Source organism: Camellia sinensis, chromosome 2 (assembly GCF_055761805.1).
Source record: "Camellia sinensis isolate YWXY chromosome 2, ASM5576180v1, whole genome shotgun sequence".
Taxonomy (NCBI): domain Eukaryota; kingdom Viridiplantae; phylum Streptophyta; class Magnoliopsida; order Ericales; family Theaceae; genus Camellia; species Camellia sinensis.
In genome coordinates, this window is record NC_138962.1 from 74,326,554 (window position 1) to 74,387,501 (window position 60,948).

At 36.9% G+C, this 60,948-nt stretch overlaps 4 protein-coding genes across 8 annotated transcripts in view; 3 read left to right on the plus strand and 1 right to left on the minus strand.

Moving 5' to 3' along the window:
- The window catches only part of LOC145814357 (uncharacterized), a 1,939-nt gene extending 1,771 nt beyond the window's left edge, over positions 1 to 168 (plus strand). Inside the window, exon 3 of the mRNA XM_082911083.1 lies at positions 1 to 168. This exon is cut by the window's left edge and continues 286 nt beyond it. Within this exon, the coding sequence (XP_082767209.1) occupies positions 1 to 168 (168 nt within the window).
- Positions 169 to 24,753: 24,585 nt separating this feature from the next.
- LOC114279181 (polyubiquitin) lies at positions 24,754 to 28,799 on the plus strand. 2 transcript variants are annotated; one of them, XM_028221392.2, is made up of 2 exons: positions 24,754 to 25,037; positions 27,470 to 28,799. In XM_028221392.2, the coding sequence occupies exon 2, from the start codon at positions 27,470 to 27,472 to the stop codon at positions 28,616 to 28,618; it is 1,149 nt and encodes a 382-aa protein (XP_028077193.2). In that variant the 5' UTR covers positions 24,754 to 25,037; the 3' UTR covers positions 28,619 to 28,799. The 2 variants fall into 2 exon arrangements, with proteins under 2 accessions (XP_028077193.2, XP_082770951.1); XM_082914825.1 differs by lacking the exon at positions 24,754 to 25,037 and adding an exon at positions 26,954 to 27,214.
- A 5,354-nt stretch (positions 28,800 to 34,153) lies between these two features.
- Positions 34,154 to 36,423, minus strand: LOC145814359 (uncharacterized). The gene is made up of 4 exons (XM_082911097.1): positions 36,282 to 36,423; positions 35,960 to 36,099; positions 34,436 to 34,780; positions 34,154 to 34,234 (listed from the first exon to the last, which is right to left on the minus strand). The coding sequence occupies exons 1-4, from the start codon at positions 36,421 to 36,423 to the stop codon at positions 34,154 to 34,156; spliced, it is 708 nt and encodes a 235-aa protein (XP_082767223.1).
- A 1,085-nt stretch (positions 36,424 to 37,508) lies between these two features.
- Positions 37,509 to 60,608, plus strand: LOC114279180 (uncharacterized). 4 transcript variants are annotated; one of them, XM_028221387.2, is made up of 12 exons: positions 37,509 to 37,704; positions 38,715 to 38,813; positions 39,960 to 40,133; positions 40,232 to 40,356; positions 51,775 to 51,896; positions 51,999 to 52,081; positions 53,353 to 53,508; positions 56,284 to 56,421; positions 57,298 to 57,474; positions 57,849 to 57,943; positions 58,065 to 58,162; positions 60,207 to 60,608. In XM_028221387.2, the coding sequence occupies exons 1-12, from the start codon at positions 37,531 to 37,533 to the stop codon at positions 60,308 to 60,310; spliced, it is 1,545 nt and encodes a 514-aa protein (XP_028077188.2). In that variant the 5' UTR covers positions 37,509 to 37,530; the 3' UTR covers positions 60,311 to 60,608. The 4 variants fall into 4 exon arrangements, with proteins under 4 accessions (XP_028077188.2, XP_028077189.2, XP_028077191.2 ...); XM_028221388.2 differs by having other exon boundaries at positions 37,517 to 37,704; positions 38,745 to 38,813; XM_028221390.2 differs by lacking the exon at positions 56,284 to 56,421 and having other exon boundaries at positions 37,531 to 37,704.
- Positions 60,609 to 60,948: the final 340 nt, after the last annotated feature.

Genomic DNA, 60,948 nt, shown 5'->3' on the forward strand with positions numbered 1-60,948 from the left:
GTAAAGAAAAAAGATGGCACGATGAGGTTATACATCGATTATCGAGAGCTGAACAAAGTCACCATAAAAAATCGGTACCCCCTACCACGAATCGATGACTTGTTCGATCAATTGCAAGGCGTCCAAGTATTCTCGAAAATTGACTTGCGTTCAGCTACCATCAACTAAAAGTCAAAACGGATATCATTGAAAAGATTGCCTTCAGAACCCGTTACGGGCACTACGAGTTTCTCGTCATGCCATTTGGCGTTACAAATGCTCTAGCGGCCTTCATGGATCTCATGAATCGGGTGTTCAAACCCTATCTGGATGAGTACGTTATCGTCTTCATTGACGACATTCTTCTATACTCCAAGTCACCGGTGGACCATGAATAACACTTGCAAACGATTCTGTAAACATTACGTGATCACAAACTTTATGCCAAGTTGAAGAAATGCGAATTCTGGATCACTAGTGTACACTTCCTTGGTCACGTCATTAACAAAGATGGCATCTCAGTCGACCCCCAAAAGGTTGCAGCAATCGTGGGTTGGCCACGACCTACTAACGTGTCTGAGATTCGCAAGCTTCTTGGGTCTAGCCGGCTATTACCAACACTTTGTGCAAGATTTCTCGAAGATAGCTTCACGCTTGACCTAGCTAACTCAGAAGAACACACCCTTTGAATTGACGGACAAGCAGGAACGTTGCTTCCAACAGACTCATGACGGCTCCTATACTAGCACTCCCAGCAGAAACAGAAGGGTTCGTAATTATAGCGATGCCTCATACGATGGTTTGGGTTGTGTTCTTATGCAATGCCTCCCGCCAACTAAAGACTTATGAAAGGAACTACCCAACTAATGATCTAGAATTGGCTGCGATGATCTTCGCCCTTAAGATCTGGCGTCGTTATCTCTACAATGCAACCTGCAAGATTTACACTGATCACAAGAGTCTCAAATATCTGTTTACACAGAAGGAATTGAATATAAGGCAACGACGATGGCTAGAATTTATGAAAGACAACGATATAGAGATCCATCACCATCCCAACAAAGCTAACGTAGTAGCAGACGCATTAAGTCAAAAAAAGACCAAAAGTTTGGCATGTACCCTCGTTCCCCACAAGATCAATGAACTGCTCGCCAACATAATCATGGAACTCGAGTTGATTGAAGAAATTAGAATATGCTAATGTGAAGATAAACTTTTGAAGAAAAAGTACGAGGAACAAGGAAGCACGCCCGATCCTGACTTCACGATAAGCAATGGGATGCAAAAATTTCAGAATCAAATTTGCATACCCGACTTTCCAGAACTCAAGAAAATGATATTGGTAGAAACTCATAGCTCAAGGTTTACGATCCACCCTGGCAATACGAAGATGTATCACGATCTGAAGGAACATTTCTGGTGGACAGGAATGAAGAAAGACATAGCAAGCCATGTCTCAAAATGCCTGCGTTGTCAACAAGTTAAAGCAGAACATCAGAGACCTGCAGGAATGTTACAACCACTCCCTATTCCCGAATGAAAATGGGAGCACATTACTATGGACTTCGTGGTCGGGCTACCGCAATCAGTCTCGAAGAATGATGCAATATGGGTTATCGTAGATCGATTGATGAAGTCGGCCCATTTTCTACCAATCAGAATCATGTACTCCCTCTCTAAGTTCGCCACTCTATACATTAAGGAAATCATTAGTTTGCACGGCACCCCAGTTTCAATTGTATCCGATAGAGACCCCTGCTTCGTGTCTCACTTCTAGAACAAGTTGCAAGAAGCTTTGGGAACCACTCTGAAGTTTAGTACAGCTTATCACTGGCAAACCGATGGGCAATCTAAAAGAATAATCCAAACTTTGGAAGATATGTTACGTGTGTGTATGCTAGACCTCAAAGGTAATTGGGATAATCACCTACCATTGGTGGAATTCGCTTATAATAACAGTTATCATGCAAGCATTGGAATGGCACCATACGAGGTACTATACGGAAGAAAATTTCGATCGCCTCTGTGTTGGACTGAAGTCGGAGACAGGAAACTGTTAGGCCCCGAGATTGTGCAAATAACGAGCTATAAAATTCAACTTAGTCAACAGCGAATTCGCACTGCCCAGAGTCGCCAGAAAAGCTATGCTGATACATGGAGACGAGACTTAGAGTTTCAAATAGGAGATCATGCGTTCCTAAAGATCTCACCAACAAGAGGGGTTATCTGATTTGGAAAGCGGAAAAAGTTAAACCCACATTACATCGGCCCATTCAAGATACTCGAAAGGGTTGGTCCTGTGGCATATCGCCTTGCACTTCTGCCCGAACTATCCAATGTCCACAATGAGTTTCACATTTCGATGCTTCGGCGATATCTACGGGATCCAGACCATGTTGTCGATTATGAGAACTTGGAAGCTCAAGAAGACCTCTCTTATGAGGAACAATGTCATGACCCAAACCCGCCCCTATGGGTTTAGCATCGTAATCGGCCAGTAATCCGTGATTACCAAAGGCCTACTTAACAGTAATGACAATAATACAGAGTAAGGGGTTGGCGGAAGCCAAACAGTAAATAAAGGATGTCCAATGAGCTGTGAAAACCTGAATACAAAAAGACTTTTATGCACAAGCCACATTCATAACCAAAACATATATACATACGTCATATGCACATGACATCCGGGTTAGGGACCAAATCCCTTCAACATAACTGTACAGTTGGAAAGTCTTATTCATCTATTACAAAATAGAGACAAAATGGTGAATCTGAAACACCCCAAAACAGCCTTGGCTTGAACGGACTTGGAACCTCGAAGTGAGGCGCAATGGTTGGCTTAACAAAACGTAAGCTTAGCTCAACGCTCCTAGCTCCGGTCCGGTGCCTGGACACCTACATACATATATAAACAGTGAGCTAAAGCCTAGTGAATAACTAATGCATAAACGGGTTAAGAATGAATGCCCTTTCATTAATTAAAACCGTCATTTGCATTAGTAAATCAGTTAACCAATCAGTGGCTCATATTTCATGCCATACTAGTCATTTCGAAATTATAACAGTCATATGTGGTACGCCCAATAGCAAAACAGTACAGTAGGTCATAATAGACTGAACAGTCAGTTGATGGTCATCATAACAGTAAACAGTAATAGTTCCAAACATTGGAACTGACAGAGATCTCTATAACAGTAGCAGTAACAGTAAGTTGCTATGGATGCCACGAGTACAGTTTACAAATAGGACAAACATTCGTTCAGTAAGTAATGTCATTTCAGAAAGCAGTACAGTCAATCGTTCAGAAATAATTATAGTTGAATGTATCTTTGCTCACAGATTACTAGGCTACAGACAGGCTAGTCAGCGTCCTCAGGTGCCAACCCTACACAGTTACAGAATGAACACACACTAAGTTACACACTTCGGATTTAATAACTTGGCCCCTATCTTGACTTGGTGTGGTTCTATAACATTATCCTCATTAAGATGCCTTAAGCATGGCCTAGGAATGCCTAGGATGGGATAAGGATGTAAAAATTGTACTTTAAAATACTTTTCAAAATTTGCTGAAAACAAAAGTCTCTGTAGACACCCCATTTTTGACCGACCTTCAAACTTGGGCGCTACTGATGGTTTACTTGGTGGTGAAAGATATGTAGAGCAAAAGTTCGATTTCTTCGGCAAGAGGAGAGTCAAATCCTAACCTCACACCCCATTTTTGGACTAAAATTATTTTGAATGGTTTTTAGACCTTAAAACCCTCTCTTTCAAAATATTTTCTGAAATAAAGTTTCTACGATGCTCTGAGGCTCGCATTTTGTTAAATGATGCCTTTTTCGGTAAACTGAGCAAGGACAAAGTGGAAATGAATGAAAGAGAGTTGAAATCTTTGAAAAATCTTTCAAAACACCATGTTTAGGGGTTTGAAGTTGAAGAAAAGAGGAGAAGAGGGAAGAAACCAAGTTGGAGAAGAAGATGGGCATGAATCGCTAAGAGAAAGTCGAGCAACCCTCACTAAATCAGGCCTATCCTTTTGCATACTTGGATTTAAGATATGAGGCCACCACCGTTGAAATAAGAATTTTGGGGCTTCATTTTTCACTTAAGAATCTCCTAAAGCCGAGTCTGGGGGGAGGGGAGATATGATTGGTTGAATTTGGGCATCATTTTGGTTGGATCGAAATTGAGCAGCCGTCACTAAAAGAGGGATATCTCTTAGTACACATGGAATTTTGATGTGAGGCTTCTAAAATTGGAAAGAAGACTTCCGAGGCTACAGTTTAGGCTCAAGAATGACCTGAAAAGGATTTCAGATGAAGGAATTAGGCTTGCTTCAAGTTAGAGACCAGGACTGATTTTTCCCATCGGCCTCTATGGGAGTGCATCGGCCACAATTGGAGCTCATCGGCCATTGGTCAGCCAAAAATGATGGCCGGTCAGCACAAAAAATGGCTAGTCAGACAGAAGTGTCCAGAAAGCCCATAATTGGCAGATGTTTTCCTCTCCAGCTGTTGTACACTGCATCAGATATTTCTAAATGAGATATTTCGACCAAATGCTCATATATTGCTATATGTTGAGCCATATCTCATTGATTGAAGGGTTGGAAATTGTGGGACTGTCTCTCTCTCTAAAAAATTCCTCTCTCTCTACAAGATTTTGTGAGCAAAATCTGAGCCTCTCTCCCTAGAAGCTCCTTCTCTTCTTGTTTTGAGCCTTAAGCTTAGAATCCTCTACACTTTTGCAAAGAGACCCTTAACCAAACTTAACCACCATTGGGCTGAGGTTCTTTGAGGATCATTTGGAGCTCCAACAGGCTGATTTTGGTTTAGATTTTGGCTGGTTTTGCTGCTGTCCTTCAAGGTGCTTCAAGGGTAAGCTCTTGTTCCTTTAAACCTTTGCTTTGCATGCTTGTTTTACCAACTTTGTAAACTATTTTTGGCTTGGTTTTGAATTGAGAAAATCTCTGTTTTTCAGTCCTAAAAGTGATGGTTTAGGCCTATTTTGTGTTAGGGGGTTGTCTCTCCCTTTGCTCTTTGGCTTGCAAAGCCTTTAGAACTAACTTCCTAAGCTTTTGAAACCATATTTGTTTGGCCTTTCAACCACTGAAATCCAGTGGATTTAGAGTGGTAAAAATGTGGTTTTGAGGTTCAAAATGGGAGGGGGTGGTCCCCCCTCCTCTTGTCTTGGTTGTATGCCTTGTTGGTCTAATTATTGAGCATGTTTTTCTACCATGTGTTAGCTTGTTCTTAGCTTTTTTTTGGGCTTATTTCAGCATGCCATAACTCTGATTTTGGTTGGTGAGTTCACCTCTTGCATGCTTCATACACTTGTAGTGTAAATCTTGCTTACTAGTCTAACATGCTTGATGTTTTGGCCAATCATGCTAGCTCATTTTAGCTTAACTCCAGCTTGCTTAAGCTATTATTTTAGTGTGCTTTAGCTTTGTTTTGAGCCGGTTTGATCATTTGAGCTTTGCTTCATATGCTTGTAGTGCAATTGTGCTAAATTGCCTAATATGTGCCATTGTTTTGGCCTCTAAATCTAGCCATTCTTAGCTTATTTCAAGCATGTTTTAGAACTCCATTTGGGCTGTCTTGGGACTATTTTGGGTTGCCGTGGTCATATGACTCATGTTTTGTATAGCTATAGTGCAAATGCCTTGACTAGTCTTGAGTTTTGGACCACTAGCATGCTATATTTGTGATGTATGCATGATATGGCATCATTTGGTATGAAATTTTAGAGCTTATATCTTTGTCATGCTTCCACTTAAATCACTCTTTAAGTGCTTTTGGGAGTTATGCCTTATATCTTGCTTGTGAGCCAATTTGTGCGCATGTTTGTCTAGCCTTTTGAGCTTCAATTCCAGCATGTTTAGGCCATTATTTTGATGTGATTAAGCTCTATCCAGAGCTGGTTTAGTCCATTGAGCATTGTATTGCATGGTTCTAGTGTTGTGTTCTTCACTAGTTTCGATCCTACTAGCATGTTGTACTTGAAGTGTTTGCATGTTAGAGTCTTACATTTCATGCCACTTTAGCACTGAAAATCTGCTATCCTCCTCATTTCTTCACTTTTGATTTGTTTTGAGGATTGGTTAGTCTTGAGTTTGAGTTTAATGCAAGGGATTGAGACTTGTGCTTAAATGGCTGCAACCCTCTTTTAAGGGTTACTCCTAGTCAAAGGCATTGGTCTCTCTCATGCCTTAAACCATTCTCTTTGATAAACCTTTCTCTCATTAGAGGACCCTCATATTTGGACAAATCAATTAAAGGATTAATTGGTAAGCTAAAATGTGTAAACAAAAGCAATCAAGTAAAATGTGCCAAGATAAGCATGTTGCATGTGTGCGTTGCATTGTGTTCAACTGGATGTTATGTTGAACACAAAGTGAATTGGTCCATCTCATACTTAAAGTGATGAAAATGGGTCAATCCCCTTTGTCTCCATTGCCTTTGATTATCCATGATAAGGTGATGGTCCAAGTGTCTTGTTTGTCATGCATTTATTGAGTTTGTGCAACTCGGCCTCTTTGGCCATCATGCATCGAAATGTGTGATTGGTGGCTCGAGAGCCGAGCACTACACACCTTTGAGCCTTAGACATGATATGGGGTGTAGTTGCACACATATTTTCTTGCAAATACAGTGCCATGCCTCTGTTTGTGCTCTGTTGCAGCAAAAGGGAGAGTTTGCAGAAAGCAATGGCCGATCGGCTATCCAGTGTGCCGACTGGCTATCAATAATTGGCCGATAGCCTCAAAATTGCTCGATAACCTTTATCCCTTGGCCGATGGTCACCCCTCTTGGCCGATGACCTCCCAGTATGTCCATGAGGTGGATCAGAAGTATCTTGGAGGTTGGCACAGTCTTCAGAAGTCTAAAACAGTGCAAACAGAGGCAACATGAGGCATGGCAACGGATTTCCGAGTGAAGCGATCGAGCATGCATCATTCATCATTCCGAGGCAGAGCTGTGACAGCCCAATTCAGCTTCTTTCCTTCCTTACTTAGTTGGTTTTGTAACTTAATTAATTTGCTTAATTAGTTAAATGTGTTGTAATAATTAGCTTAGTGTTAGCTAGCTATTCATTTTGATTATGTAATAATTAGTCTAATTAGATTATTAGATTAGTTAGAATAGCTTAGCGTAGCTAGCTTGTATTATTCATTCGGACCCTCCGTCGAGAGGGCGAATTTTGTAATAAGTGTGCATGAGTGTGTGAATGCTTCCAACCCCACGTCTTTCTCCCTTTTACTTAACCGCATACGATGGTCAGTTCTAGGTCATGTTTTGATTAACATCCTTATGCCTTGCATGTTTGCATTCATTTATTTGTCTCGCATGCACCGGGCTCCGCGCATCATAATAACCGCATTGTATTTCAATACATTTACTTGAATACGTGTTCAATAGCATGTTATCAAATTGCATTTCATATGCCATCTTAGAATAGCAGAGTCTATTTCTAGTTGCATTTTACATGTGTTGCATTAGCCATCTTAACATAAACTAGGATCATGCATGATTTCTAACTAGTTGTTGTCTTGGCTCGGAGTACACTGTAAGTGTTTATGCTTTAGCATCTTGCATGAGTGTGAGTGTTGCCATGATAGCATGCTTGCCATGAGGCTATTTGCTTAAATGATATAACTACCTGAATGCCTGTGGGTGAAGGTTGGATTGCTTGAATTGGAATAATTCATTGAAATGCGAGTTTTAAGCCTACTTGAGAGTAGCAAAATCATGTTTTCTAAGCCCACTTGAGAGTGGCAAATCCACGTCTTAGCCTACTTGCGAGTAGCATCTTCAAACCATTTTCAAACAAACATGAGATGTTTTGTTCCAACTTAGGCGATCTAGTCTATACTTGTATGTTGTGCGCATCACGTAGTAAGCTAGCTAATAAATCGGAATAAGAACACATGTGTTTTCAAAAACAAAATATCATGCTTAGTAAAGGCCGATCTTTGATCGGGTGAGCGGGGGTGCTCATTGCATGACCTTCCCCTCTCGTACCCAAGTTCTCGAGCCGAGACAACTTTGGTGATGATGGACACGTGGCCTTAGGCACGAGTCAGTGTTTCCTAAATTTTCAAAAACAAAAACTTTTAGGTGGCGACTCCGTATCTGGCAAAACAGTCCATGTTTGGCACTTCTTTATAAAAATCAATTTTCCAAAACAATTTTTCGGATTTGGACTCTTTGGTGATTTTATCGGTCTCACGTTACACTTTGTGCTATTAGAGAACTGTGACATTGAGTCCAAACTTGTAGCAGCCTAGAACAAAACGGATTTCGCTCTTTTGCGCGCGGAGCCGGGACGTTCGGGCACGTCTACAATCTCGCTCAAGCGTGGTTTTCTCCGCTCGAGCGAACTTACCAAAACAGAGGGGTCGCTCGAGCGTAGACTCACTCGCTCGAGCGGTCTGTAAAAAAATGCAAAAGTACTGGTTGTTGAAAATCCCCGCTCAATGCTCGCTCGAGCGTAGGTCTCGTCGCTCAAGCGTGCGTCTGCACACGCAAAGAACCTGAGAGCTTGCAATCTATGCTCGAGCCAGCATTCCGTCGCTCGAGCGGAGCCCTGAACACAAAGGTGGTTGCTCGAGCGTGGAATCCTTCGCTCGAGCGTGGAAGCCAAAATCTGGGTTTTCCAGATTTGCTTCCAAAGCTCAAACCAAGAATCAAACATATCAAAACTCATCCTTTTGGGCCAAATTTATGGAAAACACTTAGAAACCCATAATACAACATGTTTCAAAGATAATTTTATAAAACCAAGCCCAAAGGTGTGACAATTGAACACAAATTCAACCCAAAATTCAAGAACATGATGTATATATGCCATGCATGTGTTCATTTGAATTCAAAGCTTCTAACACGTGATCAAATGAGCCATTCACTCCAAAAACATGATGAACTCTTAGATTACAACCATAATCTAGACATGCATGGAAGAATTTTATGCAAAACAACTTCAAATCTCCATAAATGGACATGCATGTATGAATGGACTCTTAAATTAACACATTAAGCTAATTCTTGACTCAAATCACCAATTTTCCATGAACCATGCATGCAACAACTCAAATTCATAATTAAGGGAGTGAACTTCCTACCTTAGGTCTTGAATTCCAAGTATGCTAGCTCAATTTTGCAAATTCTCTTCAATTCCTCTAATTTTCCAAGCCAATTCTTATTGAAATCAATTTTCTCATACTCTTCCTCTCTCTCACGATTTTGGTCTAGGAAATGAGATGAAGAATGATGCCAAACATGAAATCAAACCAATGACCTAGAAAATGTCCACTAATGGCAAAAGTGTAATTACCTAGGTTCAATTAGTTTAACATTATTTAATCTAATTTAATCATTCCAAATCAAATTTTAATTAAACTTACCATAAAATCCTATAAATCCTAATTAGCATATAACATTAATCAATTTCTGAATCGATCGCCGATAAGACTTTCAATTCGCAATTCGAAATTAAAACATGAACAGATCATTCAGTAATCAAACAGATAGAAATGCATTTAAAACAATACACTCATGCAATCAATTCAGGATTTTATCTTAATCAATTACTTATCATGCTTGATCACCGTTCAACACTAATCAGAAGTGAGGGTTGTCACAGTCTTCCCTCCTTAAAAGAGTTTGGTCCTCTAAACTCGGATTACCTTCATTTTGGAAGAACACTGGATCCAGAAGGAACAATTCAGGGTATCTTTTCATCATATCATCTTCCATTTCCCAAGTGGCATAAATGCCACCATGGTTTTGCCAATCCACTTTCACTAATGGAATTTCTTTATTTCTCAACTTCTTGATTCGTCGGTTTACGATCTGGATAGGCTGTTCTTCATAAGTGTAGTCATCGCTCAATACCACACGGGTAGGCTCAATAACATGGAAGGGATCCCAGAGATAATCCCTCAACATTGAAATATGGAAGACATTATGCATATGCTCTATTTTAGGAGGAAACGCTACTTGGTACGCCACTGAATTAATCTTTTCAATGATTTCATACGACCCAACATATCTCGGTGCTAGTTTACCCTTAGCCCCAAAACGAGTCTGTCCTTTCATTGGTGTCACTTTAACAAAAACATGATCACCCACTTCGTATTCCCTGTCTCGTCTTCGTACATCCACATAACTTTTCTGTCGGCTTTGTGCGGCTTTCAATCTTTTTTTAATCAGTTTCACCTTTTCTGTGGTCTCATGTACAATCTCGGGCCCAAGTAAAGGCCCATCTCCAACTTCTGCCCAGCAAATAGGAGATCGATATTTTCTGCCATATAAAGCCTCGTAAGGCTCCATACCAATGCTCAAGTGAAAACTGTTATTGTAGGTGAATTCAGCCAAAGGTAAGCGACTTTCCCAATTTCCTTGGAAATCAAGAACACACATACGCAGTAAATCTTCCAGAGTCTGGATGGTTCTTTCTGATTGGCCATCCGTCTGAGGATGGTACGCACTACTCAGCCTCAATTCAGTGCCCAACGCCGTTTGTAGACTTTTCCAAAATCTTGATGTAAACTTCAAATCCCTATCAGAAACAATAGACACAGGCACTCCATGCAATCTGACAATCTCATAAATATAAATTGTAGCCAATTTGTCCGCATTATAAATTGTTTTGACAGGTAAGAAGTGAGCAGATTTAGTCAATCGATCAATAATAACCCAAATTGAATCCATACCTTTACTGGAGCGAGGCAGTCCAACAATGAAATCCATAGTAATATGTTCCCATTTCCACTCCGGTATTGGTAAGGGCTGAAGTAAGCCTGTGGGTCGTTGATGTTCGGTCTTGACTTGTTGACAATGTAGGCATTTCGATACAAACTCGGCAATTTCTTTCTTCATTCCCGGCCACCAGAAATTAAGTTTCAAGTCTTGATACATTTTTGTATTTCCTAGATGGATAGAAAGTTTTGAATTGTGGCCTTCCTATAAAATTCGCCTTTTCAGTTCAGAATCATTTGGTACACACAACCTTTCCTGAAATTTCAATACATTGTTTTCAAATTTAAAGTCCGGCCTTGGTTTGGATTCCCGTTCATCAATGACCTTTTTCAAAAAGTCATCTTGATGTTGTTTCTCTTTAATCTCCTCAATAAGTGTCAGTTGAGCAGAAATAGCAGCCAATGTTCCACCTTGTTCTCGTAAAACAATCTCAACTTCAAATTTCTCAAGATCACATAGTAGCTCTTTCTGTCCGGTGAGTAAACAGGCCAAATTTCCAATTGATTTCCGACTGAGTGCATCAGCAACGGTGTTAGCTTTCCCCGAATAATACAAAACTTGCAAGTCATAGTCTTTTATCAGTTCTAGCTATCTCCGCTGTCTCATGTTCAACTCTTTCTGTGTAAAGAAATATTTCAAGCTTTTGTGATCTGTGTACACTTCACATGTTGCCCCATATAGGTAGTGGCACCAAATTTTCAGTGCAAATACCACTGCGGCAAGTTCTAAATCATGAGTAGGGTAGTTCTTTTCATGTGGCCTCAGTTGTCGGGAAGCATACGCAATAACTTTACCATTCTGCATTAATACACATCCCAAACCTTTATAAGAAGCATCACTAAAAATAGTAAATCCATCCGTACCTGAGGGTAGGGTAAGAATCGGTGCAGTCACAAATCGAGTCTTTAATTCTTGGAAGGCTGATTCTCTCTGATTGGTCCAGTCGAACGATATTCCCTTTTGAGTTAATTGAGTCCATGGGAGAGCAATTTTGGAGAAATTTTTCAAAAACCTCCTGTAGTACCCGGCCAAACCCAAGAAACTCCGAACTTCAGTAATATTAGTCGATCTAGACCAATTTACCACTGCTTCAATCTTCTATGGGTCAACTGAGATGCCGTCCTTACTAATCACATGTCCCAAAAACATCACATTATCAAGCCAAAATTCACATTTTGTTAGTTTTGCATACAGTTTCTGTTCTCTTAAGGTCTGCAAAGCAATTCTCAAATGACGTTCATGTTCTTTCTCACTCTTGGAATAAATCAAAATGTCATCTATAAAAACAACCACAAATTCATCGAGGAATGGTTTGAAAACTCTGTTCATAAGGTCCATAAATGCGGCAGGCCCATTAGTAACTCCGAAAGGCATAACAAGAAATTTATAATGTCCGTACCTCGTTCGGAAGGCAGTCTTTTCAATGTCCTCTGTTTTGACTTTCAACTGGTGATATCCGCATCTAAGGTCAATTTTGGAGAAAACCTGAACACCCTGTAATTGGTCAAATAAATCACCAATACGAGGCAGTGGGTACTTGTTTTTCACTGTTACCTTGTTCAATTCACAGTAGTCAATGCAGAGTCTTAGTGAGCCGTCCTTCTTTTTCACAAATAAAACTGGTGCACCCCACGATGAAGTACTGAGCCTGATGAACTTCTTATCCAACAATTCTTGCAGCTAAATTTTCAATTCCTTCAATTCAGTAGGTGCCATCTTGTACGGAGCTTTGGAAACTGGCTGTGTACCCGGTAACACTTCAATAGTGAACTCAATCTCCCTATCAATCAAATCCCCTGGCAAGTCATCTGGAAAAACATTTGGGAATTCTCTGACTATAGGAATACTGTCCACATTAGTTTTAGTATCAGCAGGTACAGTCAATATGCAACATAAATACCCTTTACACCTCTTTTTAATTAATTTGAAAGCTTTCATGGACGAAATCAGATATAGGGGAGGTACTACACCAACTCCGTTAAATACAAATTCAGGCAATCCAGGTGGACGAAAAATAACTTGTTTCGTTACACAGTCTATGGAAGCATGATATTTTGTTAACCAGTCCATTCCCAAAATCACATCGAAATGATCAATATTCAAAGGCAGTAAATCAATATACAAAAGTACATCCCCAATAACAATCTCACATGCAGGATACACATAAGCACAAGTCATGGATCCCCCAACAGGTGAAGATACAGCTAACAAATAGTTCATGGGTTCCAGTGGTCTATTTAATTTTCGTGAAAAAGCATGCGAGACAAACGAATGTATAGACCCCAAATCAGTCAGAATATAAGCATTTTGAGCACAAATTGAGAGTATACCTGACACAACTGTCTCGGTATTCTGCACATCTCCCGGTACGAGTGCAAACACCCGGCCTTGCCTTAAAGGCTCTTTTCCAGTAGCTTTGGGATTGGGTTTTGGTGTAACAATTGATGCTGCGGCACTAGCTACAGCCTTACTATTGCCTTGGGACGTGGAAGGGCAATTTTTGACCATGTGGCCCACCTTGCCACACCTGTAACAAGCACCAGAAATTCTGTAGCAAACCCCCTTATGTCTTTTGCCGCATTCGGAGTAAGATGGTATGGAACTGTTTCCCTGACTAGAGCTGTTGGTTGACCCTATGTTTTGCTTTTTATTTAGTGAGTTATTTTGACCCTTTTTGAAGTTGAAGCCTCGCCTCTTACTCCGCCATTCAGTTATCGGTGTCTTAGTCTGTTGCAATGCAGTGACATTTGCCTCGGCCATAATTGCTCGGTCAAGGACATCCACATATTTGAGCAGTTTCAGAACATTGATTCGATCTAGTATCTCTACATTAAGGTCGCCTTCAAACTTCCTGGCCTTTTTATAATCAGTGTCAACCATGTGCGGTGCATAACTGGCGAGTTTAGTGAACTTAGATTCGTATTCTACTACTAACATGGCACATTGCTTCAATTGTTCAAATTCAGTCACTTTGCGGTCCCTAGCACACTGAGGGAAGTATTTTTCAAAGAAGGCTTCTTTAAATTGAGCCCAAGTCATAGCATTATTAGTATCACGTATAAGCATCCACCACCGTCTAGCCTCTTATTGTAAAGTAAAGGTAGCTAGTAACACTGTGTGTGCTTCAGAACACGAAAACACTTCAAACAACTTTTCAGTTTCTAAAACCCATCCTTCGGCCTTTAATGGTTCAAGGCCTCCTTGGAATGATGGTGGCTTCATTTTGTTGAACTTTTGTGTCAAAGCAATTATATCATCATGAACATTCGATTCTAGTTGTACTGGAGGAGGTAGGGGCTGTTGGTTCTGTTGTTGTCTTAGGGCCTCAGTCAACAGTTCAACCGTTCTTTCTAACCTTGCCATTCTTGCCTCAGATGATTCAAATTCATCAGCACTTCTTGCATTCTCCATTTCACTATATGCAATACAATAATAATAAACATAGAAAGTTGCTTACTTAAGCACATTAGCACATACATTCATATCATAGCCACACACACTTTCTCATGCTCATGCAATGCCCTAATTACTTTTCTAGGACATCCTATAGCTCATTTGGACACGTATGTGCGGTATAACTTGTGCTCTGATATCACTCTGTCACGACCCAAACCCGCCACTATGGGTTTAGCATCGTAACCGGCCAGTAATCCGTGATTACCAAAGGCCTGCTTAATAGTAATGACAATAATACAGAGTAAGGGGCTGGAGAAAGCCAAACAGTAAATAAAGGATGTCCAATGAGCTGTGAAAACCTAAATACAAAAAGACTTTTATGCACAAGCCACATTCATAACCAAAACATATATATATATATACGTCATATACACATGACATCCGGGTTAGGGACCAAATCCCTTCAACATAACTGTACAGTCAGAAAGTCTTATTCATCTATTACAAAACAGAGACAAAAGGGTGAATCTGAAACACCCCAAAACAGCCTTGGCTTGAACGGACTTGGAACCTCGAAGTGAGGCACAATGGTTGGCTTGACAAAACTAAGCTTAGCTCGACGCTCCTAGCTCCGGTTCGGTGCCTGGACATCTACATACATATATAAACAGTGAGCTAAAGCCTAGTGAATAACTAATGCGTAAAGGGGTTAACAATGAATGTCCTTTCATTAATTAAAATAGTCATTTGCATTAGTAAATCAGTTAATCAATCAGTGGCTCATATTTCATGCCACACCAGTCATTTAGAAATCATAATAGTCATACGTGGTATGCCCAATAGCAAAACAGTACAGTAGGTCTTAATAGACCGGACAGTCAGTTGATGGCCATCATAACAGTAAACAGTAGTAGTTCCAAACATTGGAACTGACAGAGATCTCTGTAACAGTAGCAGTAACAATACAGTAATAATAAGTTGCTATGGATGCCACGAGTACAGTTTACAAATAGGACAAACATTCGTTCAGCAAGTAATGTCATTTCAGAAAGCAGTACAGTCAATCGTTCAGAAATAATTATAGTTGAACGTATCTTTACAACATTGTTACTCACAGATTACTAGGCTACAAATAGGCTAGTCAGCGTCCTCGGGTGCCAACCCTACACAGTTACAGAACGAACACACACTAAGTTACACACTTCGGATTTAATAACTTGGCCCTTATCTTGACTTGGTGTGGTTCTATAACATTATCCCCATTAAGATGCCTTAAACATGGCCTAGGAATGCCTAGGATGGGATGAGGATGTAAAAATTGTACTTTAAAACACTTTTCAAAATTTGCTGAAAACAGGGGTCTCGCTCGAGCGTGGCTTTCTTCGCTCAAGCGAGCTTACCAAAATAGAGAGGTCGGTCGAGCATAGACTCCCTCGCTCGAGCGGTCTGTAAAAAAATGCAAAAGTACTGGTTGTTGAAAATCCCTGCTCGATGCTCGCTCGAGCGTGAGACACAATTCCTCGCTCGAGCGTGCGTCTGCATACGCAAAGAACCTGAGAGCTTGCAATCTACGCTCAAACCAGCATTCCGTCGCTCGAGCAAAGCCCTGAACACAAAGGTGGTCGCTCGAGCGTGGAAGCCAAAATCTGGGTTTTCCAGATTTGCTTCCAAAGCTCAAACCAAGAATTAAACATATCAAAACTCATCCTTTTAGGCCAATTATTTGGAAAACACTTAGAAACTCATAATACAACATGTTTCAAAGATCATTTTATAAAACCAAGCCTAAAGGTGTGACAATTGAACACAAATTCAACCCAAAATTCAAGAACATGATGTATATATGCCATGCATGTGTTCATTTGAATTCAAAGCTTCTAACACATCATCAAATGAGCCATTCACTCCAAAAACATGATGAACTCTTAGATTACAACCATAATCTAGACATGCATGGAAGAATTTTATGCAGAACAACTTCAAATCTCCATAAATGGACATGTATATATGAATGGACTCTTAAATTAACACATTAAGCTAATTCTTGACTCAAATCACCAATTTTCCATGAACCATGCATGCAACAACTCAAATTCATAATTAAGGGAGTGAACTTCCTACCTTAGGTCTTGAATTCCAAGTATGCTAGCCCAATTTTGCAAATTCTCTTCAATTCCTCTAATTTTCCAAGCCAATTCTTGTTGAAATCAATTTTCTCCTACTCTCCCTCTCTATCACGGTTTTGGTCTAGGAAATGAGATGAAGAATGATGCCAAACATGAAATCAAACCAATGGCCTAGAAAATGTCCACTAATGGCAAAAGTGTAATTACCTAGGTTCAATTAGTTTAACATTATTTAATCTAATTTGATCATTCCAAATCAAATTTTAATTAAACCTACCATAAAATCCTATAAATCCTAATTAGCATATAACATTAATCTATTTCTGAATCGGTCGCCGATAAGGCTTTCAATTCGTAATTCGAAATTAAAACACGAACAGATCATTCAGTAATCAAACAGATAGAAATGCATTTAAAACAATACACTCATGCAATCAATTCAGGATTTCATCTTAATCAATTACTTATCATGCTTGATCACCGTTCATCACTATTCAGAAGTGAGGGTTGTCACAAACAACCAGTACAAATTCTTGATCACCGTAATCAGGTCCTTCGAAATAAGACTATACCTCTTATAAAAGTCTTATGGAGAAACCATCGTGTTGAAGAAGCAACGTGGGAAACTGAAAGTCAAATGTGAGCCAAATACCCATACCTCTTTGAAAACCAAGGTACGTCAAGTTTGGGGACAAGCTTCTTTTGAAGAGAGGAGAATTGTGACACCCGAATTTTTACCATGGTTATATTAAAATAAATAAATAATAATAATAATAATAATAATAATACATAAATAAATAAATACATAATTTAGGAAATTGGGAATTAATCGATTAAATTGTTAAGGAAATAAATTGTGAAGCACTGCACGTTAAATATTTTAGTAAGTGGTAAGTGATATTTTATAGTTTGGTAGTGAGATTTTTAGACACGAACCTAACTTATAATTATACATCATTTTAGGGATCATTGTAAATTACCGAAAAAATAATAACCCTAAAATTATGAGAAGCCAAATTTAGTTTCCTTGAGCCAAAAGTTACATGACTCTTAGGAAATGCCAAAAGTTAAACTCAAAGGGGGGTAAAACTTACAAGTGGCTCAACACCACGTGTAGAAAAGCTAGGACTTGAGGCACTTAAACATGCCACCTGGGAACATTTTGACACCTGACATGCCATGTGCCAAACAAAGATCATATGTACTCTCTCTATAAATAGTTTAGGACTTTGTGTTGTGTGATCACCGAGCTTTGAAAGAAATATACATACGGGTTTAACAAATCAACAATAGAAAAGTGATGGTTAAAGATTAAGGGTCAATATTTAGGTGAGTTATATTATATCTTGAGCAATCATAACATGTTTTAAATATGCCTTGAGTTATCATAATATATTTTACGAATGTTTTGAGTTACTATAATTTATGTTTTATGGTTATGTTAATGTTTCAATTACGTTGATTATTTTCTGAACTCCAATTGATTAAATTAAAACCCATGGATATGTTTATTTAAATTTTAGAAATTATTTGACAATGATCTTGTAACCAATTGTTTTCTGTAAGTACCACCACGGGAGTCTCATGCCTTGGGGGACTTAAATAACCATTGGCTCATGTTTGACCACTTTGTGGTCCCCTATTTGTCATGGATCCATTGACTCATGCTCTGATTGTCACTCTAGTGACCCATGTTCTGTTCTATTCTGTACGGTGGTTATAGTTATTTACACAATTTTTGTATTTCAATTTCTGTCAATTAAATAATTTATTTATACAACTTAAATTATGTTAATGTTTTAGCTTAAATAACTATCCATGACTATTTTGTACCCCTATACTCACAGTATAATATTTCTCATTCTGCTATGTGCTTATAGTTGTTACCCATTTCAGGTGACGAGATTTAGCGGGATCAAGATGGAAAATGAATCGCAGTGTTTTTTTTTATTTTCTTTTTATAAGATTTCTATCTATTTTTTTTTTTATCGAACTCTTGTAATACAATAAAGCCCAAATGACTATGTTTGTTTCCTTTTAATAAACATTTGGTACCCAATTATTTTATTTTAATTTATTTAATTTATCCGCTTATGTTACGACTACAAAATTATTTGAATTATTTTATTTTTATCTTGTTGTGACGCCGAATCTTTGGGTACCAAATTTAGGTTGTGACATATTGGCCATACTGTTCTGCTCTGCTCTAAATTGGCCATACTGTTCTGCTCTGACTGAATTATTGGTATATGTTCCCTGTCTGTGGAAGAAGCAGAATCCTGATCCCTACTGTACACAGGTGGGGTAGATAAAGCCCTCTGTACTGACTGTTGAACTGATGCCCTCTGCCTAGCTGTCCTCCGTCTAGTAACCGGGGGTAGAGAGTGGTACACTGGTTGTCCGTTTACCAGATCCTCAGATCGATGGAGTCGACGACCTCTAATCCAGAGTGCTTAGGGAATATCTACTGGGTCAGAAGCAATTGTGCTTGACTACCTAATAAAAAGATAAATAAAGCGTATAAATAAACAAACAATTGGATAGTGTAACAACGTAAAATAAACACAACACACAGCTGGGTATCACAACAAACTGCCAACAAGCTGAATGTACTGTTCCTTAATCACTGATCACTGTTTCCAAATCGTTGCCCCTAAGTCGGAATCTGGTACCCGTAGATGACTGATTCCTAAAAACACTGATGCCCGCAGTCCTGACACTCAGACTTGCGAACTGATATGTGTGTTCCTTGCATAAATACACTCTAAAAACATATAGCAAGTAAAAGAGAGCCAAAACACCCCTAAGTTGGGGTAGGGTTTCCCTATCTTATTTTTGTCAGGAGCTAGGGTTTTACTATGCACGCAGCAGTTTCAAACAACCTAACATCGGGTAAGCAACCTGTCCTAGTTTGGAATAGTCACTATGGATTTCGATATGCACTAGGTTGAATGGTCGAAAAGGGTGCCCCGGTAAAACCGGGGTTTGTGTTCCCATACTGTCAGAGCCCACAACCGGTCAGCCTTATGGCATGTTTTGACAAAGTCAAGCCTCTGGCAAACCGTTCAGGAATGGCAGATGGCAAACACGGTGTCCTAGGCGCACCAATGCACATGCAATGCAAAGAGGCACATAAATGAAATCAAAACAGGATATCACGAGTTCGAGTCAAGCTCTCTAACTCCCCAGCAGAGTCACCAAAAACTGTAGACGTCCCCGAACGCCCCGGGAGGATGAGTCCCCCCGTTCTGTTCGTTTTGGGGTTCACTACAGTTCGGACTCTCAAACTGTCACGGTTCTAAATCTGAACCAAAGAGTCCAAATCCGGCCAATCGTTTTGAGAAAACAGATTTTTTAGAAAAGAAGTGTCAAACATGGACTGCTTTACCAGATACAAAGTCGCCACCTAAATATTTTTTATGGGGAATTTAGGAAACCCTGACTCGGTGTCAAAGGCCACGTGTCCGTCATCACCAAAGTTGCCTCGGCTCGGGAGCTTGGGTACGATTGGGGAAGGTCAGCTATGAGCACCCCCTCTCGTCCGATCCGAAGATCGGCCTCTACTAACCGTGATATCCGTTTTTGAAAACGTTATGTGTTCTTATTCCGGGTATTAGCCTAGGCTATGTTATGCGCACAGCAAACAAGTATAGACCAAATCGCCTAAATTGGAACAAAACATTTCATGCTTGTTTTAAAAATGGCTTGCTACTCATAAGTAGGCTAAAATGCAGGTTTTGCCACCCTCAAGTGGGCTTTAGAAAAGATGGTTTTGCCACTATCTAGTGGGCTTAAAACTCACAGTTTTAATGCATTATTCCAATTTAGGTAATTCGACCTCCACCCACAGGCACTCGAGTAATTTATATCACATAAGCAGCTAGCCTCATGGTAATCATGTTATTATGGCAACACTCACACGCATGCGGTATGCTAAAGCATAAATGCTTACCTAGTACTCCAAGCCAAAACAAAAGCTAGTTAGTAATCAATGCATGATCCTAGCTCATGTTAAGATGGTTAATGCAACACATACAAGATGCAACTACAATAGGCTGGGCTATTCTAAGATGGCATGTGATGATGCTACAACTAACATGTATTCAACTTTGGAATTGAAATACAAATGCAGTTAGTATAATGCGCCGAGTCTGGTGCATGTAAGACAAATGTATGGATGCGCGCATGCTATCATACTGTATGCTAATTGAAACATGCCCTAGGCTAACCATCGAAAGCTAGTAAATAAAAGGGAAGAAAGACGTGGGGTTAGGAGACATACACACACTCACGCACACTTATTACACAATTGCCCTCACTCGTAGGGTCCGAATAAATATTACAAACCACCTAATTAATTAACTCTTAAGCTAAATAATTAATTACAAAAATTTCTAATTAATTAACAAATTAAATGCAGAAGAAAGGTGGCCGCAGTCCCGCCTCGAGATGCGTGAATGATGCATGCTTGACTCATCTCGCCCGGAAACTCGCTGCCATAGCACTGTTGCCTCTGTTTACACTGCCCTGCTCCTCTGAGGACTACCAAAGTCCAAGGGTATGCTCTTTGGATGCTGGGGGATACCACCGACCAAGTAGAAACACCACCGCCCGAAGGGGATGATCACCGGCCACTGAATAAGCTATCGGCTAAACATGTTTTGCCGGTCGGCACCCAACACTGCCGGCCGGCCAATTCTTCCTGCTGAAACCTGCAGCTGACAGCAGCAGAGGGCAAGCAGTGTATGGCATGGAATTTTCAAACAAATGTGAGCATAGACACACTCCCTATCATGCAAAGGACTCAAAGGAGCATGACCCTCGACCCCCGGGCCATCAATTATGCATTTTGATGCATGATGGCCTAAGAGGCCAAGTTAGCAACTTAATGTAAATGCATGTAAACAGAACACATGAATGCCAACACCCTATCATGTTGAGGTCAAGGGGGTCGGCGACCAAGGATGGAGGTGCGTTACGTCACTTTGAGTACGAACGCATCTCAATTCTCATGTTTGGTTTGACACCCCAAACCAAACAATGCAATGTATGTATGCAAATGTGGCTCAACTATGCAACATGAGGCTAAGATGCAAAACATGCCAAATGTGATACAAGCTAAACATGCAAATGTACAATGCTAGGCATGTAAGATACAATGCAATACAATCAAACATGTAAGCTAAGACATGAAATGCAACTAGCTAATAATATGCAAGCATGCAAGTATGATACAATGCAAACATGAAACCAATGCAACATGATCATGCAATGGTGGACCTAAGACACAAAGGGCAGACCTCAACCCACTCTCAAAACAGTGACAAAAGATGCCTAAAATGATGAACAAATACTCATGTAAGCATACACACCAATAGGCCCAAGATTAAGGCATAACCAAGGAGTATTCTTCTACCACTACCCCAAGCCAACATGGCATGAGCTAAACAACCAAAAACAGAGTTTAGATGCATTGAAATAAGTCCTAAAACCCTCCGATATGGCAGCCCCAAAGGCTTAAACACTTAGGCATGCACAATGCTTATTTCAAGGCATAAAAGGACGCATCTTCAAAGCATGAAAGAGGTGATGAATGCAGGCATATAAGCATGGTTTGGGGACTGAAACATGGTCCCTAATGATTCCAAATCATTAGAATAAGCTAGGCTAAGCATGCTAGAGACCCACATGCTCAAGGCTCACAAGTCAAAATGCAAAAAGGCTACCCTAAACATGGCAAATATGACTAAAACAGCCCCCAACAGTCCTTGAGCATGGCAAAATAATACTAAGACTTTCATGGAGTTAAGCTAGAGCATGCAAGAATCATGGCCTAAATGCATGGCTTACTTCTATGCAAAATGGAGGAATGCAAGGCAAGTATACTATGCATGTAAGGGACCACAAATTCGACCAAAAACAGAGGCAATAAGTGACCAAATAACATCCAAAAACTTCTGAAATGGGGCCAAATGCAACCAAGCATACATGTTACCCTTATGAGCCAAAACATGAACAAAATGAGAGACCAAGGGAGAGGGGTGTCCCTCCCCTATGCAAGACCTCAAACCCCCTTCTTCACCACTGAAAATCCACTGGATTTCAGTGGTGAGAAGGCTAATACACCAAAGAAAACAAAACTTAATAAAGGAAGTACAAAAAGGGACCAAACAAGGCCTAAGAGGGGGAGGTCGACCCCCAATGCCAAAACAACCTTAATGAGATATCTTAAGCGTGAAAATACAAGACTTTTTTTAGTTATACACAAAGTCTAAAACAATGAGAAAAATAGGCAAAAGTCTAGTGGAAGATTGAGGAATCTAAAGTAAAAGAGTTACCCTTGAAGAACCCTTGATGAACAGCAAGTGTAGCCTTCTTCTTTTGATCAAAACCAGTCCAAAACCACAAGAACAAACCCCCAAAGCCCCTCAAATTCGAAGTAAGGTGCAATGGTGTGTGTTTGTGTGCAAAACTAAGAACAAACACACACTTTAAGCCCTCAAACACACACAAAATGAAGAGAGAGAGGGAGATATAGAGAGAGAGAATGATATGTATTAGATATATATGTGTATAGCTCTAGTTTTTTGCTGAACCAAACAAAGGAGGAGGAGGGGCTCTTATATAGGCAAGCTAATTGGCCAAAGCTTCTAAGAGAAGCTACTCAAAAGGGTCAAGGCTTACAAGGGAAGCCAAGCTAAGGGTGCAAGGCTTCCTGAGGAAGCTAGAACAACTGGCAAGCTTCTTGAGGAAGCTTTGACAAAGGGTCAAGCTTCCTCAAGAAGCTTTGACCAAAAAGGTGCAAAAAGGGCAAAACAGCCACAAGTATGCCCCGGGGCAGGTTTGGTGCATTCCAACTGGCATGCACCATGCCTGAACAAGGTAAAAAGGCGCTACCGGCCAGAAAAGGAGCTCACCGGCCAAACAGATGGCCGGCCGGCCATACTGAGTGCCGACCGGCCAATGGTATAATTCACCAATGGCCGGTAGCCTCAAAACATGGCCGGTGGCCTCAAACCAAGGCCGGTGGGTGTCAGGGGTAGCTAACAAACTACTTCCTATCCTCGGAAGCAAAACATAAATGTTTGGTGCAAAACCAAACACAGAACAGTCGAGTTGAGAGATCCTGATGCAAGGCGCGTAGCCGAGACCTCTGGGAACTCAAAACGAAACACAAACATGAGTAATCACCGAGTGTTCGAGCGGTGACGTCCAAGTCTTGAGGACGGTCAAAAATGGGGTGTCTACAACATGTGTTGTATATTCTGAAATGCTGGTCTGTTCAACCATTTGTGGAGGATCTGATAGGATAGGTGCATCCATAGGATGTGATATTACATTATTCTCTAGGTTAGGTACTTCTACCTCCTTCCACACCTCTTCCAGACATTTATTTTCTCCTCTTGTTCTATGTCTAGCCATTTTTAATGGTCCCACTGGGCATGCCAAAAATATATATTGACTTTTTTGGCTTTCGAACGTTAATTTTGTAATTTAAAGCGTGCCAGCAAGGATCAATATATCCCTACAGAATTTTTAATTGCCAACCAATTATCAGACGATTATGTTGAAGTTTTTGCAGCCTCGATGAAGAGGACTTTTATTGGTGGCTTGTTTAGGAGAAACTTATAATGATTACAAGTACAAAATAGTTCAAAAACTGAATTTCATTAAGTAAATAAGAACTTACAATGAGATGACCCAGCCTTGAAAAGATTTACAGTAACGACTACTTAATCTACTCTTTGAAAATGAAGTACAATATAGGAATTAAAGAACTAGAAATGTAATAACTAGAAAGAAAAATATAGAGTAAATGACAGGTTTTTGGATCTGAGTCTGAGCCTTTCTTCTGTTAGCCTTCTCTTCTATTTATACTCTCCAATGGTAACTGTCGAAGCAGACTTCTAACCGTTGAAATGTCCTTCCACGATCACTGGTTATGGCCCTAAATCATCTGCTCCCACGAAGCCTTCCTTGTAGTTAGGCATCTCTTTTGAATTTGAATTGTGAGTAACCGTTGGGCCACATCATTTATCGCCTTCCAACTGCTTCTATGCGAAGCAAACCCATCATTGCCAATATGAATTGTCACGTGTTTGTCGTTGATTAGAGACTTGCATTAACTCTTCAAATTACCCTTTACGTGTCACGTGTTAGCAGCGATTGGCCTATACAAAATATATAGCCAACAAATATATATCATCAATAGAAAAAAAAAATTGGTCAATTAAAAAAATTGATTGTTTACTTTTAAAAATATATTTATTATTTATTTTTTTGAAAACAAATGTAATAAAATAAAAATATTATAATTATTAAATTAATCTAAATTTTTTTTTATAAATAATACACCTAAAACATGTTACAAAATAAATAATTTAAATTATCATAATGAAACTCTAAAATCTTCTCCCAAAGTTATTTTTTTATTTATTTTATTTTTTAAAGTATGTATTATAGATTTTCTCCCATATGGATAGATGGCAGTGAATATTGGCTTGGCGTAACTTGAGGAACAAGAACAAGAATAGCGTACGCGAAAAGGAATTCAAGACGTGTACAACTCCTATTATTTAAAATTGGAACTTTTAACCTTACCCACAATCCACCGCCTTCTATAAATTCTCCCCAATGCCCTTCTCAATTTTCATTCTCATACTGCTCGCTTCCTCTTCCTAAATTCTAGGGTTTTTTCAATAGCTTTCTATTGACGTCCTCTTTCTGTCTCTCTCTCTCTCTCTCTCTCTCTTCTCACCAATCCTCCTTCAAGGTAAATCTCTCTCTATCTCCGCTTATTTTCGTTTTCGATTAGGCATTCCACGTTCCTGATTTGATTTCACTAGATATTGATATATGAATTGTATATATTTATGTTTGCTTGTGGTTTGATGTTTCGATTATCTGGTTTGTTAATTTTGTTGCCACACTTTGTTTTTTTCCAATTCTATTCACGTAAATATGGTGAATGATTAGGATCTGATATTGGTGTTTTGATCCATTCAGGTTCTGTAGATTTATGTTGCCTGGCTTGGTTATTTGAGTTTTTATACCATCTTCTTTATCTATGTTTATTGTGGAGATTGTATTTTTTTGGGGGGTCAATCAGTGATCTCATACCCTCCCTGCTTCTTGCATAACATTATATCTATACTATTGAAAGCATTCATTCATTTTCTTATTGTGAGAGCGTTGTCTGACATTCATTTTTTAAGCTGTTCGTTTATGTCATTTACACAATTGTCACTAAAAAATTAGAGGGTAAATGTATTTTTGAAAGTAGATCATTTATTTTTCCAAGACAAACATGATAAAATAAATGTTACAATTATCGGATCTAATATTTTGATGGATATGGATGTTGTTTGGATCATCGATAAGTGGTTCTGATTTTGTTGATTTTGTTTATATTTAATAAAGTGTGGTATTGATTTGGTAGGATAAATTCAAAATTATGATTCAAATTAAGCTGAATGAGGCAAAAACAATGAATGGTTGGGATTGACATCTAATTGGAAGATTAGGGTTTAATATGAAAAGAAAATTTAAAACCCAGGGCTCAATTTGTTTTTTTTTTGGCCAAGTTTGTTAGTGAAGTTAGATTATCACTAAAGGGTTGCTGCCGCTCTATCAACTTGAACTCCTAACCTTCCTCTCACCACAACCACTTGTGTGGCGACAAGATGGGTTCAATTTATTTCAAGGGCTAAACCTTGGGGATTATTTATGTAATTTTTTCTTCTCTATTTTTTTGAAAGTCCAAAATTCAAATTTTTTGGGTTCAATTTGTTACCAGGGCTAAACCTTGGGGATTATTTATGTAATTTTTTCTTTTCTTTTTTTTTGAAAGTCCAAAATTCAAATTTTCAAGTTCAATTTGTTACAAGGGCTAAACCTTGGGGATTATTTATGTAATTTTTTCTTTTCTATTTTTTTGAAAGTCCAAAATTCAATTTTTTTTAAAATGAAAATAAAAATTTAAGAAGCTTACATTTTACTATATGTGAATGAACTCTTTCAAATTCTAAGCAACATTTAAACAGGCCATGTGAATGAACTCTTTCAAATCCGGATTTTACGATCCTACGATCTTATGATCTATTTGAGTACAATCGATCTGGATCGTGTAAGATCTTTCAATCCTGGTGGTAATGAGATCTTATAGGATCGTGAAATCTTGATCCGAATTCGATCCTATCCGATCCAATTTACAAGCCTTGTTTTGTATTGTATGACATATTTTATTGTAAATTTTATATTTGTTGTCTAAATATCAATTTATGTGGTCAAAATAAATAATAAAAATTAAATAGTATTGGATCAAATCGACTAAGAAAAACAAATTAGGAAACAAACATTCAAATATTGCTATAATTTAAGAAAATTAACTAGTCGGAAAAACAAACTTAATTTTAACAAAGTCTAATGAGTGTAAGATGAGTGCAACTTTATCTCAATTTTTGGAGAAATTATTTTTGTGACTCGAATCCGTTTCACCAAGAATGTTGACGACAAATCTTATCATTCGGTTAAGTTGCACTTTTGAGTTTGTTAATCTATTTTCATATCCAACTTTGTTAAATATTTTTTCTTCACTTTTTATGCATTATTGTAGATTGTAAGTATTTTGTTATAGAATTCTTGTTCTTCACCTTCTTTTTTGATGAAATACAAAACTTTTACCATCGAGTTTTCTGTTATATAATATTATATGCACATTTTATATAGTATTATATGTTTCAAAATGTCTTCACTTCTTTTTAATAGAATATAGGTTTATTTTGTGTATACTTTTTAAGAAATATTTATTTAAATTAAATTATTATGTAATTTGTCTTTTTCGGTAGGATTTTACGATTCTCGATCCGATTCTACGATCCGATCCTATAAACACCTCAACGATCCAACATAGGATCCCGATTTTAACAACCTTGCTTAGTTCTCAATACAGTAGAGTTTATTTGGATTGTTTGCACTGCTAATTATTATGTTTTTGTTTTCTAATCTTATTATTTGCTAAAAAGCTTATTGATTTATTTGTCTTTTATCTTTGCTGATGTTTAATTTGATTTGGTATGCTTGTATTCTCAAGCAGTATTTGTTGTTTGTCCTTTTCCATTTTCTAAACTCTCTATATTATTAAGTAGCTTTTTTAACATTTTATTTTAAAAACATATTTCTCAATTTCTGTGAATGCTTAAACAGATGCAGATCTTTGTTAAAACCCTCACTGGAAAGACTATAACTCTTGAAGTTGAGAGTTCCGATACCATTGACAATGTCAAAGCAAAAATTCAGGACAAAGAAGGAATACCCCCAGACCAGCAAAGGCTTATTTTTGCTGGAAAGCAACTTGAAGATGGTCGGACCTTGGCCGACTACAACATTCAGAAGGAGTCTACCCTTCATCTGGTTCTTCGTCTGAGGGGTGGCATGCAGATCTTTGTTAAAACTCTCACAGGGAAAACAATTACTCTTGAAGTTGAAAGCTCGGATACCATTGACAATGTCAAAGCCAAGATCCAAGACAAGGAAGGTATCCCCCCAGACCAGCAGAGGCTGATCTTTGCTGGAAAGCAGCTTGAGGACGGTCGTACATTAGCTGATTACAATATCCAAAAGGAGTCCACTCTACATTTGGTCCTCCGATTGCGTGGTGGTATGCAAATCTTTGTCAAGACCCTCACAGGCAAAACCATCACTCTTGAAGTTGAGAGCTCCGACACAATTGATAATGTGAAGGCAAAGATTCAGGATAAGGAAGGCATTCCCCCTGACCAGCAAAGGCTTATTTTTGCTGGGAAGCAACTTGAAGATGGCCGAACTTTGGCAGATTATAATATCCAAAAGGAATCTACCCTTCATCTTGTTCTCCGTCTTCGTGGAGGTATGCAGATATTTGTCAAGACCCTTACAGGAAAGACCATAACCCTCGAGGTTGAGAGCTCCGACACTATTGATAATGTAAAGGCAAAGATTCAGGATAAAGAGGGCATTCCTCCTGACCAGCAAAGGCTTATTTTTGCCGGGAAGCAGCTTGAAGATGGCCGAACCCTTGCAGATTACAACATTCAAAAGGAGTCAACCCTTCATCTCGTTCTCCGACTTCGTGGTGGTATGCAGATATTTGTGAAGACATTGACAGGGAAGACAATCACGCTTGAGGTTGAGAGTTCTGATACAATTGACAATGTAAAGGCCAAAATTCAGGATAAGGAAGGGATTCCTCCAGATCAGCAGAGGCTTATCTTTGCTGGAAAGCAGCTTGAAGATGGTCGCACGCTAGCAGATTACAATATTCAGAAGGAGAGCACGTTGCACCTTGTTCTTCGTCTTCGTGGAGGTTGCGCGTAATGGAGTGGTCTATGATAGTAGTGTTGTTTTGATGGCTTTTCTTTAATAGCTCATGAAAATATTGAAACTGTGAAGATTATCTTTTCTGTTTTTCCTTTTTAAGTTTACAGTAATTTGTTTGCTTGTGTTTGGATGGTCAGTATAATTGTTCTATCTGATTAAGCTTTCTAGGGTTCACTCATTAACAGTAGTAATGTTGAATTGGAATGTCATTAGCCCATTCTTGGTTTCTACTGAGAATTAATAGCTGTAATACCTTCACTTCATCTATCATCTACTGCTACAGTAAAAATTTGGCTTCAAAACTGAGGTGGTTTTGGAATCGGGTGCTTCAATTAGCTAGCACTCATTTTTTTTCTGAGGCAAATGGGGAATTAACTTTGTCGGTTTCAAAACTAGGGAGTGGCTCCCCCCATAAATACTATTATCCTCCATACTCTTGGATCGTTTATCTCATAAATTTCATAATGAAAATTATCAAAAATTAATTTTATCGGATATTGATGAATAGATAAATAAATTTTATTTTAGTTTATAATATGGATAGTTTAAGTTTATAGTAGTTGTCCATTAAAAAAATTGTAATTTGTTTGTATAGTTTTGTCCAATGAAATTAGTTGTTTGAACAGCGCATCTTTGTTGGTGAGTATATGAACTCATTGTTTGAGCAGCTCATCTTTATTGGTGAGTATATGAAACAAAGGGTTTAGATCATTATTATGAGCTTGTAATGAGAGGCACGAACCACAATGATATGAGAGAGTCGTTCTCTCAAAATTGTTTGGATACTGCCAAAATAAATTGATATTTACTCCCTACTTTTTTTTCTTTGTTTTTCTCAACCACGCACCAAAGGTAAGTATGTCAATGCTACAAGAAGAAGCTTGTATAATAAACAAACTACTAATATATATACATAGTTTTTAGCTCTTTCAAAACAGATGGAAAGTTGTTGGTTAGGGATAGGAGTGTAGGGTTAAGTATTCATAGAAGCAGCTGCATACCTGTAACTGATGCCAATGCAGCCAGCACTGGCTCTGAGGTGTTGAGATTGGGGGTGGTTCTTTGCATTTTTGCTGAACTTCCTTCAGAATTACAACAATTCTATGTATCATGTAGGACTGCAAATGTATCATACTGTTTACAAGCTCAACTCAGTTCATTAGGTAAATAAATGAGTTTAAGTCAAATTTTTAAGTTCGAATCTTGAATTTTAATAAGCTTGGTTCGTTTATTATTTATTTAAATAGTAGAATAAATATATTATTTATATATTAAATAATGTAAAAATATGTAGGAACAATTGTAAAAAAATGATATAAACTCAAAAGAATTACAAAAAGATAGAAGTACAAGATTTAGTTCCACAATTTAATGCATAAATTGATTATACTTTCATAACATTACAATTAGTTTGTGTTGATGCCACTTTTTTGCAATTCTTCCAAATATGTATAAATAATAGGATTTCTATTATTTATATATTTAAATAATGTAAATAATTGTTTAAGAAAATCATCATCAAACTTCAAGCCGAACTCAAGTTAGATTAATTTTTGAGTCAAACTTGAACTAGATTTTTGAATTCAGCAAACAAATGATATGAGTTCAAACCCTGCAAAATTCGACTCGTTTGCAGTTTTTGTGCCCTAACACATTTTAGAAATATATCTTTTACCCTCTCATGGCCTCTCTTTTCCATTCTTACAAATGAGTGACAAGCTTTACGATATTTTTTACAAGAGGAGTGACTCATCCTTTCCTAACAAGATTTTTAAGTTATGCGACGGAAACTGCATTGGAAGACCACAATGCCAACTGGTGGCAATCAAGAAAGCCTAACGTCTCTAGGTATTGTTGTCTCTAGCTATCCTATAATTTTTGGACATTTTGATACATAACAAAAGCCAAATTCGTAAACAAAAATATAACCGATATTATGTCTTTCTTTCTTGCATGAAAAATGTGTTTTAATGAACTTTATACATAAAAAATTAAATTGAGTGTCCTTTTTACTCATTAGAAAACCAAGTTGAGAGACTTTAAACCAAATAATTAAAATAATTAATTACACAGCACATGAAAAAATATAAAATAATTATCAAAAGGTAGAATTTTCTTTTTGAAACTATCAAAATAACCTCAGCATTCTCTCTTGTTTTGTCCATTCTTTATTTCCTTTTCTCCTAAAACCTAGCCCATCAGCTACCCCTCCCCTACATTCCCTACCTCCACAAACCCCTTTCCTTACTCTCCCCAGCCTCTTCAATACTTCATTCACCCTCTACAAGCCATTCCCGCCCCATCTCCTTCTCATTTTACCCCACCCTATCCTAATCTGGTACCCATCCTCGTCATTTCCCTATAATATCCTATTCTCATAATTGCAAACATTAGAGAGGCTTACAAAGACCAAAGGAGGCTTTCAAAAACTAGATGAGGGTATGAGAGGATATTAGGAGAGGAACGAAATGGAAGAGGCGTCATTACAAATATGAAGAAATGTGAAAAAGAGGCTGAGGATGATAAAAGAGTATGAGGGAAACATATGCAACGATGATGGAAAGTCGAGAAGGAATTTTTGGTAGCGGATAGGTAAAAGAGGAATTTCTAGTATTGGAGAGAGTTATTAGTAGGTTAGGATTTTAGACGAGAAGAAAGAGTGAAAGATAATAGAGTATAGACAATAGAGAAGATGAAGGTTATTTTAGTAATTTAAAAAAAAAATCACCTTTTCATTATTATTTTGTATGCTTTCAATTTAAATTTTACTATTTTCATTTTGCATGTATAGTGTAATTACTTTTTTTCCTCTATTTTTTGTATTTCTTTTTTTTATTTTTCATTTATTTGTAATTCTCTCTAATATTTATCCCTTTACAAAGAGGAATTTTATAGTGTGCACACCTTTAGGGTGTATACCATATACACACCACTTTGAAATGTGTAATTTTATTATAAAATTTCGTAAAATCGATCACAAAATGCACAAACTCATCATAAATAGATATAATAAAAAATATTGTACCCAAGCAATAAAGATTACATAGTTTTATAATTAATATTATAAAATTTTATAGTAAAATTAGAACTCGCTTAAAAATTGACAATTTTAATTAATTTTTTAATATTTTACGAAAAATATATAAAAAAATAAATAAAGTGATATGACAATTCATAATTATTTTTTAATTTTTTAACTATTTTTTTGTCTTATCAAACGAGGCCTTAGAATAGGATAATATGCACCAACATAACTCTATTGTTCCAAACTTATCCATCCAAATTTTTTAGGTGACTGATAGTAAAATTTAAATTTGTATAATGTAAGATTTGTAAAGTTTATATGTAGGTAATAATTTCTGAGTTGATAGGTCTGGATTGGTACTATTTATGGTTGAAGGTTGGTAAAAGATGGATGCCTCTATTTGCACACTACCTTTCATCTCAAGGCACACCTCTAATAAATTGATAAATAAGCAATTTGCTCAATACACACCACAACTTTCCATCTTTACCCTTACTCTCACACAACCCACCCATAATCTTCCAACTTTACCCTCTCTCACACACTCACACACTCCACCCCCACCCACGATCCATCTCTCCCTCATTTCTCTGTTTGATTGTCACCCCCATATACCGGTGAACAAAACCAATGGTAAAGACTCCTCAAGACGTCGGTGAACAGAACCAGTGGTGAAGACTCCTCAAGACGCTAGTGAACAGAACCAGTGGTGAAGACTCCTAAACATGCCGATGAACAAAAACAGTGGTAAAGACTCCTCAAGACATCGATGGTGCTCGTTGTCATCATAGTTGGAAACCACATTGGAGATACAGTAGGTGATAATTCTCATTTGGCTTAGATTTTAGGGTTTTATGTACTTTTTTCCATTTCCATGAGATTTGTATACGAATATTTCAGTTTGCAAACCATTCGACTCTAGACTTTCGAACCTTAACAATTTGTTTGGACTGTTTCTGTCGAACTTTAGCCACTTGTCCAGAGTGTTTCTTTCGAACATTAACGATTTGTTCGACATTTTAGTGTCAAACCTAACTACAAAATTTGGTTGTAGACTGTCGAAGATAATCAGTTTGTTCGAAGTTAGAGTGTCGAACATAATCTACATAAACCAGTAGCTCCCTGATTCTTTAATATATATATATAAGTGTTATACTAAATATTGGAAAATAATAGTTATTTTAAGGAAGATATTCATAGGAAGGTAAAATAATTCTTATCTGTTTGGAATCAGATTGTTAGAGTTAAAGGAATTCAAGTTAATTGATAGGCACCTCAACTGGAAAAGTTACCTCAAGATCAGCTGTTCGACAGATGGCTGGGCACATGACATTGTTGGAGGCATGGATTTATGAGCATTTTCATCCATTTAGACCTCACCAAAACATGGAATATACTATACAATTGCCTTACGTGCATCGATGGACTCCTCGTCAGGAAGTTGGTTTAACGGTATCACACCTACAGGTGCTACGGGAGGAGCTTGACAAATTGACATTTGATGAAGTATAACAACTAATATTAGTTCAATTAAGTGTTCTCATTACATGTCACTCATCAAGATTTCATTTGTACTTCTCTCTTAGGTTACTTGGGATCCATATCAATATTGCCGTCAACATCACCCATGTCATGAGATCACATTCTATAGCGGTTGTTTGAAGTGTTTGGATGTAGTTGAACCCTATCATCCTAAAAGGGTTCTTAGACAGTTTGGTAGGGTTCAGACCATCCCACCTACGCCACTCGACCTTGTTCGTACTGTTAGAGATGCCATAGCAGGCCAATATAGAGTGATGTATCATTATCTTGATCAGATATAGGAGAGTTAGGATAATCATGTTTTATCTGCTCGGAGGAAGAGTACCCCAGTCAGACGTCCAGCTGATTGTGTTGATGGTTACATGCAATGGTATACAAGTATCACACACTTGTATATCCAGAACCCCACACATTGGTCTGGTTTTGACCCACGTGTACATGATACTAGTGTTCATGAGCCAGATAGGTTATATGAGGCCATTGAGAGGATGACACGTGTTCTACATGGTCAACAAATCGATGAAGCTGGATTTAGTTCTATTTCGTTTAGAACATACAGTCGTAAGAGATGAGTAGATGATAGGTAGTAGGTTTTGTGGTAATATTTTTTTGTTATTTTTGTAATGGAAGAGAAGTACTGTTTTGATATTTTTGTTATTTTGTAATGAACAAGAAGTATTGAACCAAATTATTTTGTAATGAATATTTGGCAATGAAAAAGAAGTATTATGCCAATGCATTTGATACATTGCAATGAACAAGTAGTACCATGTGCATTACATTAACTCAAAATGCTAATCAGAAGAAAAAAAAATGTATTGGTAACTATTGGAATTGCATAACTACAACTCAACTTACATACATCATTACTCATCAAGGTTAATACAATCAAATGTCTCTCTAGTCGCTACCCCTGAATGAACAACTTCTTTAAAATGCTCAATTCGGCGACTATATGCAGTACCCTATCCAACCGCACAAGAATAACGATACTTGCACCAATTGGTAGCTATCAGTGGAACTGGATGACCTGGTAACATGAACACCTACATTAATAAAGCTTTAAGTATGAGATCAATGCAGTACAAAATGATAAATGTATTACACATATCATAATGCTATACTTGGATAAAATGATTCCCATTAACAAACCCAATAACAATCTCACGCCGTTAAACTTCTGATATTGGCACTGATCGTAGGGGAAGGAATGTAAGGCATTGTTGTGCAGATAAATGGTACAATACCACGTTATAACATGATACAATAAGATGATCCATGTCAGGCATAGTTATCCAACGGTGATACCCTAGATTGGGCTTAAAGTATGATAGAATATGGGTCAGCTCTTCAATACTGTCATGTGAACCATATAGATGACTGTAACGGTCTCTGTGTGTGTGCAATTCTTGTAGGAGATCACGCCTGACTTGATCCCATTCAGCCTTTGTAAGCCCCATCAAGCCAGCAATGGCCCTAAAACCACAATTGCCATCGGCATCTACATCCTTGATAAGACATATGTACGACTTCAATCCAACTGGGAGAGCATCAACATATGAATAAGTCGTAGTTGTACGAGTCTGATATACCTATTTAACAAGGAATCCATCAACACATGAACAACAAAACACGTAATTTATCATTAACAAAAATGTAATTAAAAAATGATTACAAGTACCTTATCTGTGGCGGGCCGTTTTTTATGGACTTTGACAGAATCCTGTGTGGGGATCTGGGTGCCCATAGGTGAGTGGCTATCATGTCCAGATTAAACCAACTCAAATGCACATGAGTCTCGATGCGTAGATATATCTATCTTCTTATGTCCCTTACCTCGAGGGTTGGGCTTTGCGAATTTGCAATCTCTCATAACTTATGTAGAATTTCCAATTTCATAGCATAATCGGATGCATTGAATCGCTTAAGGATGAGATCAAACTTTGGTTCACAACTCAATTCCACTTTATCATTCTTCAACTTTTGTACTATCTCAAGAGTCCTCCAGTGCGGGTTAATGCTATCAAGTGGTATTGAATGACCCTGTCGGATGTAATCCGTAATCTCATGGGCACAAGGTAACCCATGTGTTCATCAAACAACACATCCACACACTAAAGCATCAATGCCAACATCATCTGCATGTTTACTCTCTGCTAAGGCATGATCTAATGTAGTAATAAAGATATTGCTTCGGAGCTCTCTAAAATATGATGGTTTGAACTAGTGTTGTACAACGGTTAAACTCTTCTCAAATGACGCCTTAATATCAACTTGTTGTAACTCAAGCAAACTATGGATCTTGGTCCAAGAACACTCAAAATTGACTTGGTTAGAACCATGTTGCTATTTAAGTTTTGTATGTGCACTTTCAGCCTTGTGTACAATGGAAACAATTAACATAATTAAGTTTAAATAATCAAAATCATAATGATCAATAGTGTAAGGTAGACAAATATATATTACTTGTTGGTTATAACATTCTCGAAATGCATACAACTATTTGTCCATGTGGCAACAAACTTATCCTTATATGGAGTTAACCAACTTTGTGACATGCATTGCACTGCCTCAAGATATGTATCAAAATCCACAAGTAGCATAGCAAGACGTACATTGTATTCAAGCTCAGTTGAGAAGAGTACTAAGAAATTCCATGAAAAGATAAACTTGTTCCATTTCTCCTTACTCTCAAACACTTTCTTGCATTTCACTAGTATATTTCTACTAATATGCCATCTGCATAATAAATGTCATGATGTAGAAAATACCCTGTTAATAGCATTCATCAAAGCAAGCTCTCTGTCCGTGACAATCACCTCAGGAATAGCAATGTCATCCAAGAGACTACGCAATATAGTTAACACCCAAACGTAGTTATCAATCCGCTCAAATTGGAGATATACAAAGGCTACAGAGAATGACATATCAGTGGATGTCGCACCAACGGTCTCAAGAAAAGGAAAACGTTATCGATTTGTCTTATATCAACACCTTTGAAAATGAACGGATGTGGCCAAAACAAGTCTGTGACAGTCATCGTGTTGTTGTCACATCTATGCGGCTCAATGTAATTATGCTTTTTTTATTCACCCAACAACTGTTGCATCTGTGATCTCCCAGCTTTCTCAATAACATTATTCCTATGACATACATTGTAAATGGTTTTCATAGTGGTTACATTCAAAGCATCCTTTTGTTTCAAGGTAACCAAAATCTCTTTTGGTCTGACCATGCTTTTGGATACATCCACTAATAATGATGTTTCCTCTCTCTACAAATGAATGTCCTTCAAAATGTTTAGCAGGAGCATGGTTATGCATTCCACATGCTACATCTAGCATCCAATCATCATTAGCCATCAACTTACGAGCTCTCAACTTAAAGGGACACTCGCATTTCTTTGTACCTGTTATCTTCACAATTTTTTTTTGTTTGAATCATCTCTTTTAAATTTATTATGAGGTCTGTATTGACCACTTCTCTCACAGGCAAGATATATTCTTGGTGTCCATGACCACCACCATAGTCCAATGTCTTGATGACAATCACAAAACCATTTTTCCTTCCAACACCTCATACCCAACTGAACAATTCTTTTTTGCTATTGAAAACTACATGTTAAATCCACCAAAGTCATCAAACATGCACACAAAAAAAAACACACACACTAATTTTCGACATGAGGCTACCTAATCAATAATAAATTGACTTGTGTAGTCAACAAGACATTCAGATCCAATATTACTGTATTCCGTGGATGCATAGTTTTGGAAAAAACCCAAAAAAAAAAAATGTTATACGTGTTAGGCAGTACAGATTCGAACGAAGCAAAACTGTTCGATTTTTTATAGCCGAACATTTGTTGTATGTTTGGCACTTAAAACCCGAATCGTTGGCTCATTTTCGACACTACTAAATCAAACAATTACAATTTGTTCGGTTGTAGATAGTCGAACGTGAGTACTTTGTTGGACTCTGGGTTACCGAACGGATACAAATTGTTTCAACTCAGCACGTAAACAAAAACGGAAAAAAAAAATTAAAAAATTAACATTTTCCTTGCTCCACTGTTCCAAATTAATATTGTCAGATGTATCCAGCATTTAGTTCAATCAAAATCTTTAATAAGATGATGTTTTTTGATTATTTCTTTAAGAGTTTTTGATTTTTATCTCAAAATTTTTGGATTCTTGAAAAAAAAGATACGAAAATAACGTTTGAAATTCTTAATTTATATTGTATTCATTATGATAATTTTATAAAAATGTGTGGCATAATTCTTTGTCTTTTATAATTATTTTACATAAAGTTAATATTATAATAAAAAATAAATCAATTAATGATTTGTCTTTCGATAAAATGTGATGCGCGCAACCGTAAAAGGTGCAGGATTCCCTCTTTGCAAAACGTAGTCGATGTTCGCTATCAAAGCCCTCCCCTCTTCGAATTCCAGAAAGTGAACTCAAAATCAATGGCTAGGGCTTCGAGCAAACATGATCGCGATCAAGCTCTGGTTCCACTCTCTCTCTCTCTTACTCTCATTGCTTCCTGTTTTGTTTGCGTTCAGTATGACTTGTGTGTTGTATATATTTGTACAAGTAGAGCAGTACAAAGACTCTTGAATTTTTAACTCATTAGTTTAGAAATTTGATTCAATTATGAGCTGTTACTAGGTTAGGTGTTTATAATCCTTGAAGCAATTGTACTTGATTCTATCTCTGTATATATATAGTGTTGGCACACATTATTGTGCGCGAGTGAAAAAATTAGATTGGCAATTATGAATTTAATAACAGTTAAATAGGGTTAGAAACTACTCAAAGTAGAAACAGTGTGAGCCGGCTTCGTTTACAGCACCGTGCTGTTTGGTTTATAATAGTATAGATAAGCATTCAATTATGGGCTGTTTTGGTTGCTCAGAAAACTAACGGAAAGAAAAACCAATGGAAATGTTGTCCTTCATGTTGTTTTACTGTTTCCAAGAGGAAATACAGATGAAAAAATTACGCCCAGTTTGGCAATTTAGTTTTAACTGTGGTACCTTTAGTTTTGTACATTACATAACGTTGCGTTTGGTTGAAGGATTTGAGAAGGAATTTAAAAATAGAAAGGAAAATGGTGTGTGAAATTAGGTGAAATGTATGTATATTTTATTCACATTTCACTTACCTTTTCCTTTTCCTTCCCAAATTCCTTCCCAAATCAAATCAAATTTTGTTATTATGCTATATACTTTTTCATCAACCAAATGAATTTTTTTTTTTTAGATTTAACTTGTGTTGTTTTTTTGAATTATTAGAAGGATGCAAGCAAATCTCTCTTTATTTTGTTAGGGTGATTTTAATGCATCAATTTGTAATTTCAAGCTAGGTATAATGAAAGAAATGTAATGCTCATCTCATTTTGTTGGATATGTGAAAGGTTCAAATAAGCGATTTTTAAAGACTTCTGGCGCATGAATAAGTTAGAAAGTATTTGTTTTTGCATGCTATAATTTCTAGTTGGAACTGTTCCATCTACCAGGATTTCCAGGGATTTTTGAACGACTTGCAGGATTGGGAGATGTCGCTTAATGACAAAGACAAGAAACTAAAATCACGAGGTCTTGACAAGGAAAAGTTGGTAATTATACAACCCTTAAATTTATTGATTTTCGTTATTAATAGTGACACTTCAATTTAAATGAGAAACTGACCAGGACCTTCATTGTTTTGTTAAATAAATATAACCCTAAAAAAGTTCACTATCTGTCATGACCTTCTTTTGGGTCTCACTTACATAGTTGTGCTGCTAAGAAGTATGGATACTGACACATGATACAAATACAACATAGCATGGTAACACCAACATGACAATTTAAAAAAAAGGAAAGAAAAAGGACACAATATGACACCACAAGGACAAGGTAACAAATAAAAATATTTATATATACCAAAAACCAAACAAAAGTTAAGCTCTGTGTCCAAATCAAGTGGGATCGCCTATCAGAATATTTTTTTGTCATTTTTCTCTGCCAAAAAAAAATATTTTTATATATATGAATAAAAATAATAACTATCTCTTCATTTTTACATTACAAATATTTCAATATTTTATTATATCAAAATAGTAAGAAGTTATATTTCACATTATGCATATTGGAAAAGAAGTGCGAATAAAAAATCATATATCTATTTTGGATAGCTCAATTCGTAAACAAAAAGGAAGTTTTGAGCTTTAAAATTCATAAAATTTAAAGGTGAGGAATTAATTGATATAAATTTACATTATTTATATTTTACTTTAGATCTTGAGTATTTTTAAATTACAATTTTTTTTTTTTTTTTTCAAGCAATGGACATGCTTAACAAGTGTTCGAGACGTGTACCAGGGAGTGTCCAACTAGTGTCGGTGTTTAACATGGACACGACACCTTGGAATTATCCGTGCTTCTTAGGAGTGTTGAATGCAATTTCATCAAAACTTAAAGCACAAGTTTATAATTGATGCTTCATTGTTTGTTTTCCTAAAGAACTATGTACTTATCAAACTAACCTTGGTGACAAGTACACTTTTTTTTTTTTTTGTAAATCAATAATTTTACTGGAACTTCTGACACAGAGATGTTGTGAACAATGTGACTCAACTTATTTGTGAGTTCTGACCAAAGAATGTGTTTACAAATGGAGGTTCACTTGTGAAACTATGAGTATAGAACAATTGATGTGATTGTATGTAAATCTATGTGATAAAATTTGATGGTTATCCTTGACGGTGTCATATGCTCAGGAGACAAGAGTAGTTGATGAGGACAGAAAACCGGTGGCAAAAGCTGCCATATCTGATAATTCTAGTAATGCAAGACAATATGATTACTCAAGAAATTATGATTCAATCACGCATTTATCAGGTGATTTCATGAAAGAAGAGAGTTCTCCCGATGCTACATCAGAGAAGGAGTTGGTATGATTTCTTCTATTTGAGTAAATTTTTTTAATTCAAGATACAATTGTAGACTTTGATGTTGTCGATATTGACATGCATTGTTTGTCAATTTACAGGGTAATGAGTACTTTAAACAGAAGAAATTTAAAGAAGCAGTTGACTGCTATTCTAGGAGCATTGCATTATCACCAACTGCAGTAGCTTATGCAAATAGGGCAATGGCTTATCTCAAAATGAGAAGGTTTGTTCTTCATGTTAGAATATTTCCTTGTTTAGATTAGATTGTGATTGATTGATTGTGATTCCTTAATCAGTCAATCAATCAATCAATATAAAAGTGATTGCTTAATCAGTGCCTTAAGGCTTCCTTTTGTAATAGTTGATTGATTAATATAAAGGGTGATGATATCATAATCATCACCCAAGTTTTATATTCTCTTAAATTACATAGTATCAAAACCAAAACCCTAAAAACTGTCACCCACACAGTTACTACCACCAACCAGCCATCACCTATCACGACCCATCCTCCACCGCTGGTTCTTGAGTCTCTGTCGGAACCAGCCAAGGTGCCACATAGCTGTTTCGACTTCAGCCGAAGGCCCCTCTAGCCTAGTCGACCCTTGTGAGGGTTGTCCTACCCTCTCTCTGTGTATTTCGGCTCCTGTGGATGAGTGTTTGAGGGCTAGCCATCTTCTGTTGCCTTAAGTTTCTTTCCTCTATTTTCTTGAACATGATTCAGCGCTTGTTTTGATTGGAGATTCATTTTTTCCATATTTGATTTATTTTTTAGGTCCATAGATGGCCCATTAATCTGATTGTTATGCTTCCATAATGGTCTGTATGTGATTTTGCTTGTTCCAACCCATTCCATTCCTTTCCTTTTTCCATTCTTGTGAGTTGTGCAAAGTTTTTTGGGTTGAAATTATAGAGTTCTTATGGCAGACCTAACTAGTGAATCCACCACTACTTCTCACCCATCTAAAGGGGAGAGCTCCAGTCCAGTTATGACTACTGCATTTGAGAACCTGAGCCCTAGCCTCAAAATCACCGCCGCTTGGTTTAATGGTCATAATTACCTTTCATAGTCTGAATGTCCGACACTTTTTCTGAAGAGTAGGGGGAAAATGGGATATGTTAATGGGAGAGTTCAAGCACCAGGCATTACGGATCCTGGCTATGACTAATGGGAGATTACCAACTCTTTAATCATGGAGTGACTTATTCATTCCATGGTTTCTGAGATTAGTGAAGGTTACTTATCCATGGATATTTTGAAACAGCCCTTGCTACATATTCTCGAAAAGGTAATTTTTCTCAGTTTTTTGAACTGCACCGGTCTATTGAACGCTCAATACAGGGGGATCAAATAGTTCTCCGGTATTACACCTTTCTAACTAATGGTTGGAAACGCCTAGATTATCTCCTAGATTACAAACCTGCCTGTACAGTTGACTCAGTTGGTTACTAGAAGTTTCTTACATAGGAGAGGATCTTTAAGCTTTTGTAAGACCTCAATATAGAGTTTAATCCGGTCCGGAGTCGTGTTCTTGGTATGGATGTTCTTCTATCTCTTCAAGAGGCCTTTGTATATGTACAGAATGAGAAGAGTCATCGTTCTATTATGTTATCACAAATTACTGGAGACCGTTTAGCATTATTTTATGCTCTTTCTCAATATGGAGTTAGTTTGTTACTATCTCTTTCCCATCCTTCAGAGAAGGATATTGTGTTCTATGATTATTGCTGCAAGCCGCAGCATACTCGTGAGACGTGTTGGAAGCTTCATGGGGCTCCATCAGGGATTCTGGGTGATCAGTCTGGTATTAGAGGCGATCGATCAGGCTAGTCTAGAGGACGTGACTCTAATCAACGGGCCCATCACTCTAGTGCTGTTGACATCCTTGATTCTACTTCCACTTCAGTTGGTCCGACTTCTAATAGTTTATCTAACGTGACTTCTCCTGAGCTTGAGCTTGTTTTGCGTCATTTGCTGGCCTATTGGTCTTCTATTGCTCCCAGTGCATCTTCCTCGTAGTTTGCCCATTCAATTAACTTAGCTTCTTCTCCTAGTGTTTTTCTTTCCTATAAGTCTTTGCCATGGATTATTGATTTTGGTGCCTCAGATCATATATCTAGGTCTTTTGACCTTTTCTCAGCATATAAGCCCTCTTCAGGTCAAGACAAAGTTAGGATTGTAGATGGTACCGTTTCTTTTATCTCTGGGAAAGGTTTAATTCATGTCACTCCTACCTTACCTTTGTTTCTAGTGCTCCATGTTCTCAATTTTTCTGTTAATCTTCTATCCTTAAGTCGTATTACTAAGGATTTGAATTGTAGTGTGACATTTTTTTCCTGTTCACTGTCTTTTTCAGGACCTTGTCACGAGGAGGACGATTGGCAGTGGCCGTGCAGAAAATGGTCTCTATTTCTGGGATCAACCGACCAAGCTTGCTTATCATTCCATCCAGTTCCCAACCACCAATGAGGATTTATGGTTGTGGCATTGGCTTCTTGAGCATCCTTTTTTTCATTTACTTAGGCGTTTATTTCTGTCTGTTTTTACGAACAATAATATGTCTGAGTTTCTCTGTGAGTTTTGTCAACTTGGCAATCAACACCAAGCTTCTTTTGCTTAAAGTCTTAATAAAAGTTTAGCTCCTTTTTCTTTAATACATTCTGATGTGTGGGGTCTAACTCGTGTTATGTTTTTAAAAGGCCATAAATGGTTTGTTACCTTTATAGATGATTTTTCTCGTACTACTTGGGTGTATCTTTTGAAAGAAAAAAGTGTGGTTCTCTTTTAAAATTTTCATAAAATGATTTGTACCAAGTTTGGGGCCATTGTCAAAATCTTGTGTTTTGAAAATGGGGGTGAATACATCAATTCAGGTTAGAGAGCTATTTTTCCACTCATGGCATTATACATCAAATATCTTGCACCAACACCCCTTAACAAAATAGGGTTGCAGAGTGCAAGAATCGTTATCTTCTTGATATGACCTGCTGTATGTGTTTTTTTATGAGTGTGCCTCACTTCTACTAGGGCAAGACCGTTCTCACCGCAACGTATCTCATTAATCGCCTTCCTACCCAGGTTTTGTAAAAACAAGCTCCACTTCAAGTCCTTTCTCAGTTCAGAGTCTTTGTTTTTCATTCTTCCTAAAATATTTGGTTGCGTTTGTTTTGTCCACAATCATTCTTCTACTTGTGCTAAGTTGGACCCTTGCTCTCTCAAGTGTGTTTTCCTCAAATACTCGCTTACTCAAAAAGGGTATAAGTGTTATCACCCTCCTTCTCGTAAGTGGTTTGTGTATATGGATGTCACATTCTTTGAGTCCCAGTCCTACTTCTTGTCTTCTCCAGTGTCATAGTCATCCCTTCAAGGAGAGCCTTGGTGTGAAGAGATTCCTGTTGTCCCTGTTGCTCCCATGGTGGAACCAGTTGCTCCTGCACCACCTATTACTGGGACTATAGAATCCAATGTCACCAAGGATAGGGAAGAGCAAGTTTATGTCAGGGACAAAGACAGACAAAAAGTTACTTAAATACAAGAGACCACGTAGTTACTTAAATACAAGAGACCACGTCTGTTCACCCATTGCCATTTCCTGTTTCTGACAAGAGTCCAGGTAACTTTGAACCTCTTGTTTCTCTTGAGTCTACTGATATTGCTATTCCTGACATTACTGATCTTGAGTAATGTCAAACATTTCAGGATGTTCTCACTACCTCTGAATGAAAACTTGCCATGATTGCGGAAATGAAAGCACTTCGTAAGAATGGCACTTGGAATTAATTAAGTTACCGAAGGGCAAACGACCGGTGGGAGGCAAATGGGTGTACATTGTGAAGCGCAAAGCAGATGGTTCCATTGAGCGTTACAAAGCTCGATTTGTGGCAAAAGGTTTCACTCAGACTTAGACTTTTGCACCAGTGGCTAAGATGAATTTAGTCAGAATACTTCCTTCTCTAGCAGTTAATTTAAATTGGCCACTTCATCAGTTTGATGTAAAAAAATGCTTTCTTACATGGTGATCTAGAAGAAAAAATATATATGGACATTTCTACTTGTTTTGAGGATCATTAGACAGAGAGTAAAGTATGTAGACTTCGGAAGTCGTTATATGGTCTCAAACCTTAGTTGCAGGAATCGTGCAACCAGGTGGCGATTCTGAGTAAGAATCGCGATTCCGCACTTCCTAGAAAGAAACGTGTAAGAATCGCGTTTCTGTGGAGAGAGAAACGTGATCCAGTCCAAGATGGGATCGTAACGGGGGGAGAGAGAGAGAGAGAAACCTGAACTCGCTGTCGCCTTCTCCTTCGACATCGCCTGGACCTTCAACATCGACCTTCGACATCGCCTGGACCTTCAATCTGCTCTTGCCTCGCGATTTGCTTGCGATCTGCTCGCGATCGCTCTCGCCTTCGATCTTCTCGGCATCGCCATCGCCATCGCCATCGCCATCGCCATCGCCATCGCCATCGCCATCGCCTTCTTCGATCTGCTTCTTCTTCTTCTTCTTCTCTCTCTCTCTCTCTCTCTCTCACTCTCACTCTCACTCTCGTCGATTTATGTTCCGTTCTGTCTCCCCCCTCCCATTTTTAACATATAAATATAATAAATAATATAATTTGTTATATAAGAATAAATCTAATTAAATCAAATATAATAAAAAATATCAAATCAAATCTATAAAATAAATATCCAATTTTTAACTTTTATTTACTTTAACATATTTTATTATTCTTTATTTGTTATATTTTTTATTTATAATATACATCAATTAAAAATAAAAATAATTATATAAATAAATTAAAAATATTATCAATAAAAATAATACCAAGATAAAAATAATAAATATATTTAAAAATAACTATTTAACTCACCTTTATATAATAAACATATTTGAAAAATAACTATTCAAATATATATATATATATATATATTACCGCTCCCCGAGGCGCTCCCAACCTAAGAACTTCTATCGGCTCACGCTTCCCCGCTCCCGCTCCTGCTTCGTGCAACTAAGTCTCAAATAGTTTAAGGGTTTGGTTTGAGAAATACACTCATGCCTCATTTGGCAACATCACTTTTTAGCTTAAAAGCCAAAAAATCATTAAAAAAATCAAAATGCCAACATCTTATACCAGAAAGTCAAAGATTCTTTTTTCTCTCTACTTTTTGCACATCTGTTCGTAAAAAATCGAAAAGTCATTCCAAACATATTAGTGTTTTTTACATCATATTTAGCCGAAAAGTTACTAAAAAATTATGTTCCCAAACGAGGCCTCAAGCTATGCTTAAATATGGTTTCAAATAGAGTTAGGCAAATCAATGTTGTGAAAAGCGTGCCTAGGCGCAAGGCGCAGCCAGTCACATGAAGTGCGCCTGAAGGGGCTCAAGGCGAGGCGCATTAGATGAGTCACGCACCTTGGACGCGACTTAGATAGGCGTCAAAAAGCGTAAGGCTCGCGCCTAAGTGGGCTTTTTTCTTTTTGTTTTTGATGCTGATCTAACACTGTGATCTGTTTTCGAAAGGCTCCAACCACATAGGATTACAACTCATATAGTACAACTCAACCCAAATCAGTATACAACTCAAATCCCTAATCTATCGAAGATATCTGTGTCATCTCTTCCTTTGGGCTCTTCTCTCGACTTCAATTTCGATTTCGACTTCGATTCAAGTCAGTGCTGCTGCTTCTTCTTCTTCTTCTTCTCCTCCTCCTCCTCTTCTCCTTCGCTGTTTGCTGCTGGGCCTGCGTGATTCGAATCGATTCGATTCGATTTTTTTTTCTTTTTCTTCTTCACTGGATGAATTTTTTCCCCTCTTCTTCTCCTTCTCTTCTGCTTTGCTGGTTACTTTTTTTTTTTTTTTCCTTCTTTTTCTTCTTCGCAGGTCAACTTGCTCTGTTTTTTTTTTTTTTTTGCTTCTTCGGCTTCGACTCTCTCTCTCTCTCTCTCTCTCCTTGTTCTCCTCTTCCTCATCCTCCTTCTGTTCTACTTCACTGGTTGCTTCTTGCTTTTTCTTTTTTTTCTTCTTCGACTTTGACTCTATCTCTCTCTCTTTTTCTTCTTTGCTCTCTATACTTCTTCTTATTATGGCAGTGAAAACTGCAATAATCACAGTTGAGTCTTTGTTAGGAAATTTTTTTTTATAAATAATTAATTCATCACATCACACACATTACATTATACTGAAATTGTATTTCATTTATTTGTTGTGTTGTGTAGTAGAAAATGACATCTAAAAGTAATAAAAAAAGACCCTGCGTGGCAACAACTCAAATAAGTTAGAATGCAATTTTTGTGGCAAAATATCAAATGGAGGTGTTTATCGGGTGAAACAACACCTTGTGGGAGGTTATAGGAATGTCATCGCCTGCCCGAAGTTTCCACCTCATGTAAAAGAAGAGATTAGAGAGTTCATGTCCAAAAAGAAGACGCAAAAAGAGGAAATGAATATGTTGCCTGATTTTGATGGCATGAACATGGAAGATGAAGGTGAAGATGATGATGTTGATATCAATCCACGCCGTAAATTGATAAGTAGTAGCAGCCATGGTTCATCCAAATTTAACCTAAAAAGGCCAAAGAGAAAGGGCCTATGGATGTTAACTTCACACCCAAACCTGAATCAGTGGTGAAAAATCGAAAAGACCAAGCAAAAGGGAAGCAAACAAAAATTGATGAGAATGATCCTTACAAAAAAGAAATGAGAGCTCGGGCAGTGCAAATATTTGCAAGGTGGATGTATGATGCTGGTATCCCTTTTAATGCAGTAAATTATGAGAGTTTTGGACCAATGATTGAAGCCATTAGGCAATATGGTCCTGGTATGAAGCTACCAACTTACTATGAAGTGTGGGTTACCCAACTCAAAAAAAATGTGAAACATACTGTAGATTTGATGAAGAATCATAAAGAGGACTGTGCAAAATATGGGTGTTCCGTAATTGCTGATGGTTTGACTGATAAGAGAGGGAGGACATTGATTAACTTTTTAGTGAATTGTCCAAGAGGAACCATGTTTGTTGAGTCAGTTGATGCTTCTAGCTATTCAAAGGATGGACAGAAGCTATTTGAATTACTAGACAAGTTTGTGGAGAAAGTTGGAAAAGAGAATGTGGTGCAAGTTATCACTGATAATGCTGTAGCTAATGTGTTGGCGGGTAAGAATCTTTCCTCCTTCCTTACTTCAAAATTGTTTACTCATAGTTTGTTTTGTAGTTAAAATTTATAAACTCGAAAATAATAATTTTCTGTTACATTATAGGGAGGTTTTTGGAAGCCAAGTATGAAAACTTGTATTGGACACCATTTGCTGCTCATTGCTTGGACTTGATGTTAGAAGACATTTTCAAGATACCTCGACTGAAAAAGACATTTGAAAGGGGTATTACAGTACATGGCTACATTTATAACCGCCATACTTTGCTAAACATGATGAGGCGCTATACAAATCTCAAGAATTTGATCAAGCCTGCAAAAACTAGATTTGTAACCTCCTTTCTAACTTTGTCTAAGATGCATCAACAAAAAAACAATTTAAGAAAGATGGTCACCTCTGAAGACTGGACCTTAAGCAAATGGGCAAAGGAGCCACAAGGTAAAAGAATGGCACAAACTTTGTTGATGCCTTCATTTTGGAATAATGTTGTGTTTGCCCTTAAGGTCTCGGGTCCTCTCGTCAAAGTGCTTAGATTGGTTGATACTGAGAAGAAACCTCCCATGGGATCTATTTATGAGGCAATGGATAGGGCAAAAGAATGCATTGCAAGTTCGTTTGATCATAAAGAAAAGAAATATAACGAAATCTTCGAAATCATTGACAAAAGGTGGGATATCCAATTGCATCGGCCTTTACATGCAGCTGTGCACTTTCTTAATCCATAATTCTTTTATCCAAAAGCGTTAGAGGTGCAAAAAGATCATGAAGTGATGGAATGGGTTTTATGAATGCATGCAAAGGTTGGTCTTAGATGTCGCTGTTCAAGATTTGATTACTAATGAGATGAGTATTTATACGAAGGTTGAAAGCCTTTTTGGCAAGCCTATTGTGATTAGGCAAAGAAATACAAGGGCAAGATATTATAGACTATTTTTAGTAATACTTTTAGTCAAACTCAATACGTGGTAACAATTATTTGTAACTAGTGGTTATTGCAGCTGATTGGTGGGCATCATATGGTTCTAAAACCCCAAATTTGCATATTTGTGCCATAAAAGTCCTTAACCCAACATGTAATACATCGGGTTGTGAACGAAATTGGAGTGTATTTGAACATATGAGTATTTAACATTCTAACTAATTTTTGGTGAATTCAAATATTTTTTATTCTCATTATATAGAATTTAATATCTTTTTAATACTTGTAGCTTCATAACAAGAAAAGAAATAGATTGGAACACCGTCTCAATGATTTAGTGTTTGTCAAATATAATAGAACATTGAGATCTAGATATGACATGCGTAACACTCTTGATTCCATATCTTTGCGAAATGTTGATGAAAGTAATGAGTGGTTGCTTGGGAGGATGGATGAAGAATCAAATGAAGATAATGAGCCAGTATTTGATGATGATGATGATGGTTTGATGTGGGTGACTGTTGCTAGAGCTTTTGGATTAGAATAAAGTAGTCATGCAAGTAGAGCAACAAGTTCATGCTGAAAGACACTAAGGATATCTAAATCATCAAGATTGACTCCACTTCAATTAATAGATGAAGAGGAGGCGGGCTCAAATGACACAGAAGAGGAAGATGTTAAGGGATATAAATCAATTGATAGAGAAGAAGATGATGGTTTGCTTGCCATTGATGTTGAGGATGACGATTGGCTGACCTGACCTAACCTAACCCAACTTTTCTTATGACATTGATGTTTTGAAATGTCAAGACTTATATTAGTATTTGTTGGATATTCATGTTTTGGATGTTTAGTGTTTATTTGTTTTTTTTTTTTTTTTTTTTTTGAATGTGGATTATTTTATCTTTGAAAATTGGAATACTATGTAATATGCACTTTTCATGGCTTTGAGAATTATTCTATTATTTACCTTGATTACTTTTTATCTTAAAAAAAATTGTCTTAGTACTATAAGTGATTATTTTATGTTAATTTATCTATTTTTTATTGAGACTGTGCGCCTTGCTTCAATAAAACCAACGCCTCGCCTTGCGCCTAAGCCCCAAGAGACCTTTAGCGCCTTTGTGCGCCTTGAGCCTTTAAAAACGCTGAGGCAGATCACACTTTGTTTGTGAAATATTCCCCACGTGGTAAGACTACAGCTCTTATTGTTTATGTGGATGACATAGTGCTTACAGGCGATGATAGTGAGGAAATACTCCTGTTGAAGAAATATTTAGCTAATGAGTTTGAAATCAAAGACTTGGGGAACTTGAAGTATTTTTTGAGAATTGAAGTTGCTCGCTTTAAGGATGGAATTTTCATCTCACAAAGGAAGTATGTTCTTGACCTTTTAAAGGAAACACGGATGCTTGGATGTAAGGCCTGTGATACCCCACTGGAACCTAATCCGAAATTTGGTGATGATGAAGGAGGCAAAGCTGTCGACAGGGGGAGTTATCAGTGACTAGTGGGTAAGCTCATTTACTTATCTCACTCTCGTCCTAATATTGCTATTACTGTCAGTATGGTTAGCCAGTTTATGCATGCTCATCGTCAAATTCACTTAGAGGCTGTTATAAGAGTTCTGAGGTAATTGAAATCTTCTCTTAGAAATGGTCTTTACTTTTCCAAACATAATCACCTCAGAGTGGAAGCCTATACAGATGCTGATTGGGCAGGGTCAATAACTAATAAGAGATCTACATTAGGATATTGTACCTTTGTGGGCAGCAATCTTGTTACTTAGAGGAGTAAGAAACAGAATGTGGTGACTAGATCAAGTGTAAAAGTTGAGTTTAGAACTATGGCACAAGATGTATGTGAACTCTTGTGGATCAAACTGTTGTTGAGTGATCTAGGGATGGGCGAAACAGACTCTATGCGGCTATATTGTGATAATAAGGTTACCAGCAACGTAGCTCACAATCCTGTTCAACATGACAGGACAAAACATATTGAGATTGATCGCCACTTCGTCAAGGAGAAACTCACTAGCGGCATGATATGTACTTTTTTTGTGAAGTCAGGCAAACAACTTGCAGATATCTTCACCAACGGAGTTGGGAGTAAACCATTTCATGACATTCTAGATAAGCTGGGCATGCAAGATATCTTCGCACCAAATTGAGAAGAAGTATTAGAATATTTCCTTGTTTCCTTGTTTAGATTAAATTGTAATTGATTGATTGTGATTACTTAATCAGTTAGTCAATCAATCAATATAAAATGTGATTCCTCAATCAGTGCTTTAGGGCTTCCTTTTGTAACAGTTGATTGATTAATATAAAAGGTGATAATATCATAATCATCACCCGAGCTTTGTATTCTCTTAAATTACACTTCCCTTCTTCTTTTTGATGAGAAGATAAACTCTTTGTGAAACAGTAAAGGAATGGCGCACAGATGCTACAGATGATATCAGCTAAAAACTTTGGTGCTTCTCTCAACTATTTGCTAGTATCTTAGACTTTTGGACCATACTTGATCTGAAAACCATTGTCCTAGTTGCTAATTTCATGCACATGATTGAAGCGTCAAATCCTATATTTAAAGCTGTCTCCCTTGCCTTGTCTAGAAATGCTCGTCTCCTTGCATTCACAAAATTGAACCCTTCATGAGAACAAATAGACTGTTTAAACATATCTTGAGACTTGTCAGTTGCTCTTTTTGAAAGGCTGCTGCCTCATTATGATCCATTTTCAAGATAACTGGACAAATATTGACTAGTTAACATCATAGAAGCGATCAAATATTTCTTATTGCTTTCAAGTTTCAGCTACCACCTGTGCCCAAGCCTTATTTGACCTCAAAACTTCCATCGACTTTAGTAATTAACACTTGCATGATGAGGGTTCCAATTGTCTATGAGCTGCCTACCACTCTTTGTCATCTAATATTGGGCATTATGAAAATTCTTTCACATGTTTCAAGGGATTGGTGTAGACCTTATTTCTTAAACACATATACATTTCTCTTCTTCCAAATGGAGATTTCTTAATGTATCTTTTTCATCCTTTTGTGATACTTTATGTCTGCCTGTGAAACAAAGTAGCCTAACTGCTTGTATCAGTTTTAACTCAGAGAGGCTGCGACCACTCTCATTTAGCAATGGCACTAAGCTTTATTACAGGAGTGAGGTCTCCATTTGTGAAAAAATCATCACTAATAAATTTTCATTATCAGATGTAAATTTATCTAAAATTTGATGTCAATGTTGATAGTATCAGCAACGTGAGACAAAAGCCTGAGTAATTAGATGCTTACTGCACTCTCATGTGTTGTCGTTTATCAGTTTATGAACTTGGCTCTGAGTTGAATACTTGCTCGTGCGTTCAGTATGAAGAAGGGCTCTTCCATATCTTCACAGACCTTGATTTCCAAATGGCCAGAAATTTTAATAATGTTCAATTGTTTGTATGTGTTATAGGTCAGTCATTTTGCTGAAGAGCGAAGGTAGTAAAGGGCACTATTCATCTTTATGAAGCCTGACGTGTTTGGTTTCTTCTTCTTATTTTTTCATTAGATTCCAAGAGGCTGAGGATGACTGCACGGAGGCCTTAAATTTAGATGATCGTTACATCAAAGCCTATTCACGTCGATCAACAGCTAGAAAAGAACTTGGAAAACTAAAAGAATCAATTGAGGGTATTTAATTCCTTCAAATATTTGTTTTGTTGAAATTATTGATTAACTGAATCCTTTCTGATCATTTAGTATTTCTGATTTGATAAGTATAGCTTACTGCAGATGCTGAGTTTGCCCTGAGGCTGGAGCCTCACAACCAGGAGATCAAAAAGCAGTACGCTGAAACCAAATCTTTGTATGAGAAGGTAAAAACTTCACCACTCCCAGACGTATGTTGCTTCTAAATTTTAGCTTAGAACCTACTTTGGGCTCATCATGATAATCTTAATGTGTGTCTGGCGATTGTAAATGCCCATGGCTTGAGATGTTGTCTATACACTGGCTAACTGGAACTTTGGTGGATCTATGAAACCATGACGAGGAAATAGGTGCATTGCCTGTATGAATCGCGTTACCATTCAGTTCTTTTTATATAGGTTTTTCTCACTTCACGGAGCTGGATATTTGGACTTCAATCCACAATTTTAATTTGGGAGTGGAGCTCAGTATAATAATATATTTTTTAGTCAAGCTGGATGCAGCAATAAGTGCAATGGGGTGGAGCTCCACAGGTTTAACAACTATCATAGCTTGAATTCCCACCTACCGACCAGCCTTTTCTAGATACCATCGTGTTATATGGCATGTAGTGCCTCTTGTTTTTTCCCTTCTTCTTCTTCCTCCAAACCAACCACCCCCCCACCCCCCCCCCCCCCCCCCCCCCCCCCCCCCCCCGCGCGTGGTTCTCTCTCTAATTCTGACTAAAGTTTATTGTGTTCACAATACTTTTTTAAGTTTCAGGGTTATGTTTCACTATATTGGGGTAGCTGGAAAATTGAACATCAAGTGTAAATTTAAGTACTTCATGAATGATTCAATTTCTGATATTTTATATATACAAAATATTTTCAAATTACTAAGTTCTCTTTGTAATGGTTTTGCTAGTGTTCAATGTAAAATTATACGAGTTCTATGGTGTTTGTTGTGCTGAAAAAATTGGTAATATGTGAATATTCTTGCTTGGATGTTTGTGGTGTTTGTTGTGCTGAAAAAAATGGTAATATTTGATATCCTTGCTTGCCTGTTTGGAACCATAAGTATACCGTCTTTGCAATGACCAGCTTGGAAATGCATATGGTGTTATTCCCTTGTTGATATGAGGTTTATCAATTCAATGGACAGAGAGTTTAAATGTCTTGCCGTTTTATACCTGGATGGTAGAGTTTACAGAAGATATGAAAAAAAGTGGGATTTAACAGAAGCTAAGCTTTAATCTGCTCCATATATGTGGGGAGCTGATGCTGTGTGGCTTCTTTTAGAATGAATAAGATGCTCTGTGTTTCTTCTCTGATTTTTCTCTCCCTGGTCTGTCACTAAGCTACCTAGCAAAAGGATAACTGTATGTGTTTTATGTTACTGCTATTGTAATTTGCACTCATTCAACTCCTTAGCAGTCACTCAAAACTAACTTTTACAGGAGATACTGAATAAGGCATCTGGAGCATTGAGAAGCTCTATGCAGAAAGTGGGAAAGTCAAAGGTGGAAGTGAACAAACATGTTGGGGCTGTACAATCTGTATCAAGAAGTTCGCAGAAAATTGTAACGGCTGCAATTCAAGAAGATCATAACAAGGTATAAATTACAATTGTTTTGTCTTTACTTTGTGATCACTCTAAATAGTTTACTTATGATTTGCTTATTGTTGGAAAGGCTAAAAAGAAGGAGCAGGACCTGCCATTCTATGAGAAACTTATTCCTATGTTTAATGTATTCCCAAGGAGCAGGACCTGCCATTCTAACCCCTCTTGGGGACGATATTCATAAATGCAAAGTTTATGCCTGGCTGATGTTGTTTATCATCCTATAAATCAGTTGATTTGGTAATTGTAATAAAAATTATTGCAAATGGAAAAGAATAGTGATTGGATCGTGTTTCTTTGGCAAATCTACAGTAGAAAACAAGGTTCCATTGTAACAGTCAAATATAATTTACTGAAAAAATCGGATAATGTTAGAGCTTGCCAGGAAATACTTCTAGCAGATCCAATGAAGGACTCCTTACATTTTCAAAATTACATTTTAGCCTAAAATTTTGAAAATGTCTTTCAATTTGCCCCATAGTTGTCAAATCGAGATTCGTATCGTGAATCGAAATGACCTTGTACCGAATCGCGAATCGAATCGAATCGTGAATCGTAAAGATTCGGTCACTTTTTTAAAATTACTTAAAAATATATATTTACACATTTAGATGTTAAATATATCTTATGAATATGAAATATCTAGGCTTAAATCAATGAAAATGTTATTTTGAGTGATAATCACATAGTTTAATAGGTAAAAAGTTAACAAAATTCTTATGTAATCACTATCTTACTTTTTTTCTTTTTAGATATTTCTTATCAACCATTCTTAATAAAGATAATAACCAAATAGACAAGTTATCAATTTTCAAAATAACAATAATTAACAACGATATTGATATTTGGACAATAAGCATACATACTTTTCTAAGTAACAGTGAACAAATAATAAGAAAGAATTATTTAGAATATTTTATTTTAAAACTTAAAACATTTTCAAAGGTATAACTGACCTCACATATGTAATATTCAATTATATTCAATTTAATAAAATAGCAATAGATAATTCATAGTGTAACTTTAATCTTAAACATCTTTAGAAGATATATTATAATTTTTTAAAGGGAAAAAAAATGAGAAGAAAGGTTAAAAATATGTTGGATCTGAATGAATCTGATTGGATTCTATTAAAAACTTCATGATCACTAAAATAATAACAAATTATGTATATATGTTGGTTATTTTTGTATTAAACGCTATTAGAAGTTGTATTATGTCATTTTCACCAAAAATATGGAGAAAGAAATAGTTGAAAATATGTCGGACACAATAATTTAAAAAATTATGTGAATCGTAAAAAGTGAATTGAATCGTGAATCGATTGTGAATCGTGCGACTCACTAGAGATTTACTTTCAAAATAGATTCACCCATATATTCGTATCGATTTTGCAAAAAATTCGAATCGAATCGTGAATCGAATCGCGAATCGTAAGATTCTGATAACAGAGAGATTCACCTATAGATTCGTATCGATTTTGCAAAAATTGTGAATCGAATCGCGAATCGAATCGCGAATCGTAAGATTCTGATAACAGAGATTTGCCCCCTCTAAAATTATATATATACCGCCTGAAGGTTGTTTGTTATCTTTCTCTCTTATCTTTTTCAACCCTATAATTTGCCTATTCAATTTTATTTTTACAATACATTTCCTTTATATATATATGCATACCACATTATATATATATATATATATATTTATATGTTGTAATAAAGTTTTTTTCATATCTGCTTAACTAAAATATGACTTTTTTATTGCCTTTTGGCTCATTTGAGATGTTAAAACTTAAAATTATTGAGATTTTGTAAAACAATAGATTGGTTGTTTGAATGACGAGGATAATTTTTTTCCTATTCTTCTTCCAACAAATTTAACTCCCCATTAACTAGAAAATGGGCATAGGTTGAATCCCTATTTGCTTCTCGAAGAAATCTAAGAAAACATCTCCTTTTGTTATGTGTATTTTATTGGTATTTTCTATTTTTATTATTGCGATGTGTATGATATTGGAATTCTTTTGAAATATTCTAAGGCTGCATTTGGATATATGGATTTGAAATGAAGGGATTTGATGTTCAACTTCATAAAATTGTAAGAAGGTTGATTATGGATGTATAGATTGATAATTCTTAAGTAAGGGATGCATAGAGATAGGAAAGATGCTTTTTGTTAATATTTTTATACAAGTAGAATCATTCATGGAAGGATTTCAAATAACCATGTTCACTTAGTTATTTCAAATCCATTAATCTAAAACTCTCAAATCCGTTCTTGAAATCTGTAACTAGAATATTATAGTGAAATAGATGTTATACTCCTTAGTGTTACCGAATGCATTCATTTGAAATCCATGTATCCAAATGGAGCCCAAGTGTTCTGTACCAAACCAACCTTGTTCTATAATTTGGCTTGGTGTTGTCCCTCCATCAGCCAAAATATTGGCTCCACAGGAGGTACAGTACTTAATCTTGAAGATGCTATGTATGATACCCTTGCAGCTTACTCATTGGGGTTAAAAATCCCAAGATTACCTTTTAGTGCATCTGTTATTTGAATGCATGAGGCTACCTGATTTCTTGGATTAATTGCTTGCAATGTACTTGAGAAGAGAACAGGGTGGTAAATGGAAATCATGAGATGATGAGAACAATGGAGTTTTCATGTTGATGTGTTTCCCTTAGCATTTGAAGTTGTAAAAACTTCTTGAGTATACTGTTTGTTGCCACAATTTTATTTCTGAACTTCCAAATACTGTTGGCAGGACAGTGATGGACAAGTTCCTGCAAAGACATCTATGTCTGTCGAGGAAATAGAAAACAAAAGTATGAGAAGTAAAGGACAAGAAGCAAATGCCTCTTGTGAAGATGGTGTGCAGAGTTCTGGTTTGGAGAGCTCTAAGGTCTTATATTTAGATCCTTGCTTAATTACAGAAGTTTGTCTTCTATTTGATTCAAGAAGGATGCAAAATTGATACTTGTGTCTGCAAATTTTTTTAAAATCCCCTTACTTTTCTATCCCTTTCTTCTCCCTGGTAGGCAATGAATGTGAAGAATGTTTAGGTTCTAACAGATTTAACAATGTCCATAAGTAGAATACTACAATTCTCCTCCACTGAGTTAAAATTAGAGAAAATCATTTTATTCCTGGATGCCTTCTTGTTTCCATCCCATGTTTTCTTTAAGGGTTAGCAAGAGCCCTTGTAACCACAGCTGCTAACTATGTATGTTTTCCTTTTTCCTTAATATTATTTTTGTTTCACTTCTATTGTTGTGGCTAAGATAACAATTGTTGTTTTACTTCTATTGCTATGCTCGTTATCTTAGCAAATGAAATATATTGTGAAACAGATAATAGAGGATGACTGCTAAAACTGATTACTTGCAATTTGGAAATAACCATATTTACCAAGGACTTAATATGAATGGCCATCCCTCCTTGCCTAAATATGGAACTGCAAATAATAAAAACTAAGTTTGTCCATTATCATTTTCAAGTGGCTGTAATTCGTGATGTCTGAAATATATTTTATGTCACTACAAATTTAATTAATAAATTTTTTACTACCGGCAAGTTAGAGATCCAAATAGCTTTTATATTACCGGGGAGGAATGTTTTCAACGTGAACAAGTGTAAGAATACTCCATATAAGTTATAATATGCTGTTGTATGGCATTCCATGAAATTTTTTATGCTGAGGTTGCTCCCATTTCATCTTTTGGCAAGTTCTCTCTCTGTTTTCTTGTTTGACACTGTTCCTTGTTATAATTCTTCATAGAAAAATCACAAAAAGCAAGAGCTCAAAGCATCAGTGCAGGAGCTTGCTGCTCGAGCAGCTTCTCTTGCCAAGGCTGAAGTTGCAAAAAACATCACACCACCAAATTCAGCTTATCAGTTTGAGGTTTCTTGGCGAGGACTTGCTGGTGATCGTACTCTACAAGCTCGTTTGTTGAAGGTCTGCAATGATGATCTTACTTTGCAAGCTTGTACATATTGCTTTTTTCTCATATTCAACTCAAGCACATAGCTGGTGAAGGTGCCAGCTAGCTTAGCTAGAAAGTCTCTTGTTGTTTACTTTTTTTTTTTTCCTTAAAAAAAAGGTCTTTTGGTGTGATGACAAAAACTTGGGATCGATTCCCACATTTGCCTAGGGGGAGGGCTACCCGCATTGTGTAGCTATCACCTTCGAACCAGAAACAACTACATATCTTGTAATTTGAGAATGCAAAGTATCCGATTTGCATATCTGTTGACAATTTATTTATTTTGTCCCCTCAGTTTGGTGAACTTCTGATTGGCCCACCTGACTATTCGTTTTTGCATGATTAGGTGACATCACCAGTTGCACTACCACAGATTTTTAAAAATGCCATGTCTGCTCCAATGCTAGTTGACATTATTAGGTGTATTGCCACTTTTTTCACGTAAGTAGATCAGTTCTCTTCTGATAATTTTGTCTTGAATATATCAACTCCTGTTAGATCAATTGCAAAAGGTACTCATGGTTTTATATATGTATATATATAATTTTTTTTTTTTTTGCAGTGAAGAAATGGATCTGGCTGTCAAATATTTAGAAAACTTAGCCAAGGTGTCGAGATTTGACACGATCATGATGTGTCTTTCATCTACAGACAGAGCTGGTATGTTTTTATTAAATAATCTTTGTACTTTTAAAAGCTGTAACATTTATGTATTTGTATAGCGTCTATATTTTATATTTTGTACAAATCATCTATATTATTATACAAGTAAATGAAATGTTTGCCTGACAATGCCGTTGGCTTTCCATTGTAATCATGTTTGAAATTTGTAGTGGCAAGTCTGTAAGCTATACAATATTGATGGAATAGTATGGAAAACCATCTAAGACTGATTGTGAGTGCTACAAGATGATCATGGTTCTGGATGGGCTCTTCAATGATGTAAAATGGACACAGGATACACCCTCCTTCAAGTAGTGAGCCCAAAATTAATATGATGCAGCAGCAAACGACTCTTGTTTTAGGGATGACTTTAGTCGGTTTATAGAGCCTAGAAAAGGTACTAAAATGCGAAGATTTTAGGGTTTCGATAGGGGTAGGATTTCATTAGTTTAATGACGGAAGAAGAGAGCGTTTGGAGACTGTTTTGGGGCTGTGAACAGTAACTGCAGTTTGTGTCTTCCTCTAGGCACTAGGGTTCAATAGTTGTTAGCAAGGGATTGAGGTTGTGAAATAGGACTTCTAGGGTTAGGTGTAAGGTTAAAACAAATTTGTTTATAGGCTAAAGTGAAGGACAAATAAAGTTAATTAAGAGGAGGATAAAATTTTAGGCATCATGCTTAGAACCTGAAAAGCATCAAATACCTAGGGTTAGAATTGCATCATGTAATCACAATGGAGCTTAAGTAGAAGATTACATGGCTTTGTCTAAACTATAAACTTAAATCTCCCAACTCTAGTATTACTTCAAATTACATTTTAGAAACCAAGACTTTTGACTTCCAAAACCTATATAGAACCAACTAAAAGGCAAATTTGGAGACCAGTAAACTTTGACTTGTGTAAAATTAACTAAAAGACGAAGCATAATTTGACCAGTAATATGACCCATGGATGACCCCTATGGCCCAATGTCCAAAAATTTTGAAATTATCAACAGACTGCTGGCCTATAAAAATAAAAGTCACATAGAAAACCAGCCAGAGCAATACATATCCTAAATATCATAAAATAAGACTAAAGCCGGAAAACTTTATATACATGGTTCCAATTGATCTTAGGTATGTTTCTTTTGAAACAAACCAAATTCTGAACTTAGCCGCTGCTTTAGTTTTGTTTTTCTTGCTTGTCTTATGGACTGCACGTTTCAATCATCAAAGAAAAGTAGCAAAAGAATTCATACTGTTGCAGGCATGGTGTCATTTACCTCAGGCAGTAATAAATCTAATACTTGAGCTTGGTTAAATGCAACCATCTATACTGAATTCTACTCTTGGAATATAAAAGTGAAGAGGCCAGGGTTGTTATTCATTTAACAAAGCGAGTCAAATGCGACATATGGTGAGAAGTTTGAAAATATATATATACATACAAGCATCGTAAAAAGTTGCAGCTCAATATCTTCGTTATGGCGTCATATCTAGCTAGATGGTTTTAAGTTTCTTACCAATTGTTTAAGGAAAAAAATGTAATTAAACAAGAAGAATAGTCGTCCTCAGCTCTCTCTCTATAAATGTATATATGTATATGTGTGTGTGTACTATTATATAAAATAAACAATCATTTGGTGTCGCCCATGAGGTTTTCACATGCCTAAATTATCCTCCCAATCAAACAAAAATAACCATTCTTTTTATATTATTTTGGTTTGACCAATAAAACAATAAAATTACACGGGGCCATTTCATCTCATTTTTAAATCCCAGTTCATACATAATCTTTAACAATTTCTCAACAACCCATTATATTCGGGTAGAAATTTAAAACAGTTCCAAGTTCATGTTTCCAAATACCAGTCACCCTACTTAAAATAACCACCCACTTCTTCATATTCTCCATAAAATCAATAACATAATTTTAACATAGATTGCACATGCTCTAGTATGTATATATATATACAGATATATGTGGGGTTGTGGCAATCCGCATACTGTGGAGAAAAAAAGAAACTAGTTGAATTGACTTGGTTTTTTTATTCAAACAGATCTCCACAGGATATGGGATGATGTATTTTGCAACAATGCAACTCCAATGGAGTATGCGGAGAGGCTTGATAATCTGCGCTCCAGCTACTGCCCCAAACAATGATGTTATTGGATACGGGATTTTGGTAAGATGTCCCAAACAATCTGAGTGTTTTGTCTAATCTGTATTTCATTGTATATCAGTTAAAACATGAAACCCTGACACTGCTCTACCAGTTTTGGTCGCTGAACTTTTAAGTGCGACAGCTTTAAACTGTTTGTTGGGAAGTTATAGAAGATCCTAGTTCATTTATTATATTTAACTCGTACATTTGATTGTGCTCAAACAAATATACCCGTGTGGGATGTTTATGGTGGATTCATTTGGAGGGAAAAAAGGGAAAATAATGTGGTTTGCTTGAGCTTGATGTAATTGTTTGATCGCTAGAGGTGCAGCGATGGTGGTGTTACTCTTTACTCCCTAACTCTTTCATTGTTGAAACTTTTGAAAACTTCACGTAAAGTGAGTATGTTTTCTATGATTCAAGCCATTAAGACGGGAAAATTAGTAATCAGTGTATGTTTTCAAAAATATTTACAAATCAGTCGTAAAATTTATAAATATTAATAATTAAATTTATAAACTTTTTCACTAATCTATAAATATTTTGGAAACATAGACCACTGATATGTAATTTTCCCGTAAGACAATTGGCCATATTTGATTTATTTCATTGTTTTGTTTGAGTAATTTGATTGTTC

Bases quoted from the DNA above. Each gene is read 5' to 3' on its own strand.
- LOC114279181 (XM_028221392.2), top strand. From the start codon at position 27,470: ATGCAGATCTTTGTTAAAACCCTCACTGGAAAGACTATAACTCTTGAA.
- LOC145814359 (XM_082911097.1), bottom strand. From the start codon at position 36,423: ATGGTCAGACCAAAAGAGATTTTGGTTACCTTGAAACAAAAGGATGCT. The intron at 34,781-35,959 runs GTATTTTCTACA...CTTGTTAAATAG, and splicing joins TGATGAATGCTATTAACAGG to GTATATCAGACTCGTACAAC. The intron at 34,235-34,435 runs GTATTGTACCAT...TTATTAATGTAG, and splicing joins TTGTATCATGTTATAACGTG to GTGTTCATGTTACCAGGTCA.
- LOC114279180 (XM_028221387.2), top strand. From the start codon at position 37,531: ATGATTTGTCTTTCGATAAAATGTGATGCGCGCAACCGTAAAAGGTGC. The intron at 40,357-51,774 runs GTTTGTTCTTCA...TTTTTTCATTAG, and splicing joins GCTTATCTCAAAATGAGAAG to ATTCCAAGAGGCTGAGGATG. The intron at 57,475-57,848 runs GTCTGCAATGAT...TTGCATGATTAG, and splicing joins TACAAGCTCGTTTGTTGAAG to GTGACATCACCAGTTGCACT.